This window comes from Tachyglossus aculeatus, chromosome 8 (genome assembly GCF_015852505.1).
Source record: "Tachyglossus aculeatus isolate mTacAcu1 chromosome 8, mTacAcu1.pri, whole genome shotgun sequence".
Classification (NCBI taxonomy): Eukaryota; Metazoa; Chordata; class Mammalia; order Monotremata; family Tachyglossidae; genus Tachyglossus; species Tachyglossus aculeatus.
The window spans coordinates 14,846,150-14,907,097 of record NC_052073.1 but is presented as its reverse complement, the minus strand read 5'-3'; the positions used below and the strand labels follow the sequence as shown (position 1 = coordinate 14,907,097).

The following is a 60,948-nucleotide window of genomic DNA, read 5'->3' as shown; positions in this document are numbered from 1 at the left end:
TCCGGAAGTTTCCAAGGCAAGGTAAAAATAATAGGAGAGGCAGTAGCAAACATGGTGGCAGCAGGAGGGGAGCCACTGTGTTAACTCTAGCTTCCCTGTACCTGCTGCTGAGGCCTGTTTCCACAGCTCTCTGGTCTGCAGCCTACTGTCCACACCTCATCACCATCCCCACAGCTAACCTCCAGCCCAAAGCACCTGATTGTTGTGCCTAGGGTGGGGCATATGTCACTTTCATATCCATCTACCACCAGAGAACCATCTTTTCATTTTGAGCACGGGGGTGCTCACTAGACTGCAAGCTCCTTATGAGGTGGTATCATACGTAACAATTGTTCTATATTCTTTCAAGTGCTTAGCAGAGTTCTCAGCATACAGAATTGATTGTACTCTCCCAAGCGCTTAATACAGTACTACGCAAATTCATTCATTCAATCGTATTGAGTGCTTACTGTGTGCAAAGCACTGTACTAAGTGCTTGAGAAGTACAATTTGGCAACAGATAGAGTCAATCCCTACCCAACAATGGGCTCACAGTCTAGAAGACAGGCTCACGGTCTAGAAGTAAATGCTCGGTAAATACCACTGAGTGGATTCATTGATTGGAACATTGAGGGAACAGGGAAGGAAGTGCAGGGGAAGTTTATTGCCACCTCATTCAGCAGCACAAAAGGTTTCCACTTGGGTTGCAGGAACACATCCTATACACACACACACATACACAGCGTGGCTCAGTGGAAAGAGCACAGGCTTTGGAGTCAGAGGACATGGGTTCAAATCCCAGCTCCGCCAATTATCAGCTGTGTGACTTTGGGTAAATCACAACTTCTCTGTGCCTCAGTTCCCTCATCTGTAAAATGGGGATTAAGACTGTGAGCCCCCCATGGGACAACCTGATCACCTTGTAACCTCCCCAGAACTTAGAACAGTGCTTTGAACATAGTAAGCGCTTAATAAATGCCATTATTATTATTATACACACACACATAACACCCCCAAACACTCAGTATAAACACAACTTCTACCTTCAAAGACTAGATTCTTGCAGATAATAGAAAGGGACTTCAAAATGCATCCGGCTCCCAAAGGGAGGCTTCAGTATCTGTTACCCTCTCCAGGAACTTAAACATATTTCATGGACTAGGAAAGGATGCCACCATGAATCCTTCAAAAAAATTCAATCTCAAGGGTGCTCCCTGGCAGGCGAGAGAAATGGAGGGGAGGCAGGGATGGAGAATCTTTGAAGATGCCAGAAAAAGAACCTGAGCCAGGAGGACTGGGAGGCAGGAGTGAAATCTCACTAGCTGCTGGAAGAAATTTCCCCAAATGGATATGGTGTGAAGTGATAATGATGTCAATAGTGTCCCTTGATTTAGAGAAGATGTTCCATCTAGTGGCCAAATGTTGTGGTGGTGCCTATCTGCTACCACCTGGCTCCATTACTTTAATAATAATAATAATAATAATAATAATAATAATAATGGCATTTGTTAAGCACTTACTATGTGCAAAGCACTGTTCTAAGCGCTGGGGGGGGATACAAGGTGATCAGTCTGTCCCACGTGGGGCTCACAGTCTTCATCCCCATTTTACAGATGAGGGAACTGAGGCTCAGAGAAGTGAAGCAACTTGCCCGAGGTCACACAGCAGACATGTGGCGGAGCCGGGATTCGAACCCATGACCTCTGGCTCCAAAGCCCGGACTCTTTCCGCTGAGCCAGGCTGTTTCTCTTGTTTTGCCCCAATAGTAGTAGTAGTAATAATAATAATAATAATAGTATTTGTTAATTGCCACTTACTATATGACAAGCACCAAACTAAGCTTTGGGGCACATACAAGCTCATCTGGTTCCACACGTCTAAATGGGAAGGAGAAGAGGAATAGAATCTCCATTTTGCAGATGAGGGAACTGAGATGCAGAAAAGTGAAATGACTTGGCCTAGGTCACATAGGCAGACAAGTGGTGGAGCTGGGATTAGGATTGACGACCCTCTGGCCCCCAGGACCGTGCTCTATCCACTACACCCTGCTGGTACCCCTACTTTGGGGTACTCTGGGGTGATGAAATGACCCCATTAAAACAACAGTGAAGCTAGACAAAATGCCTCATTAGTACTTAGCAGCAACTTGCTAACAAGGGTTATTATCCCAGAAGAATCATTCTGTGGACACCTGGCATCTCGAAATTAGCAAGAATTCTGGACCTCATATTCATATTAATTCCTGCAAGTTTATGGTCACTGGGATAAAACTGAAATTCTGACAACTCCCCAACTAATGACCTCTTGAGAGTAGAGGGTTTTTTAAAAGGTAGGTTGCAGAGCAATTTAATGAAAAGGGTTTTTTTTGCTACAAAACATTTTTAAATGTACATACATTTCAGCTTCAGGATGCGGATGCTATAGAGGGAATAGAATTAATACCTTCTAGGAGTTTACAATTGGTAAGAGCCTTCATGGCTCATATACAATAAGAGAAATCAAGATCAGAGTCTGAATCTGATTGGCTTCATCAGTTACCAATAAAGATTAATTATGTGCCAATGGTGACTCTTCCATCAGTGTTTTAGTTTAATCAATACCCACAGCTGTTTCCACTCGGTGAGGGATCCCTATTTCCTCTTGTTTCCTGCAGACCAAGCTTGATATGTTAACATACACAGTAACTCAAAATTGATTACTAGAGAAAACGATAAATCATGAACCCAGAATCCCATCAGAAATGGTCCCTGCTGGCTCACTGTGTCTCCTCTGCAGATTAACCCAAAGTTGGAGGTGGATGAAGGAACCCAAATTTCACCCTCAGGAAATTTTCCCTAATAGCCTCATTCATTCTCCAACGAACTTCCCCCCCAACCTCCAATCACTCTCTCCTAATCAATGCATTTTTTAAGTATAGTAGTGTGCTAAACTCTGGGGTAGATACGAGATGATCAGGTTGGACACAGTGCACTGTACTAAGTGCTTGGAAGAGTACAACAGAGTTGGTAGGCACATTTCCTGTCCACAGGAGTTTACGGTCTACAGGGGAGACAGAATAAATTACAGATATGTATGTAAGTACTGTGGGGCTTAGAGAGCAGTGACCATCAAGTGCTTAAAGGGTATAGATTCAAGTGAATAGGTGATGCAGAAGGGAGAAGTTGTAGCAGGGGAAGGCTTCTCGGAGGAAACATGATTTTAAAAAGGCTTTGAACGGGGGGAGAATTGTGGTCGGTCATATATGAAGGGTATGGGAGTTCTAAGCCAGTGGGAGGATGTGGGCAGGGGGCTAGTGGCAAGATAGATAAGTTGGAGGTACAGTGAGCATATTGGTACTGGTGGAGTGACACATGTGGGCTGGATTGTAGAAGGAAATCAATAAGGTAAGGTAGAAATGGGAGAGCTGACTGAGTGTTTTAAAGTCTTTGGTAAGGAGTTTCTGTTTGATGTGGAGGTGGATGGGCAACCACTGAAGGTTTTTGAGGAGTAGGGCAATGAGAACTATTTTTTTTTTATTTTTGGAAAAATGAGCCAGGCAACAAAATGAAGTGAGGTCTGGGGTAGGGAAAGGCAGGAGGTCAGTAAGAAGGCTGATACAGTAGTCAAGGAGGGCCATAAGTGCTTGGATTAGCATAGTAACAATTTGGAGAGGAAAGGAAGGAGTTTAGAGAAGTTGTGGAGATAGAGCTGACAAGATTTAGTGACAGTTTGAATATATGTGTTGAATGAGAGAGATGCATTGAGGATAATGCCAAGGTTATGGGCTTGTGAGGTGGGGAGGATAGTGTTATGGGGAGGACAGGGTTTGGGTGGGGAGATGAGTTCTGTTTTGGACAAGTTTGAGATGTCAGTGAGATATCCAAGTAGAGGCAGGGAACATGTCTATCAAATGTTACACTGTACTCTCCCAAGCACTTAATATGAAGTTCTGCACACAGTAACTACTCAGTAAATATGATTGATAGATATCCTGAAAGCAAGAGGAAATATGAAAAGTAGGAGAGGTACATAAAGAAGGATTTGACGGACTGACTGATAAAATAGGGAATGAGATAAAAAAAGGTATTTGTGGGGTTCCATCCTTTGAGATGTTGAAAGATAGAATAAACACCTTCTGTCTTGGAGGGACGGAGAGACCTGAACGTCAAATTTGTGATGCTTCCAGCTTTCTGATACTATGATCTTATTCATCAGCGTGAGAAGCAGCATGGCCTAGTGGAAAGAGCATGGGCTTGGGAGTCAGAAGATGTGGGCTCTAATCCCTGCTCCGCCACCTGTCTGCTGTGTGATCTTGGGCCAGTTACTTAACTTCTCTGTGCCTCAGTTACCTCATCTGTAAAATGGGGATTAAGACTGTGAGCTCTACGTGGGACAACCTGATTACCTTCTATCTACCCCAGTGCTTAGAACAATGCTTGGCATGTAGTAAGTGCTTAATACTATTATTATTATTATTGTTATTATTATCATACAGGACTGGGAGACAGGAGACCTGGACTCTAATCCTGACTCTGGCACTTGCCTGCTATGTGACCTTGGACAAGTCACATCACTTCTCTATGCCTCAGTTTTCTCATCTATAAAATGAGGATTAAATTCCTATTGTCTTCTCCCCCTAGGCTGTAAGCCCCATGTGAGGCAGGGTCCCCTGAGTCTGATCTGATTGTATCTGCCTCAGAGCAAAGCACATAATAAGCACTTAATGAATACTGTTATTATTATTAATATAATAGTAACAATATAACAAATGTTTATGTAATCCCTTTAAAGTGCCAAGTACTCTATCAGGTGCCAAAATACATTTGGCGAAGAAAATAATTGGCACAGCACCTTCCCTTAGGGAGCTCAGAGTTCACAATCAAATAGGGGAGACAAGATGAACAAACACAGAGTCAACATAAATGTATGAATGTCTAGAAATATATACAAAAATTACAAAAATAGATTTAAAGAAACAAGTGTGTCATATATTATGTTGGCCACCTGGACAGTGGATGGATTTAATCAGGGATGCCTTTCTGGAGGAGGTGACTCTCAAGTGGAGTTTTACAGGAGCAGAATGATGTGGTAAGGTGGACTCTGGGCACAGACAGCTTGACCAAATCCTCAAAGGCGGGAACACTCGATACATGCTTTTTGACAACTGAATCATTCCTATGAGTTTATCATTGGAGGAGCATAAGGAAATTCCCAGGTGACTCATATGATTCTCACAGGCAGCTAACAAGGTTAGGGTGACTGTTTAGAGGAAAGGCCATGAAGTCTAAATTGGCAATCCATTTCATGGTTATTTGTAATGATAAGCGACACATTCTCACCATAAGTTTCACAGCTTCCCTCTCAACTTCCTCCAAAACTTTCCATCCCAACTGGATCTGGAACTTATTTTTCTTCAGTTTGTCATTATTCTTCTTAATTTAGCCCAGTTCCTCTGACCCGTCTGCTACCAATAACAAACTTAGTTCTGATTTTACTAACATCTTCCTCAGTTAAGATGGAACTGAAGAATTCACTGAGCATCTCAGCTATTCCCTTTTCATCCCCGAGTGCTTCTTTTACCCCATGAGAATCGAGTGTTCCCACTCATTTCCTAGCTGGCCTCTGGATTTTGATTTATTTCAAGAATCTTTTTCCAGAAGATTATAAGCATTCCTTGAAAGATGCTTTTACATTTCCTTTAGCACTGCCCAATTTCCCTTTGGCACCTGGACCGCTACTGTTTATGACTTCCTGGTTCTCATTTAGGTGAGCACTCCCTATTTTAAAGAATGACTCCTCCCCTCTAATGACGAGCCACTTTAGACATACCGAGTTTCTGTTTGGTCATCTGGATTTTCTGTCAATACCGAATACTGTATCTGAGCCTCTAAAATGGTGTTTTTTCACAGCTTCCAGATGTCTAGTCAGTGGCTACTCCTTTCAGATTCTTCTTAAGGTTGCACCCCATCTCCATTTGCCTTTCCCTTTTGTCCCAACCATAGGAAAAATGTTCAATTTTATTAAGTTGTGTTCTCTATTGACAATTGTTTTCCCCAAAATTTATCTACAAATCCTTTACCAGCTTTCACAGTTAAGTCCAGTATTGCAGCTTTCCTTATGGATTCAGCAATTTGCTGTTCATTTACTCATCCGTATCTCCACTTCTCTCTCTAATGAATTTTTCAGCCAACAATATAGAAACCTAGAGATTGTGTAGGACAGTACTGAATCACAACTGCAAAATGTGGAAAAAAAAGCCTCTCTCTCTCTCTCTCCACCCCCAGTGAGAGGGACCTTTACTTCCTTGTTTGAGTTAAGGGTTGGTTTTCTGTATTTTTTTTTCAAGAAAGTTAAGTTTCAGTTTCTATTCCTCAACGTCTGTCCTTTCGTTGTTAGTAGACGATTAGTGCTGACTCACTGAATTAAGTGAATGCCACTCAGGAAGTGTTTCTTTGAAGACAGTTTCTTGGAGGCTTCAGTGGAGCAAGAACAATTGGCACCCAGGAAAATTAATCTAAAATTAGATCCTTTCTCCACTCTCTAAACATCCAAATGGCAAGCCCCCAGATTTCAACCTCAGCACTTGCTTTGTTCTCTGTTCATTGTAACCTCCAATGAAAACATACCTAAACTCATCTTCTGGGACTACAGCATTTCTCAAGAAATTTCTTCTCAATCTCCTTCAAGATTTAGCTGAATGGCTGGTGCTAACCCAAGTAAAGAAGGTAAGGAGTAAAGGGAAAATAATTTCCCAAGGACTAATATACTGAACTTTGCAAATGATTAGTTTTTTCTTCTCTCACTTATTCTTGACTTTTGGTGGAGGTTGTAATCTCCCAAATACTTTATACTCAATTCTGAACTGTTTCTGCCTCTGTTTTTATCCTACTTTCCTTTACATCTTTGTAAACCTTCCTCTAATGATGATGATGATAATGGTGGTATTTATAATAATAATAATAATGGCATTTATTAAGTGCTTACTATGTGCAAAGCACTGTTCTAAGTGCTGGGGAGGCTACAAGGTGATCAGGTTGTCCCACGGGGGGCTCACAGTCTTAATCCCCATTTTACAGATGAGGGAACTGAGGCACAGAGAAGTTAAGTGACTAGCCCAAAGTCACACAGTTGACAATTGGCAGAGCCAGGATTTGAACCCATGACCTCTGACTCCAAAGCCCATTTTCTTTCCACTGAGCCATGCTGCTTCTCGCTAGAAGTTAAGTGACTTGCCCAAAGTCACGCAGCTGACAGTTGGCGGAGTTGGGATTTGAACCCAAGACCTTTGACTCCAAAGCCCGTGCTCTTTCCAATGAGCCACACTGCTTCTCTAACTTCTTTCCTGGACACTTCCTCAAATTCCTCAGGTAGACTGCTGTCATTTTAAATTAAATGGACAAGCTGCTTCTTTTTAGTTCTTGTATTCCTTTTGTAAATGTGAAATGCTTTTATCAATCAATTGTATTTATTGAGCACTTACTACATGCAGACTACATTACATACTAAGTGCTTGGGAGAGTACAATGAATACAACAGAATTAGCAGACTCGTTCCCCACCTATAACAAGCTTAGTCAGGAGAACGAGCTTATAACCATTGCAGCAATAGTATATTTTCTCCAAATGCCAGACATCTATGTAGCTGATACCTCCAATGACATATTTTTGCAATTTATTGTCTTATTCATCAATTAATCAGTCAATGGTTTGTAGTGAGTGTTACTGTGTGTAGAGCACTGTACTAAGCTCTAAGGAAAGTGCAATACAATAGAGTTGGTAGATACGATCCCTGCCCTCACAGGAACTTACAGTCTAGCGGGGAGAAAAACATTAAAATTACAGATATGGGAAATATTAGAGTGTAAGGATTTGTACATAAGTGCTGTGGGCCTGGGGTGAGTATCAAAGTGCTTAAGGGGTACACAGCCGAGAGCACAGTCAATGCGGAGAGGAGGGCTGAAAGGGAAAACAAAGAGCTTAGTCTGGTTAGGCCTTTTGGAGAAGATGTGATTTTAGGAGGGTTTTGAAGGTGGGGAGCATAGTGGACTGTCAGACATGAACGGGGAAAGAGTTCCAGGCCCAAGGGAGGATAGGGGCAAGAGGTTGGTGGTGGATAAATGAGATCAAGGTACAGAGAGTAAGTTGATATTAGAGGAGCAGAGTGTGCCAATTGGCACTGTAAACAGTGCTTTCTTATTTGATCATTGTAATCAAATTTGTTTTCTCCCTCTTTTGCCCCATTACCTTGTCTACTGTTTTGTTCCAGTGTTGCCTAGTAAAAAGAACATGAGAAGGGACTCAGGAGGCCTGGTTTCTAGACTTAGCTCTGCCACTGGCCTGCTAAGTGACCTTGGACAAGTCATTTAACCTCTCTTTACCTTAGTTTCTTCATTTGTAAGATGGGGTTAAAATGATCAGAGCTCCCTCCTTGGACTGTGAGCCCTGTGTAGGACAGAGATGATTCTGCCTGATCTGATTATCTTGTATCTACCTCAGTCCTTTGCATATCGTAAATGCTTAGCAAAATTTTATGTCATAAGCTCCTCAAGACTGTAGACTTGTTGTGGGCAGGTAACGTGTGTACAAACTCTGCTGTATTTTCTCCAGCGCTTAGTACAGTGCTCTGTACACAGTCAGCACTCAATAAATTCCATTGATTGTTATCAATTGCACTGTACTAAATGCCCATGAAGAACACTTTACTAAGCGCCCAGGAAAGTACAGTATAACAGCGGGTAGATGCGATCCCTGCCCATGAGGAGGTTGCAGTTTACAGTTATGTCTCTTTCTGCCCTCTGTGTTCGCTGCCTGCCTTAAGGCTGTCAAAGTGTCTCTGCCCTGATCACAGACAATTTCACTGAGCATAATGTGCCCAATTCAGCCTCTATTAACATTTCAAGGTGGACAAGGCCCACTGGGTATATTGTGCTAAGATACAAATCTCTAACTGTAAAGGTGTTTCCCATCTGTGAGCTGTCCCGGCAAAGACCCGTCTGCTTCCCTGGACCTCCTCAATCTGAGCTGTCTTTGGCTATCGGGACGATGACAGAGCTGAGAGAAAAATCAAATTTCATGACATTTTAAAACAAACCTGATTTGAACATTGGATAGAAAAAATAAAACACCCTAACCCTTAAATGATTATTTTTTCTCTGACCTCTCACAGACTCTCACTTAGATGGTTGAGTCTAGTCTTTTGACTCAGTGATGCAAATTCAGATATCCAGACCTCTCCGATCACAATAGAGCAAGGTAGCAGAGAGGGGCTGGTTCTGCTGGCTTACAGGCAGAGAAGTGAGGAAGTCGAAGAGGAATAAGATTCTCTCCAGGTCCTGGATGGGTAGCTCTCTGGCCTGGATGACTTTGAACTTGTACCACTTGGGAGGGACCTCCTTTCTTCTGAAAAGTGGCACTCATCCATCCCAGGCCCCCAGCCGTTCCCCTAATCCTGAATCCCCAAAAGGGCCTTGCCTCCATGCCACCTTCTGCCCTTCCTTCTCCCACTGAACGAGGGCAGAAGGCAGAAGCCTCGTTGGAAAGCAGGGGGCTCTTCTAACCGTTTGCCAATCTCTCCTTTGTCTCCTGACCAGTGTCCCTGGAACAGAAAGTCCTGCAGGTTTTACAAAGCTCCACGTCCTCAAAGAAGGCCTACAAGATTGCTGAGGAATGCTCCGTCGGCCAGGACTGCCGGGTGCCGAGAGCAGACGTCAACAGGGTGCTGCATGCGTTAAAGAATAGAGGAAAAGTCACCCTCTTGGAGAGTGGGTACTGGTGCCTGAGCAAGGAAGACATTACAGACAAAGTCTTCCCTGACACATCACTTCAAAGGAACGGTAACCAGCAAGCTTTGGTCACTGACTCTGCAATGCTACAAGCTCAGGACTAACTCTTTCTCCCTTCCAAAATAAATTCTCTGGGCTTTGATTCTTAATCTTCATCTTCCCTCTTCCTACTCATCACTATGTTTTAGCAATTTTTGTTCCTCTGTGCCAAGATTCCGTTTTTTTCACAGCTTCCTCCCCACAAAGAACAAACTGTGAACTTCAGTAGCCCCTTGGGAAAAAAAAAATCTTATTTATCCTGTTAACTTCCCAGGAAAGTGTCCAATATTTTCCCCATTTTACAGGTGGGAAAACTGAGGTTTAAAGAGGTTAAATGTATTATTCTGGAGTCACACTCAATAATCTACATAAATAAATTTTTTAAATGTCTTTCTTCCTATTAAAGGGCCAAGGCAAGCTTGCTAACCTTCCTGCCCCTTTTCCTCAATAAACCCACCCCCAAAATATTCTCATAACTGACTGGACAGTTGCAAAGTAGCACCATCAATCTGCTTTCTTCCTACTCCCTTGGCCTCCCGGCCCCATGTATGGATCAGCTCTTTGTACTGTCTGTGGGCAGAGAGCTCTTTAATTGATTATGAAGATATTTGAGGTCACTCACTGACCCTAACTGGGTGACATTTTTGAACCCAAGTGTTTGTCAGCTTCCAGATGAAATCAGGTAAAGCCAAGTGTTTTCATGTGTTTTTCCTTTTTTGAGTCAGATGCCCTATTTCAAAACCAAGTGAAAAAAACAAATAGAGGCCAAAGCCATTATGATGAACTGTGACTTAATCTCAGAGTCAAGAGTGAAGCGATATGGCATTGGAGGGCTCGAGCAGAATCAAAATGACATTTTAATTGTAAACATTTGTCCAGAAATTAATGTCTCTGAACTAATGTTTCTCTCTCACAAATGTATGAAGAAGCAAATGACTCTTGCTAATTGATTTTCCAGTATCACTATATACCTACCCACTGAGAATCGGTCAAGGAAACTGGCATTTCCCGAGTCCCAGAAAATACCCCTTTGAAAGCCAGAGATTGGGCTTTTTACTTCTTGGCAAATGGTTTTCAGGCCCAGGAATGGGGTCAATCTGGATTTGGGTAGCGCTATTTAGCTGCTGTTTTCAGTTAACTGTTCTCCCACCTCTTATACTGCCCTTATGGGTCAGGTACTGGTTCTAAATTGATTATATCTCTATCCCAGCACTTAGCACAGTGCCTTCGCTCATAGGAAGCATTTAAAATAGCACATTTATTATACTGTAGCTCACTGGGCATTCTCAGTCTCAACTCCAGTTGGGCCAGGGCTGTGTAGCCTAAGGGAACTTCTTAGATGCCATCGAGTCATTTCCAATTCACAGCGACTCTAGGCTTCTTTTTCCATAGAGTTTTCTTGGTAAAAAATACAGAAGCTGTTTACCGTTGCCTTCTTCTGCACAGTGTAGACTTAAGTCTCTTCTGTTGTCTTTGATCAACACTTTGATCACCTGATCATCTGCCTTTAACTGTTTTTTGTGCAGCTGCTGCCCGGCACAGGTGAATCAGGTTTGTCTGATTCTTTGGCTTAGACCTCTCCATTATGGGTAACCCTGATGAGAGAGTATCTCTCAATGACATGCTCTAAGCTTCATTGGCATATGCAAACTCTCCTGCCACGGTAAGGCATTGATTCGTAGGCGAGCTAAAGGGACTAGACATCATTATTTTTATTATATTTGTTAAGCACTTCCTATGTTCAAAGCACTAGTCTAAGTACTGGGGTAGATACAAGGTTATCAGTTTGGACACAGTCCTGTCCCTCCTGGGCCTCACGGTCTAGCTAGGATGGAGTAGGATTTAATCCCTATTTTACAGATGAGGAAACTGAGGCACAGAGAAGTTAAGCAACTTGTCCAAGATCACACAGAAAGCAACTGGCTGAGCAGAGATTAGAACTCAGGTCCTTCTGCCTCCCAAGCTCATGCTGCATCCATTAGGAAATGCTGAATCTTAGCAAGGCAGTTGTCATAGTTCTGAATTTATCCTGCTGCCTGTTTTAGGAATTTTAGAACCCTTTCACCCCCCTCCCCCCCACTTCCCAAACCAAAAGAAAAACAGCTCAAACAGGGGTGTTGTCCATGGGGGACATGGGGAGAGGAAGAATATGTAGCTGTGGACATCTGAACCCCAGACCCCATTAACCTGGGTTCCAGAGTGACTCCTCAATCCATGAGTTCCAGGCTGACAGATGGGGCCAGCTTAACTTCTGTCTCCAGTATCTGGGTGGAGGCAGGTGAGCATTCCTTGGTGCTCTCACCCAGCACAAGCTATGTAGAAGATCTGGGACCACCACCAGGGTTAACACCACTGCCTGGGCCCCTTGGGTAATGATGCAGCAGCAGGGGCAGGAGTCACCAGTCCTAATGTGTCTTTAACATGTGAATGTATATGTGTCACTCTTCTCCCCCATCCTCTTTGTTCTCCACTCCCTCTTTTGCCACTCTCCCCATTTTTCTCCCCTTTATTCTCCACACTCTCCCTCTCTTTACTAGCCTGTCCCCTTCTTTGTCCCCTCCTTTCGCTGCCTCTCCTCCTTTCCTCTCTCCCTCTGTCTTTCCTTTACTAGTCTTCCTTTCCTTTTTTCTGTCTTTATAAATCTGTGGCTCTCCGTCTTTCAGTCTCGTCTTTGCAGTCCCATCCCAGTCCCTAAAGTCTGCTCATCTTAGCCTAGTGACTACTGTGGCCAAAAACAGGTTCAGGATCCCCCTCCTCCCCACCTCAGCCCACACCATTTCCACCTTTCCCTCCTCTAACCAACTAGTTGATTCCATCCTGCTCCATTTAATCCCTGGGAAGTCTAATGCCATCCTTAGCTCATCCTTATTTAGGGGATGCCCAATCATTTTATCCCCCAGACTAGATATCAGACCACCTAACTCTGCAAGCATCCTTCTGGCTTTTTACTCCCTGTATCCTTCCCCTTGAACCAGATGCCCGGGACCTGCCAGATTGTAATCCCAGATCAGAGTCCTGAGCCTACTTGCTCTATCGAAGTGCCGTAACTTCTGATCCAGCTGCCAGCTTCTATGGTACACATAAAACCTAGAGGCTCCCTCCAACTCCTGATGACCTACCCTAAGCCCGTAACAGAGAGATATCCGTGTCCGATGCTTTTGAAGGACTTTAGGCTGCTTTTGTCAGGGGAGCGTTTTCTTTTCAAAGACAAGCCTCGGAACCAGATCCCTCCAGGCTTAGTTTTACCAGTCTATTGTCAGCTGAGAGCTTTAGAGCATTCAGTTGGACAGGCCAGAGGGCTACTCTCTAACCAACATGGGGATCAACTTAGAGCAATTGTACCACCTCTGGGTATTGTGGGCTCTTGATAGTTTATAGAGAAGGAGAATTTCCTAGTGGATAGAGCATGGGCATGGGAGTCAGAAGGACCTGGGTTTCAATGCTGACCACCACTTGCCTTCTCTGTGACCTTGAACAAGTCACTTCACTACTCTGTACCTCAGTTACCTCATTTGTAAAAGGGGGATTGGGACTGTGAGCCCCAGGTGGGACAGGGACTGTGTCCAACCCGACTTGCTTATATCTGCCCCAGTACTTAGCACAGTGCCTGGCACATAGTAAGCACTTAAATACAATTATTATTATGTTGTTGTTGTTGTTGGGATCAAGACCCTTCTGGAGTCAACCCCAATTCCTGAACTGTCAACTTTAAGAAAAAGGAGAATCATTAAGGTTTCTGAGGAGGTTGTAGTAACCTGCTTTTAACATGGTCCTTGGGAAACAAGACTGTTTAAATGCTATGGAATAGAATGTGCCTGGCCTGCTTAATGCCAAAGCTAATGGATGATTGGAGTTCCCATTAAATATCATCAGGAAAAAAAATTCTGCATTTTTTAAGTGACACTGCAACCAAGCTTGACTGCTTCAAATTCCTGCTTCCTCCATAACATCAATCTGCTGCTAATGTCACTTCCCAACTGCAGTATTTCAGTGGAAACAAAGTGGCTTGATTGAAGCGGTGCCAACTGATCTCCTGTTCAAAGAGTTTTTCTCCTCTATGTCAGCTTCAGCTACATCCTAGCACTATGGAAACCCTCTGCTCTCTCCATAAGCCCCTTTCATCCTTTCTGGTTTGAAAAAATTGATGCAAAATCTAATTTTTTTGTTTCCCTTCCTTTAGTTGCATTGGTTTGTTTAAAAATCTTTCTTTTTCTTTTCTCTCTCTCTCTCTCTCTCTCTCTCTCTCTCTCTCTCTTTTCCTCCCCCCCACCCCTTAGAGTATGCATAGACTGCATAGGCAGGGAAATAAAGGGAGTCCCTAGAAAAGCCAAATTAGCAGCTAAATCTGAAGGCAGAGGTGGCAACTTTCATTGTAAACCAGGTGGAAGTAGGTCAGATTGGGTTATCCAGGCACATCCATAATCCAGTCAAGTGCCTCTGTACTAATCACACCTCTGTCTCACACCTCCATTGCATACCCTCACAGGATACCAGTTCCATGACCAGAGTGAAGGGAAAGCCGAAAATGGTCATCCCTTCCTCTTACGCCCTGCCCCAATCACCTGATAGCAAAGCATGTGGTCACAGGGGTGAGAACGTCTAAATGACCACTCCTGACTCCACATCTCCCTGACTCGCTCCTTTTGCTCTCCCCCCCCACCCCACAGCACTTACGTATATATCTGTAATTTTATTTATTTATTTTGATGTCTGCTTGTATTGATATCTGTCTCCCCCCACCTCTAGACTGTGAGTTTGTTGTGGGCAGGGATTATCTTTATTGCTGCATTGTACTTTCCCAAGTGCTTAGTACAGTCCTCTGCAAAGTAAGGACTCAAATACAACTGAATGAAAGAATGAATGAATGTCTATATGTGTGTGTGTGTGGGAGTGTGCATGGGTTTGGGTGCCCCCACATGACTGAACACGATGGGAGAAAGGAGCTGGGGGAGAGGATGAAAACACTGTATATATCATCCAGATAAAGAACACGGAGTCCTCTTAGGGCATGACTGTGTATTAGACATACTCCTACGAGGGTACAGCAATCATCTGTATAACACTCTTACTGCTTTTATGCAACAGTGCAATTGAATTTTAATACCAGTATTTCTCATAGCATTTTCTCCCTTTGTGGTAACATTCTAATTGTGCAGTCAGTGCCAAGTTTACCTTGACTTTAATGGCTCACTCTCTGTCTCTTCTCCTTCCCTATCATGTTTGAAGTATGCCTTCTTGGAGAGATTAAAGTCCATCACAACTTGTTCTCTGTCTAATGCTAATGATAGATCTCTAGTGTGTTGGCACAAAGTGCCTTTTTGCTGAATAGAATGTGAAAAGATAAAACTTTGAAAAATTAAATATTTACATATGAAAACGTTAAAAAAATCCAGTTCATTATATTCTATTATTTGTATGTACTCCCAGTCGTCCTAAAATGTGGGGGTTGCGTTCTTAAAAAAAAAAAAGGAAAACTTGCGTTGTAAAAATACAGGACCAATACCCTGTGCCCACATACACACATTTGCACAGAACATTTCTTCTGACACCCCACTGCTCTGTATCCAGGCAGGCTCACTAGTCAGATGACTATCTTTAATTCTCTAATAGTGTTCTAGCCAAAATATGAAGTGAAAATACATGGTAATGGGAGAACTGAGTATATTTACATTGCGATCTGATTGTGTAACTATATTTTGTTTTTTATCACTTAAAAACATATTGATATTATTTTAAACAAGTATTCAGATCTTGAGAATGCACTATTGCATTTTCCATCATTTCTTATGGGAAATTAAACATCATTTAGCATTCTTTTAATTGTTTTCATGAAAGTAGAATATTAAGAGTGTCAAGGTATTCCTGTTAGGGTATTACTATATATGTTAGCTAAACTCATACATTTACTCTTCATAAAATGATCATTCTACATGCTCACCCAGCCTTCATGTGAATACTCAGTGTTGAATAAAAAGAGAACAAACTATTATGGCCAATTGAATTTAAAAATGGAACACATCCATGAGGTATGTTCTGAAGGGGTAAATATAACTTTAAATATAGTTCAATACAAATGCCTTGCATAGGCTCCCACTTGGATTGTATTCATTCATTCAATCAATCGTATTTATTGAGTGCTTACCATGTGCAGAGCACTGTACTATTATTAATGAAAGTACAATTCATTAACAGAGACAATCCCTACCCGACAACAGACTCACAGTCTAGACTGTACTTTCCAAGTGCTTAGTACAGTGCTTCACACACAGTAAGCGCTCAATAAATATGATTGAATGAATGAATGAATGGTCTAGTCTAGGCTACCGATGCTATAAAGTCTATAGAGCAGCAGCATCAATGATGCACATTCAGATATCCAAACCTCTCCAATCACAATAAGGCAAAACAGCAGAGAGTGGCTGTTCCTGCTCGTCTACAGGCAGAGAAGCGAGGAAGTCGATGATGAGTAAGACATTTGCCAAGTCTTGTATGGGCCCCTCTGGCCCGGCTGACTTTGAACTTTTACCACTCAGGAGGGACCTCTTTTCTTTTGAAAAGTGGTAGTCATCCCTCCCAGGCCCCCAGCCATTCCCTAATCCTGCCTCCTGCCTGCATTCCAGAAAGAGCCTTGCCTTCCTGCCATTCTCTGCCCTTTCTCCCACTGAATGAGGGCAGCAGCCTCCTTGGAAAGCAGGGGGCTCTTCTAACCGTTTTCCAATCTCTCCTCTGTCCCCTGACCAGTGGCCCTGGAAGAGAAAGTCCTGCAGGTTTTACAAAGCTCCACGTCCTCAAAGAAGGCCTATAAGATCGCTGAGGAATGCTCTGTCGGCCAGGACTATCGGGTGTCGAGAGCAGATGTCAACAGGGTGCTGCATGCGTTAAAGAATAGAGGAAAGGTCACCCTCTTGGAAAGCGGGTGCTGGAGTCTGAGCAGGGAAGGTTCTTTAGATGAAGATCACTCCAATGCATCACTGCAAAGAAACGGTAACTAGCAAGATTTGGTCACTGGCTCGGCAATGTTACAAGCTTTGATAAAAACTTAAGTTTTTATCCCCTCTCAGCGGCTTCTTATGCCAACACAGTCTTCCACTAGGAAGCTTTAGCTTCAGTGCATGCAACAGGACCTCAGTCAATCAATCAATCAATCAGACTTGGGTGATATTTAAGAGTTCCTCAAGCTTTCACAAGGGAGTAACTTAAAAACAGGGAAAAGATTTGAAATGGGGTTAAAATATCTATCTTTCCTCCCAGACTCTGAGCTTCTTTGGGATCCAATCTGATCACCTGGTATCTACCCCACCACGGTGTTCAGCACGGTGCTTTGCAAATAGTACTTAATAAATATCTCCATTATTTTGGCTCAGGCAGGCACAGCATTTTAAAGCAGCAAAAGTAATCTGGATTTCCTGAAACTAAGAATCTTAAGCAGTTGAACTAAAAAAATCACGAAGTGTATACACAGTGTGTGGTCAAACTCGAGTGCATGTGTACACTATTTTGACCACTCTAGTGGGAAATATTTTGGTATTTGTCTTTTCCATTAGAGTGTAAACTCCTTGGGAGCAGGAAACACATCACATCCTTTTTCTGTACTCCAAAGTGGCTACTACAGTGCCCCGCACCAAGTGGAGCTCAATAAATAATATTAGTAGTTTTACTAGAAGATGAGCATCTCTTTCCCCCAAATCCATGCATAAGGCCCCCACTCTCCAGATGCTCCAACTTTACTTGAGGCACTGCTTTCTTCTCAAATTGTTTTGCTCTTTTCCAGCTGATGCTACAGTCCAGGTACTGCAGAAGGAAATACCTCTTGTTTCTGCGATTGACATCAGTCGGCTTCCTGAAATTTGTAAGAGCTTTGGGTTGTATTTTAAGTACATGAATGCATCCTGGCTAGTTTCCCAAAGCTACAATGCTAAAAATAATCTCCAGTGACACATTTTGGCAGCCAAGATCACCCGTCATTAGTATGCATTCCATGTTATCTGTCTTGAGCCTATAGTTGGGAAAATGACCAATTACTAGGATCTTTTAAATGTTTCAGTGTGAGTCTCAAGGTCATTTTATTTGAAGCTTTTTAATGAACCAACAGGAGAATTTCTTTAGAAGCAAAAAGAAAATTAAGAGGAGTTGAGTTAAATCCAGGTGGACTGCCCTCATATGAATGGATTAATCAGTCAGTGATATTTGAGGGCCTACTGTGTGCAAAGCATATACTAAGTGCTTGAGAGAGTACAGTAGAACTAGTAGACATCATCTCTGTCCCCAAGGAGCTTACGGTCAAGTGGAATTCACGTAGCTATATCAGAACATGTTTTTGCTTGATCTAAGTTATTAGAGAACTCTAAAATGTAAGCTCCTTGTGGGCAGGGTTGGGTCCACCAACTCCATTGTACTGTACTTTCCCAAGTGCTTAGTACAGTGCTGTGCACACAGAAAGCACTCAATCAATACCATTCATATGAGGGCAGTCCACCTGGATTTAACTCAACTCTTCTAATTTTCTTTTTGCTTTTCATCCCTCAAAACCATTGGGGCCTTTTGCCTAAAATGATCTTTTTTCCTGTAGACATATGGTTTAAAGCCTGCCATCCAACCTATCTTGTATCTACTCCAGTGCTTAGTAAAGTGCCTGTCACATAGTAAGCACTTAAATACCATTTAGAAGGAAGGTTCTAGGGAGCAGGGTGAGCTTTGAACTAGGCTATGCCAGGTTTACGCTTTGATTCAAACTGTCATCTCATATGTCACACTGCTGGTTATGAGCTCTGTCTCATGGTAAATCATTAGTGGGAGAAAGGGTTAAATTCCTTATGTTCATTTTATTCCAAGAGTTAGGAGGAGACTTGGCCAGTGGCTATAATAAAAATAATTTTGGTATTTGTTAAGTGCTTACAATGTGCCAAGCACTGTTCTTCAGATCAGAAATAACTGATAAGCAGCATGGCCTAATGAATAAAGCATGGGCCTGGTAATCAGAAGGATCTGGGTTCTAATTCTGCCTCTGCCACGTGTCTGCTATATGACCTTGGGCAAGTCACTTAACATCTCTATGCCTCAGTTACCTCATCGGTAAAATGGGGATTATGATTGTGAGCCCATGTAGGACAGGGACTGTGCCCAACATGATTTGCTTGTATCCACCCCAATGCGTAGACCAATGCCTGGCACACAGTAAGCACTTAAATACTGTAATTATTACTATTATTAAATTATCCCTGTCCTCTTGGAGAAGCACTCTAGGTTCAGAGTTTCCAATGTCTCCCACATAAAGACTATTCCAGAACTCTGCCCAATATCACATAGAATGTCATGTGCATGCAGAGTGTAACATGATGACCGTTTAGACCGTAAGGTCATTGTGGGCAGGGAACATATCTGCTAATTCTGTTTTATTGGGCTCTCCCAAGTGCTTAGTTCAGTGCTCTGCACATAGCGCTGAATAAATACAATTGATTGATTGATATCAGGGTGTGTAACAGGTAGCTAAAATGGATCCATCCAAGAGCCTCAGCTTCCTGTGTTCAACTCCAGATCGGTCAGCAAAGATGGACATAGTATCTGGTCCCATGGGATGTTATTTTGCCACAGGTCAACCTGGAAAATGCGATCTGATTCCTGCTGTTATTATTCAGAACAGTCCAACAAATGTTATCTACCAAGGTGGAGAGAAGAACACGGTTTCTATTGGTGATTCCAAAGTTACTCAAATTGGAAGTGTCAACTCAATGAATCAGCTTCCTGATGGTGGCAAGGGTAGGTACTTCAAACCCCAAAACCCTGCACGTGGATTTAGTTGTCTTCCCACTGAGTTATTCTTTGTTCATTTTTCCTTTTATTTTTTCCTTGAGAAAAAAGTCTATCCTCTCTGAAACCCAAGTAAGGAAAGGTGACTTTGCCACAATCCTTTTTTGTTCTCCCCCCTGTGTAACACAATCCAGCATGGATGTGAAAACTTCTTTCCTATTTTTCCTCCTGATTCCTGCTCCTTCACCATCTTCAGAGGCCTCGGTAAGCAAGCGGAGTGGAAGACAGTTGTTCCTAGGACCACTACCAACTTAATCTGGACTTGCCGTAATGTCTTATCAGCTGGGGGGATTTTAGTGGTTGGGAGAAACTAACTTGATAGGTTATCTTTTTCCTTTTCTTCCCCATTAGGTTCTGATTCTGGATTTACTTTGCCTACAGTACAGTCTGACTCCCAGACATCATGCCCACCTGGAGGGCTGGGGATTTCCAGTGCATTGTTGGCCCAGAACATCACAATCTTAGAAGCAGAGCTCCAAAATGTGCAGATTGGAAATGAGAACCAAATGGATATTAGGAGCCACGGTGCATTTGCCAGCTTCACTGAAGACATGGGAAGACAAAGAGTGCCAGAAATGAGTGAGTCTGGTAAAGTACAGTGTGATTCTCTTTGCTTATTCCTTCCTCCTCCAGGGTCAGGGAATTATTCAATGGTGTTTATTGAACATGTACTGTGTTCAGAGCACTATACTAACTGCTTGGGAAATTACAACATACAATAGTTGATAGAAGTGTTCCCAGCCCACAACAAGCTTGCAACTAGAGCAAGGGCAGGTCCCGGGCCTCAACAGAACCTGTCACTCCATTTCCTAGATTCCCTCCTGTTTATACCTAATTTCCTCCCCTCCCACTTCCCCGCAGTTTATGCTCCTTTCCTCTCACTCTCAATCCCCCAGGCCCCATTCTTCCTTCTGGCCAAGAAGACCCCTTCCATTTTCTTTTTTTGGTTTTTTTTTTTTTTAATCAATCAGTAGTAGCTATTGCATACTTACTCTGTGCAGAGCACTGTACTAAAGGCTTGGGAGGGTGCAATAAAATTAGTAGACACCCATTCTTCCTTCTGGCCAAGAAGACCCCTTCCATTTTCTTTTTTTGGTTTTTTTTTTTTTTTAATCAATCAGTAGTAGCTATTGCATACTTACTCTGTGCAGAGCACTGTACTAAAGGCTTGGGAGAGTGCAATAGAATTAGTAGACACCCATTCTTCCTTCTGGCCAAGAAGACCCCTTCCATTCTCTTTTTTTGGTGTTTTTTTTTTAAATCAATCAGTAGTAGCTATTGCATACTTACTCTGTGCAGAGCACTGTACTAAACGCTTGGGAGAGTGCAATAGAATTAGTAGACACTATCTCAGCCCTCAGAGAGTTTACAATCTAGCAGGGGAAGACACATGTTAAATTACAGGTAGGAAGAAGCAGTAGAGTATGAAGATATTTATATAAATGCACCAGGTGGTTGTGAATACAAAGTGTTTAAGTGAGGTGGAAGTGTTGAAGTGGCACTGTAAGGGAATTAAGGTAGGAAGATGAGGAATTATTCAGGAAAGGCCTTCTTTTTTCGCTCTTTCCATTTCCACTCACTCCCTAATTCTGCTACACCTGCCTTAGTGGCAGCACCAACTGTGGGGGTGAGACTACCCATCCCAGAGCCCATCGGATGCCATTTCCAGGAGAGTTGGCCTGGTTCATCCTTTCTAGTCAAAATCTTCGGTATTTCTCCCAACGCTTGTAGAAAGGGATTTGTCAGCTCCCAGCCTCTCCACCCGCCCCCCCACTTCAAAGCCCTCCTAAATCCCACCTCCTCAACAAGCAACATGGGGAACCAGCGTGGCCTAGTGGATAGAGTTCGGACCTGGGAGCCAGAAGGGCCTGGGTTCTAATCCCAGCTCTGTCACTTGTCTGCTTTGTGACCTTGGGCAAATCACTTCATTTCTCTGTGCCTCAGTTACCTCATCTGTAAAATGGGGATTAAGACTGTGAGCCCCATATGGGACAGAGACTGTGCCTAACCTGATTAGCTTGTATCTACCCAGCTCTTGGAACAGTGCCTGGCACATAGTAAGCACTTAACAAATACTATTAAAAAGCAAAACTAACACAAAATCAAGCCTTCCCCAGGTAACTGTCAGTACCCCAAATAACATTAAACCTTTGCCCAGCTCTTGCACTTATGCTTTTATTTATTTATGCCCAAACTCAGCACTCTGTATCTACCATATTCAGTTGAACATCCAATTGATTTATTCTAATTACATTACCTTTGATATTTCTGTCTCTCTCTATCATTCTGTAAGTTTACATTACAGTGTAAGCATATACGTCTTGTGTTTCTGTTGTACTTCCCAAGCTGTTGGCACAACATATTGCATTTCTTGTGTGTTCAGTAAATGCTATCAATACTATTACTACATTACTACTACTACTGTTATTATTATTACTATCATGGTATTTGTTAAGTGCTTCCTATGTGTCAAGCACTGGGGTATCTACCAGAATCAGTTAATCAGGTCAGACACTGTCCCTGTACCACATGGGGCTCACATTTAAAGTAGAAGGGAGAACAATTATTGAATCCCCATTTTACAGCTGAGGAAATTCGGTCCCAGAGAAGTTAAGTGAGTTGCCCAAGGTCCCACAGCAGGAAAATGGCAGAGCTAGAATTAGAACCCAATTCCTCTGACTCCCAGGGCCAAGTTTTTTTTTTCTCCCTACTAGACCAGTCTGCTTCCCATTACTATTCCCTATTATTGCTTTTACTACTATCATTACTTTCCAGGGAGCAATTTTTCCTCAGAAAAATTTCTTAAATCCTTTGTTCTACAAAGGTTTCTCTCTTTCCCTTTTCCTTTGAAATCTCCTGCTGTTTCATTGCTGTAGGCGAAGGCGCCGCAGTCTCTGCCAAGGGCTCAAATGCCTCCATAGATGTCATCTATACAACCCTGTGGGGTCTTCCTGGAGTAGAAACCCCAGTTCAAAACATCCACATTCAGAAGTCACAGCTGAAGAATGTCGCCGTTGGCTCTGGGAACAAAATGGACCTGAAAATTGGTGAAAAGGGCTTGGCCAGTGAAGGCTGGAACTGCCCCTTCGACAAGCTCAGGTGAAATGAGGATATAGAGTTGAATTCCATAGGTAGAGGGGATTCTAGGAGGGTGTTTGTTACCCAAACAAACTTCTTGTTCTAGAGGGCATGTATCTATGAGCCATCAAGTATGAGGGGATGGATAATGCCCAGGGCTCAGAAAACCAGAGCAGGCCCCATCACTTCTTTTTGGGTTGGTGACTCTTTAGCGAGTTTTAGAAGCTCACTGAAAGCACTCACTCAATCACCTTGCCCCCTCCTACCTCACCTCACTACTTTCCTAAACCCAGCCCTCACACCTCACCCTTCCAATGCCAACCTTCTCACTGTAGCCAGATATCATCTATCTCACTGCCAACATCTCGTCCACATCCTGCCTCTGGCCTGGATTGCTCTCCCCTCCTTCAAGGAAGCCCATACCGAAAGCATATCTCCGAGATGCCCTCCCTGACTAACCCCTCCTTTCCTCTTCTCCCACATCACCTTGACTTGCTCCCTTTATTCAGCCCCCACTCCCATCCCTGCAGCACTTATGTACATATCTGTAATTTTATTTATTTATATTAATGTCTGTTTCCCCTTCTAGACTGCAAACTCACTGTGGGCAGGGAATGTGTCTGTTATATTGTTATAGTGTACTTTCCCAAAGGCTTAGTGCTGTGCTTGCACATAGTAAGTGCTCAATAAATACAGCTGACTGACAGTGTAAAACAATTTTCACTCAATATAGCACAGCTCTTAGGTAACCGAAACACTTTTTAAGCATTTGTGAGAGTACAATCAAAGCTAGACATGCTCCCTGCCCTCAAGGAGCTCACAGTCTAAAAAAGACTCTCTTATGAAAGACCAAAATTAACCAGCCTCCCCCATTGATGTTTATTTCATTCGATGCATTTGTTGAGAGCTTGATTTTGTGAACAGCACTGCCTACTGAAGACAGGGGAAAGGTACAAGAATAATAATCATCGACATACAGTCCTGGCTCACAATCCATAAGGGAGAAGAATCAGACACTCTGGGCAAAACAGGGCAAAATGCAGGAAAAATAAAATCACAAGAAACAGTAGCAAACAATGCAATAACAGGGATTATGGGAAAAGCTTCAGTATGGCTCTACTGGATAGGAGAGCTGGAGCCCTTGAGCCCTTCATCACTGGTCAGGGCCACCCTATTCTAAACAGTCACATCCCTCCCAGGGTTTGATCACTGAGTAAAGTAGGCTTTCCTCGGCCAGCCATGGTCGGGATGGGGAAGGAGCACGTTGGGCGGAAAAATGCCAGTGGCTGAGGTGGGTTTTTTTTAATGGTATTTATTCAGCATTCATTCATTCAATCAAACTTATTGAGCACTTACTGTGTGCCGAGCACTGTACTAAGCACTTGGAAAGTACAATTCAGCCATAGGCTTACAGTCTAGCATTAACTATGTGCCAGACACTTTACTCAGCACTAGGGTAGTTTCAAACGGATCAGGTTGGACACAGTCCATGTCCCACATGGGATGCAGAGTCTTAATCCCCATTTTTACAGAGGAAGTAACTGAGACACAGAAGTTAAGTGACAAGCCCCAAGGTCACAAAATAGACAAGTGGTGGAGCCAGGATTAGAACCCAGCTTCTGACTCCAAAGTCCATGTTCTATCCACAAGGCCTTGCTGCTTCCTGTTGCTTAAGCTTCTGCAGGAGTGAGTTAGACACCTTTAGACCAGCCGGGGTAGACTCCCATTGGAGGGTGCTGAAGAAATTAGAGAAGCAGGTTTAATGGAAACAGCACAGAGGGCCCAGCCATAGGAGTCAGAGTATCTGAGTCATCCCAGGTCTGCTACTTGCCTGCTCTGTGACCTTGGGCAAGTCACTTTGTGTCTCTGTGCCTCAGTTTCCTCATTGGTAAAATGGGGATTAAATACCTGTTCTCCGTCCCACCTAGATTGTGTGCCTCATGTGGAACTGGGACTGTGTCCAGCCTGTTTATCTTGTACCCATCCCAGTGCTTGGCACAGAATTAATTACTTAAAGTGTCCCAATTACCATTAGTAATATTATTATCATTACTGAATTACTAAGAAGTTAAGGGTCTGCTAATTGAACTCCCAAAGGGGATGAATTTATTACCAGGGCCCTGGAAGAATCTGACTCAACATCACCGACCTTCCACGAGAAAGCCGACTTGTATTCAAGTAATGCTACTTTTCACGGAAGCTTCTTGGCAGTGAGCCAGTCAGTTACAGGGCAGGGACAGTGGGGAAATAGATATAAAACCCTGGAGGAGAGTTGTGCTCTGCCTAGGCAGGAGGGGGAGGCAGCCCCAGGACTTGTCTGCCTCAGAAGGAATGCCATCTTGGGTCACCAGGGCCTCCAGAGAAAACCTCTGCAGCCCGGCACAAGATCAGAAGGAAGACAGGCTCACGGCTAGTGAGAGCTTCAAAGTCTGCCATAGTTAATTTGCAAAGCGGGCAACTCTCTCTGATAATCAGCACTCAGCTGTAGTGAGAATAGCCCTTCTAGGCTCTTCTCTTGGGAGCTGGGAGCCTGTGCCAAGGAGGAGTCAGTATTTTATTTTAAAATATCAGTGAAGTGCAACATCTTCTGAAATTGCCCAAGTGCTTTGATGGGATTGTTTTCACTTGCCTGCGTTAAAACATATGGCTGGGAGGAAATGACATGAAATGCTGGCAGCCAAAGGGACTTCAGTTTACCTAATGAACGCAACTTATGTACATACCCTACCTGTAATTTATTTTAATGTCTGTCTCCCCCATTGTTTGTAAGATTGGATTTGATTTCCTTCTGGATTGTAAGCTCCTCGGGGGCAGGAATCTTGTCTGTCAACCCCATCGTATTGTACTCTTCCAAGCACTTAGTAAAGTGCACTGCACAAACAGTACATCCCCATAAATGCCATTGATGATCAGGTCACATGAACAGAACACATCCTGCCTCACCTTCCACTTCATTCCTCATTTCCCTAGCTTTGATTCCGAGGCAGCACCAGAGTCCTCTCCATGAGGCCAGCACTCCAAATTTCCAGCCAGAATTGCCCGCCGATCATTCTTGGATACAGTCTGCATCTGTCGGAAGTGAAAACTGCCTTTGGGGTGACGAAAAAGAAGCCGGTGGCACTGATGCTGAAGTCTGGTCTGTAAGAGCCTTGTGGGCAGGGATTGTATCTATTCTATTGTAGTGAACTCTCCCAAGGGCTTAGTATGGTGCTCTGCACACAGTAAGTACTCAATAAATACCATTGATTGATTGAAGCAGGAGGTGGCAATAGTATGAAGCCTGGAGAAAACTGCCTTTTTTGACCCGAAGTGCCTTTTTTGACCCTCTGTGAAAGGCAACTATATTCAAACCAAATCTGTGTCAAATGCATCTTTCAATGGGGAATTTTTTGAATGATGGGTGGGCAGCCTTAGAGAAAGGGTTGAAGGATATGAGAGTGTTTCTCACTTTGTTCCCCAAATTATCAGCAGCAAAAAATTGAGAAAATCATTCCATACTTTATCCCCCAGCCTTCCTTCCACTTGACCATCATCTTTAGCCGCAGCATTTTCTAATCCCCCATTTCCGATGATGCCCTATACTTGATTGTTGGGAACATACAGTATCACTAAAAGACAGGTCACCCCCCCACTCCCTGAAGGGTTTACATCTCATGACAACAACAGAGTGAATTGAATTCAGCATTCTTTTCTAGTTTTCTGGATTACACTAGGACACGATTTGGGGGTTAAAATTTGGTAAAATGAAAAATAAATAAATGATGGTATTTGTTAAGTGTTTACTATGTGCTAAGCACTGTTCTAAGAGCTGGGGGGATACAAGGTGGTCAGGTTGTCCCACGTGCGGCTCACAGTCTTAATCCACATTTTACACATGAGGTAACAGGCACAGGGAAGTTAAGTGACTTGCCCAAAGTCACATAGCTGACAAGTGGCGGAGTCAGGATTAGAACCCATGACCTCCGACTCCCAAGCCTGTGCTCCTTCTACTGAGTCACGCTGCTTCTCTACCACTGCTCCTATTTCGATGATTACTTCAACTACTGCTACAACTATTATTATATTATTTCAATTTCATTGCAGAACACTGCATTGAACACTGGGGAAAATACAATAGAACTGATAGACAGTGCCCTCTCAGCCTCAAGGAGCTTACACCCTAGCAGGGGAGTCAGACACTAAAATAATTTATGAATAGGAGGAAGAAAGAAAGTGGGTGTGGACATCTATGCACAAGGACTGAGGAAAAGTATAACTGTATACACAAATACCAGAGGTGGTTGATATGACAGAAAGCTGAGAGTTAATTGGGAAAGGCTTAATTAATTGTAGTATTTATTAAGCATTTACTATGTGCCAAGCATTAAGTGCTGGGGTAAATACAAGATAATCAAGTCCTACAGGGGGCTCACAGTCTAAATAGGAGGGAGAACAGGTATTGAATCACCATTTTGCAGATGAGAGAACTGAGGCACAGAGGTGTTATGTGACTTGCCCAAGGTCACACAGCAGATGTGGTGGAGCTAGGATTAGAACCCAGGTCCTCTGACTCCCAAGCCCATGCATGTTGTTGTTTTTTTTAAATGGTATTAGTTAAGCATTTATTATGTGCCAGGCACTGTACTAAGTATTGGGTAGCTACAAGCTAAACAGGTTGGACGCAGTCCATGTCCCACATGGGGCTCCAGTATTAATCCCCATTTTTCAGATGAGGTAACTGAAGCACAGAGAAGTAAAGTGATTTGCCTAAGGTCACACAGGTGACAAGTGGCCAAGCCAGGATTAGAACCAAAGTCCTTCTGACTCCCAGGCCTGTGGTCTTTCCCCTAGGCCATGCTGCTTCCCAAGAGGAAGTAGGATTTAAGAGGACTTTGAACAAGGGGAAGGAACAGCTTGAGTGACGGAATGAAGGCAGGAAAGTCTAGAGTGGCGTACATTTAGAACGCTGGCTTGGGAGGAACAAGGAGTGAGTTGAGGAGAAGCCAGTGAAGAGGGCTAATATGTAAAGTGAAGTTGATCGTGAGAAGTCTTTGCTCAATGTGGAGGGAAGAGGGAAGCCATTGGAGGGTTTTGAGGAGAGAGGGCATGTGAGACACCAGCAAGGAAGCTAGCTGCAACACAGCAAGAACTTGGAGTGAGGTGATAGCAGTTTGAGAGGAGAGGAAGATGTGGGTGGTGTTTCCAGCACTTAGAACAGTGCTTTGCACATAGTAAGTGCTTAATAAATGCCATTAAAATAAAACCACACCACAGGGCACTACTGTTCACTGCAATTGTCCACTGGGCTACTGGACAACTACATCTACCCAGCAGCACCACTGAGAATGAGTTTTGAGCAATTCCCACTCCTGTGGAGACTCAGGCCTGGCTGGTTTCAGGCCTGATCGGCACAGGCAGGGAGCCCTGAGGGGGTTAGGCCAGCAGGGCCCAGACCAGGCCTTGAATTTCCGACTTAGACAAGCTCTGTATTGCTCCTCCACTTTTTGAAATGGCAGCCTAGTGGGGTGAAAGAGTGTATGTGAAGTCTCCCATTGTGTCTAATTCATTCCCAGGGGAGTTTATGGCTCCATAATTGTTCAAATCAATCAACCAGTATGTAGCCTTTTTGAATGGGGGGGCTCAGAAAAGATTCTGCCTTTTGTGGGTCGTCCTCATTTATCGTCGTCTGAAAATGGCCTGAAAGCGACTTGCTTGTCTCCAAGTTTCCATGGGGATGGAGGTGGTGGTGGTGGTGGAGGTGGTGAGCAAAGCTAATGAGGGAAACATGTGGGTCTAGAAATTGGCATGCATTCTCCAAAGTCAACATTTGCAGTGAAATTGAATATTCATTTTAAGTGAGATTTTCTCTCTCTATAATTAATTTGTCAAAAACACACTGGTGAAACATTTCTGACATTTAATGAAAGCTTAGAGGTGAAGGTTAACATTCTGAAAAAATTAGCCAGCTTCAATCCAGCAGCTCCAAGTACCAACCAAGTATCCTTTCCTCCATGTCTGTAATATTGTGCTCAACAGCTGCCCGTCAGCCTCGTCCATTGTGCCTCTGACAGATTTCAACTGTGATCTCATGCAGCTTTGCAATGTGTCCATCTCCATTTTCATCAGGGAGTGGGGGCATAGAGAACCAGGAAATGGGAGATAAGTCCATGTCAACTGGGAGCCCACTTTCTGGAGTGAGCAAAAGATGATTGTAAGCTCACTGTGGGTAGGAAATGTATCTGTTATATTGTTGGGTTGTATTCTCCTAAGCACTTCGTGTGGTGCTCTGCACACAGTAAGCGCTTAATAAATACGATCAATTGATTACCTGAATGACCAGACGCAGATTCTGACAGTCTGGAGGGTTGAAGTGCATAAAAGGGCTTTGGGCTGCCCCGTGGTTTCTAACCAGATTCCTGAAATTCAGAAAGGGCTTTCGAAGACAAATCTGTGTCTCATTCGGGAAGAGTGGCAGTTGAATAGGCAGGGAGGTCAGAGACTATCTGGGGTGTGGACTTTGGATAAGGGTGGGCTATCTATGTCTAGCAGGTTGGGCAAAATTTTCAATATGCCAGGATCCTGGTGGGCAGAGCTTCCAGGGATCAGAGACACTGATTTCCCTGGGAAAGTAGGCCTGAGTCAGAGCTGGATTTGAGCAGTTCCAGCCCTCCCTAGTGACTAGAAGGGAACAGGCCATTAACGTCTTCTGGAATTATTGAACTTGGGGGTTTTAGACACTGAGAAATAGGAAGCTTTTCATGGTCATTGGTCCTGCATATAAAGACCAGGAATAGCTGCTGTATTGAAGCCTCCCGGTCTGCACTAGAGCTGTGCTGAGGGCAGGGCCACAGGACATGCTGAATGGGCCTGATGCAGTATTTGTTTCTCAGTTACCTCTTTTAAAGCAGGGTTCACCTTGCTCTGGGAAATGTCAGCAAGCTGCAGAAACGTTCTGGATTTTGGGTATTGCTTTCAGTGGCTCAATGAAGTAACAGTAATAGTATTTTTTAAGCGTGTGTGCTATGTACTGTCCTAAGCACTGGGAAATAGTTCACAGGTGGAATTAAATGGTGAATCCCCTGAGGGACAGGAACTGTGTTTAAGTATAAATTGGGGGAGAGGGAACTGGTGACAGACACATAAGGAAAGATAAATCAATCAGAACACTGAAACAACATAAGAACAAATGCTGCAGGAGAGGAGGTGTGGGGATGGAGTTTGACTTAGGGGGTGTTAGACCCATCTTTTGAATAGTAAAATAATGAAAATTGATTTTTAAAAAACCAAACAGTAGAACTCCTGCCCCACTCCCACCCAAAACCTTGCATGCCAAACCCCTCTCTGGACCTTAAGCTCCTTGTGGGCAGGGAACATGTCTACCAACTCTATTATATTGTACTCTCCCAAATGTTTAATACAGTGTTCCATACACAGTAAATACTTGATAAGTACGATTGATTCAATAGTACCTACTTCAGCATGATTCCTTGCATGAAAAAGAAGTTGTTTTTTTTAAAGGAATGCAGGATAGAAGTTCATTAGGGCAGCTGCACACAAACACTGAATCAAATAAGGATCAAAGCAGAGAACATTTGCATTGTTCAGAAGCTTAGATTCAAGCCAGGTGTTTTCAGAAACATCGTCATGGATGTAAATATCCCAGAAAGGCATGGTGATGGAGGGATAGGGAGGGTGGAGGAGAGAGGAGGAAAACCAACTTTACCACTTCCCTTCTCTGACTTTGGGCATACCTCCCCTCCCTGGAGCTGGTATTTAGAGTCCAGTGGGATGGCGTGCTTAGCGGGGAGGTGGGAAGGGGTAGGAGACAAGTGAGAAGAGAGGAGCTAAAGCAGTTATCAAAACCATTAAGCATAGGGGCATTCCTTCCTGCTTCTTTCGACTTGCTTGGGATCCTAATTTTGAACTTAGGCCATTGCCGGGAGCACAGGAGTGTATTCACCTCATTTAAAATGGCTGTCACCCTCTCTTGCCTGGATGGAGAGTGCTATCTCAGGAAACTGAGGGAAGTCCAGTTCAGTTAGGAACCAATGAAACTAACAAGATCTGTTTTCCATAGATCATTCTGTAAGGCGGTGCCTTCCTGCCATTTTGATCCACGTTTCATAGTCAAAAAGCACAGAATCCTGAAGTCCTGAGTCCTACAATTAGCATTTCAAAATCTTGTCAGGCAGCAGTACAAAGTGGAAAAATCATGGGACCACAAGGCAGGTGACCTGAGTTTTTGAATGCCAAGTGATCTTTGGCAAGTCATTTTACTTTTCTGTGCCTCAATTTCCTCACCTGTAAAATATCTGTTCTCTCTCCCTCTTAGGCCATGAGTCCCAAGTAGGATGAGGACTGTGTCCGATCTGATAATCTTGCATCTATCCCTGAATTTAGTCTAATGCTTGGAATATAGCAAGTGTTTAGTAATTGCCATTATTATTATGGTTCTTAACCATGGTAGGGGCGGGATTGGGGTAGGAGAGGGGATTTGCCTATGGGACAGAACATTTGATTATTCAAATTATTACCAGTAACTTAAGTAGAAGAGGAACCTGAAACCAAGTTGCTTCTCAGTCCTTTTCAAAACACAGCTTCAAGCTCCAGATTCTGTCTCAGCTATTTCTGTTTCTTTGCTAAGACAAACATCAACTGCAAGCCCACAAGGAGATAGTAGAATTAAGATGAACAAGTCATAACATCCCTTTGCAAAAGATGTGATGCTTTGTGCATGTTTGTTTGGGCTAAGAAAATTAATGATTTTCGGTTATGAAAATGTATCAACGCCAGAGGGAACAGTGGCCCATGTGGTCCAACATTCTGTCTCCGATTGTAGCATGAAAGGATGCTCGGAGGACCAGTGCAATGTTTGCAATTACTGTATTTATCATGTGCTTTATGTGGGACAGGACACTGTGCTAAGTGCTGAGGTAGATGCAAGATAATCAGATTGAACACAATCTCTGGTCCACACAGGGATGACGATTAAAGAGGGAAAGAGGACAGGTATATTATGGCTATTTTACAGATGAGGAAACAGGTACAGAGAATATGAATGATTTCTCCAAGGTCAAAGACAGTCCAAAGGCAGAACAGGGACTAGAACCAGGTCTCCCAACTTTCAGGGCCTGGCCTCTTTCCACAGGACCGTGCTACCTCCCTTGACTCCAAGCATTCCTAAACTCTGGTCCATGAATTAAATCAAAATCTTTTGAAGATTTTGAAGTTTTCTGTCTGCAAAATCTAATGTCAAGTTAATGCCAAACTTCTAAAATGAGCTGAATAGTCTAGGAGTTGAGAATAGTATAAGGCTCCTGTCAGTTCTCCTATTGAGGGGGGAAATAGTTCCATAATTCATAGTGAGCTGAGACATTGTGTGGGACTTCATCCATTAGACCAAAATACAAATAGGTGGAAGATTTTAAGATTCAGAAACGTCTACCTAACCCCTCTCCCACCCATTAACCCTGTCTCTCCCATTTCATCTTTCTGGACTTTAACCAATCTTCCCTTTCTCTCCTCCATCCCTGTGTTCTTCGCTCAACAACTCTACCTCTTCCATCTCTTTAATTAATCAATTGTATTTATTGAGCTCTTAATTTGTGCAGAGCATTATACTAAGTGCTTGGGAGAGTACAACATAAAGAGCTGATTGACACGTTTCCTGCCCATAAGGAGTTTTCAGTTTGGAGGGATATTTTTTTTTTTCCTCCAACTTCATAAGTTCCATGGCTTTGCTATTCTTTCCATATATTCTAGTTTCTCTCCCCAGTTTGGCCTCCAAACAAGAATCCTGGTTTTTTTTTGACTGATCCATCCTCTGTTTCCATTCCAATAATCATTTCCTTGTGGTACTACTAGCTTTTTGATCCTTTCTCTTCTCATTTAGCCCTTGTTTCTATTTCTCATATGTGGAAGCAGAACATGACCTTTTCTCCTCCAGCCATTACCAGGTCCACACTGCACCTTGTCTAGCCCATCTCTATTGTCATATGTTTCTGGGATTATAATGGCAGGAGCTCCAGTGCTGCCCTTGACCAAATCTAAGAGAGGAGGCAGGAAGTGGGCAAAAGGGAACCCCTGTTGGATTGGGGCAGCCAGTTCAAAGCCCTACTAAAGTCATTTCCCCCAGGAAGCCTTCCTTGACTAAGCTCTCTCCTCCCCATCCTCTACTCCCATCTGCATCACCCAAGCCCTTAGATATTCAATCGGTGATATTTATTGAGCACTCACCATGTGCAGAGCACCCCATCCCCATTCCCAGATTGCTTCTGTATATACCTTTATACTCTGTTGCCTCCCCTATTTATAGTTTAATTTATTGCATGTCCCCCGCACTAGACTGGAAGCTCCTTTCAGGCAGGGATTGTGTCTACCAACTGTAGTGACTCGGCCAAGCACTTAGTACGGTGCTCCGCCCACCGTACTAAGCAAATGTTCAGTCAATACCATTAGTTGCTCAGTTGATTCTGGCTGAGGTCGATTGCCAGGTAGAATGGTAGCCTTTCAAAGAATTGAGGACAATCAGTTCCCTTCTAATTCCCCAGAAGAGAAACCCTGCCTCAATAAATAACCCAAAGCCCCGACTTAGTTGTTGGGTGCCTTTTAAGGCACTCATGCTTTCTTTCAGTTCTAAATCCCTCATGAATCCTACCCATTACTCTAGCATCTCCTCCAAAAAGTGTCATGTCAGGCAATGAGGTTATTGCCCGAAGCCAACCTGAGGAGAAAGATTTCCGGTCGGAAAAGGCAGGTTGTGATGTGCCCTTCAGGCCTCATTAGAGCTGGCCAAGACTGTGCTGGCCCAAGAACAGAAAGATCAGGCTCGGGGCATTAGGTAGCCTCCTGGAGGAGAAAGTACCACTCAAGTGTGGAAACGCACTCTGTCCCATTCCATCCTGGGAGGCGGGCAAGAAGCTGACATGATTTCTCACTCAGAGGGAATGTCTTGGCCTTTGAAAAGCTCCCCATGAAGAGGTAATTAGGCAACATCTGGCCCCAGCTGAAAGCCGCAGAAGTTGCTCCAATCAAAGGTGCCTCATTGATCGTTTTTCATCTCAACTCCAAGGGAAACAACAAGCTCAGCACTTTATGAAACCAAGGAAACCGAAGCCAGTGAGGAATCCAGATGAGTGATGGAGGAAAAGTGGCTAACAGGGAGGGTGAGGCAGATCCCAGCAAGACTTGGGTGAATCAAAAGCCTCAAGGGTAAGTCCTGGCCGGGTGGGGCAGGGTAGGGTGGCTGAGGTTGATGGAACTCCTGAAACCCAGGAGTTCCAGAATTGAATGTTCCTAATACAGTGAAGCACATGATTGACAGCCCCCTGGTCCCCCGTCCCTGGTGTTGGGAGGGGAAGGACGGAAAGGGGACATTGGGAGAACACCACTGCTCTCTCCGGAGGTAAGGAAACCCTCAGACAGCACTGTGGAATGCTCAGAAGGGATTTTCAGCATTCTGGAAGCCCAGGCCATGAACAGCTGCTTTGGTCCCAGGGAGGTATTAAACTTCGGAAAGCTTGAGTCTGTTGGTGTCTTCGGAGAGGCACATATTAGATTACCAACTATGAGAGGGAGCATATTTCCTGTCCCCCTTACTTGCTCCCATCCCAACAAAAATTGACCCTGAGGGAGCTGGAAGGAAAAATACCAGTCAATTTTGGAAAAATGATATACGCTCCATTGAGAGGGTGCAGGAGTCTGATTGAGAGTCCCATGCTACACGTGCTGTCCCAGGCTTTTTCAAGCTTGGAGGTGGCTGCCTGAGGTTTTTAGGGACACATGTGGGTTTCATTTATGACTTTTCAGGGCAAAATGACTAATAGTGGCTTCTACCTAAGTCTCATTACTTGTCAAATGTTCTCCTAGTGAGATTGTAGCCAATAGCTTCAAATGAACAGAAATGTTCACTGTTTCCTAAGGAGGTGTGAGAAGACACATAAATGTCCTCTCTTCACACTTTTCCTTTTCATTCCACAGCTGTGGAACGACAGGCTCTTTTCATCCTAATACAGTTCTTAAAAGGAGGCTTCAGGGATCCCACTCCCATGAGGCTACATGCTGCTGGCCTGAGTTCAAGAACAAAAAACCTGCAAAGAGAGGAAAACATTTTACATTCCTTTTATTGAAGGATTCAGAATTTGAGGTTGTCTAACCACCTAACCCTCACTGTCCCCTCTACAGCCCATACAAAAAGGGCCACTTGAGTGCAAAATGAAATACGGAATATGGGAGGAAAACAATGAGTTCAACTTCCTAACCTAGTTTCAAAAGGGAGCTTTAGTTTGACATTGGAGTTGATGTTAGAGGGTTTTTCCAGTCCCACACAGCGCCCAGAGATAGTCTTAACCATTGTTGCCTCTGGGGAATGCTCCAACCCTCCACCTTCGACTCACGGCTAATAGTGGGTAATTTATGAATTAACATGCTGTCAGCTGTGTCTCTTACCCGCTTATGGAGAGAGGGAGACAGGAGGGAACAGGTGAAGGAAGGGGATCTGCATGAAAAGAAGAGGCACCACGATTGGAAACTCCCCCGGGCAAAGTGGAGTTAAGAGGTATTGTGTAGCCCTATTAAAAAGGATGAATCATTGCCCGTCTGGGACTCTGAAGCTGTTCCGCCTGCACAGGAAATCACCAGACAAATGTCATCCCGACAAGATGGGCATCTGCTCCGGCTAAGAATGGCGTGGGCCTGTCACACGTCAAGTTCATTTGGCGGCGGTGGCAGAAACGGGACGAAAATAGAAAGGTGGGACACAGCTGATCTGTCACCCAGCAAAAGAGAATGGCCCTTCTGGTTGGGGGAGAGCAGAGGCCTATGAATCACGAACAAAGCTGCCTCTCACGGTGATGTCACAATTTCACAGGCTGCCTCCTCACTCAGCTCACTCTGCCCACACCTTATCCGGACAGGGGTTCTTCTGCGGGCCTGGAGGCTGGAAGCCGAATGTGTCCTCCATTTGCACCTGAAATGTGTTCCCACACACGCTTGTGTGCTCTCATACACACACAAACTTGCTGGAGAGCAACCAGACAACAAAAAGCAAGTGTGTCAGGGTGGCTTGATGAGGAATTCCAAGATGACAAAAGAACAAGGAAAAGCAACATGGCCTAGTGGAAAAAGCCCTGGCCTGAGAGTCAGAGGGCCTGGGTTCTAAATCTCTGCTTTGCCATTTACCTGCTGTGTGACCTTTAGCCAGTCACTTAACTTCTCTGTGCCTCAGTTCCTCATCTGAAAAGTAAGGACTCAAGCTGTGTTTGTCCCTCCTATTTCTATGCTAAGTCCCATGCAAGACAGGGGCCATTCTGATTATCTTGTATCTACTCCAGTGCTTAGTAAAATGCTTGGCACATAGTGAGTACTTCACAAAGACCATTAACTATTTAAATACTTGGTCTGTACTGAAGAGATCCAAGTGTCAGAGAAAGAGGCCTGACCTTTGATCCCATGGGAATCACTGACCTGAACTCAGTTGTCCCTAGGGAAGGTGGGGTTGGTTAGTTGTTGGGGAGGGGAGGGGAAAGAAACAATAACTCCCCAGTGGTTTTGTCTCATAAATTGCTTCTTCTGTATTCCCTCAAACACTCAGTACAGGGCTCTGCACACAGTAATCACTCAACAACTTGATTCTTAAATCCATTGATTGATTTGACCCGTGGTTCTTCAAGGTAATATCCTAGAGAAGAAAGCTGCCTTATCTCCTGGGTTCAGCTCACTCCTAGAGACACTTGGGCTTGGTCTCCCAGACTGTGATAAATTCTTCCAGGGATGATAAAGAGTAGGAATGTCTGACTCAGTCTACTCTAAGGGCTCAAATCCCAAGAATCAATAAAGCAGAGAAGGAAATGGAGGCACCAAGCAGCTGGGTAGTGTACTTCTAGAAGAAGATTCATGTTATTTTATTGAAGAGATAAGCCCTAGAGACCACACTTTCCTGCTGGAATCTGGGGGTCTAGCTTCCCTGGAGTTATTTACCATTTTCCATTTGGCCAAAGTTGCTTGCCCATGTTTTCATTTTTCTAGAGCCTGATATTGAGATGTCTTCTTCCTTGGTTTTCCCTTTTCTGCTCCAGGACCGCAAATAATGTTAACCTCATGATGTTACCTTGGAAAGAGATGATACTGAGAAGACCCAGGGAGGAGAAGCAAGAAGGATTAGCCTCAAGAAAGTTTAGCATGTCTTCTCTTTTAAAAGAAACTGCTGGATGGTGGCAGACCAGAGTATGGATGATCACTTACTTATGAGGCACTAGTGGTGTCACTGATTCCAGAAAAGTCATTCCCACTTCTGTCTGAGCCATTGTACATCTGAATTGTCACATTCAGTGACTAAATTGTCACTGAATTGTCTGAATTCTCAGAAGGAGGGGTTCTAATCCCAGCTCTGTCATGTGCCTGCTGCATGACTTTGGAGAAGTTACTTAGCTTCTCTGTGCCTCCATTACCTCAACTATAAAATGGGGATTAAGACTGTGAATCCCACGAGACATTTGTCCAAACTGACTTGCTTGTGTGTACCCCCCTGTTTAAAGCAGTGCCTGGAACATAAGTACTTAACAAATACCACAATTATTATTATGAAGATTATATTGCACTCTTCCAAGCACTCAGTACAGTGCTCTGCACCCAGTAAGCACTCAATACCACTGATTGAACAATTTCCAGCAATATTTCTGCTCCTCACCCAAAAGTTAATACCTTATCTAATGCCTTATCTCCTGGGTTCAGCACACTCCTAGAGACACTTGGGCTTGGTCTCCCAGACTGTGATAAATTCTTCCAGGGATGATAAAGAGTAGGAATGTCTGACTCAGTCAACTCTAAGGGCTCAAATCCCAAGAATCAATAAAGCAGAGAAGGAAATGGAGGCACCAAGCACCTGGGTAGTGTACTTCTAGAAGAAGATACATGTTATTTTATTTTATTCATGTTATTTATTTATTCATTCATGTTATTTTTAGCACTAGTGTTGCTTTTCAAGCCCCCTAGATGAACCTCTGGATATTTGCTTTACTAAGAGATACTGAGTAATGTACTTGCTCACTTGTTATTTCAGGAAAGTGTTTAGTCTAATGAAACTGTATGGTCGTTGTGGGCAGGGAATGTGTCTACCAACTCTGTTGTATTGTACTCTTCCAAGTACTTAGTCCAGTGCTGTGCACATGGTAAGCACTCAATAAATGATTAATATAAATTTGTTGTTCACTGTTCAAGTTCTTTTTAGTCTCCTCTGGTATTGGGTGAGTGCCAAGTTCCAGTGGGGTGAGACTCTTCACAAAAAGCTGGAATTTCACCCCTTTTTCTGAGAACTAATGATAATTCAGGCTTGCAATGGCTAATATTTCCACTTAGTATAGTCTATTCATGATGAAACGGGTGTGAAATTAAGAAGGGTATTACTACACCTTCAGAAATTAATCCAGGCCTCTAGGCCAGACCTCGGAGAAAACCAGGCTTGCAAGCAAAGAAGAATTTTGACAAAAATGTAAAACATGGTGTAGCTTTGGAGTTTGATGGATGCTACATGATGACTAAAACCTCGGTGATGTTGGGATTGACTGGTGGCATATTTCCAGGTTGGAAATATAGAGATGAGGAAATTGAGGCATGGAGAAGTTGAATGATTTGCTGACGGGCACACAGTAGGTGAGTGGCAGAGCTGGGATTAGAACCCTGTTCCTCTGACTCCCACGCTCGTGCTCTTTCCACTAGGCCATCCCGCTTCCCTAGGCTGGCTCAAGTTGACATTCATCTGTGAATCAATCAGTTGGACTCAATAGTCCAAACTGCAAGTTTGCTTTAATCCCAGTCTCTGATTGACAGCATAGCCTAGTGGAAAGAATATAGGTTTGTGAGTCTGGAGACATGGGTTATAATCCTAGCTCCTCTATTTGCCCCCTGTGTGACCTTAGTTGAGTCTTGTAGGTTTTTTTGTGTTTCAGTTTCCTCATCCATAAAATGGGAATTAAATGCCTGTTCTCCCGCCCCCTTCACCATGAGCCCCAGGTGGGACATAGTGATCTGTTTCTATTGTATCTGCCCCAGTGGTTAATATACTGCTTGGCAATTGATGAATTGTATTGGAGCTCCTACTGAGGGTGGAGCACTGTACTAAGCGCTTGGGAGAGTAATAATAATAATAATAATAATGATGGCATTTATTAAGTGCTTACTATGTGCAAAGCACTGTTCTAAGCGCTGGGGAGGTTACAAGGTGATCAGGTTGTCCCACGGGGGGCTCACAGTCTTCATCCCCATTTTCCAGATGAGGTAACTGAGGCACAGAGAAGTGAAGTGATTTGCCCAAAGTCACACGGCTCATAATTGGCGGAGCCTGGATTTGAACCCATGACCTCTGACTCCAAAGCTCTTTTCCACTGAGCCACGCTGCTTGTAACAGAGTTAGCAGATGCATTCCTCGCCCAGAATGAGCTTACAGTGTTGAGGGGGAGACAGACATCATTATAAATTATGAATCTGTACATAAGTGCTGGTGGAGGGGTGAATAAAGGGTGCAAATAGTAATGGGTCATAGTAAGCGCTTAAAGTATACCTCAGTTATTACTATACCTGGGAAGCAAGAAATAAATTTTCACCAGGCTGTCTCAGAGAGGGTTTACTCATTGTTAATGCGCCCTCTGCTGGGCAAGAACAGTAGTGCCAATTTGGCACACACACACACACACACACACACACACCCCTCCAGCCCCCCCCCCCCTCCCCCCCAGCGACTGCAGTAGAAACTCCATTGTACTATGAGGAAAGGAAGATCTTTAATGAAATTGGAAAATATACAACTTTGATTACAATGCCATATCACTCTCGTGCTCTTGGGAAGGGTCAGTTATGCTAGTGACAATTTTCCAGGCTAATAGATGCATTAATTTGCATTTCCCAAGCACTTTGTACAGTGCTCTGCGCACAGTAAGCGCTCAATAAATATGATTGAATTAATTCACCTGCAAGGCTGTTCTCATTCCCATTCACTCAATGAGTGAGCAGAACTAACTCAAAGGAAAGAAACACAGTCATCCTCCTTCCACCAACACGGAAGACAAAACTGGCAACTTCAATGTGGGCCTAGAATGTGAAAATTCCAATCAAAACTTTCTCCCCTCGTGCCCCATCCCCCACAAAAAAAACCTCACACCATAGTACAACAATTATTTTGCTCATTAGCCTTGCTAAAACAGTTTAATCTTTTAACACACACGGCTATTTGAAACCCACCCTCTATGCCAAATCAATGCTATTAGCTCTTCATGCTGATATAGATTATTAAACCAAGATGATAAAGCAGGGTAAACTCCTGAATCCAAATTAGGTCTTGAGTGGTTAAATCTGGTGGTTATTTTACATGGGGTCCTAACTCATTGACTAAAAGATGAGGGGAAAGTCAACCTTGAGCCAATGTAGGGAAGCAACATGGCCTAGTGGAAAGAACACAAGCCTGGGAGTCAGAGGACCGGGATTCTAATCCCAGCTCTGCCTCCTGCCTATTGTGTGACCTTCAGCAAGTTATTTGAACTTCTCCCTGCCTCAGTTTCCTCATCTGCAAAATGGGAATTCAATCCCCATTCACCCAACTACTTGGACTCTGAACCCCATGTGGGACAGGGACTGTGTCAGATCGGGTTATTTTGTACCTACATAGAGGTTGGAGTCTGGAGTGTTTTGCACACAGTAGCGCTCAATAAATACGATTGAATGAAGTTGGAAGGGCCTGGGTTCTAATCCTGGCTCTGCCACTTATCTGCTGGGTGATCTTGGGCAAGTCACTTAACTTCTTTGTTCCTCAGTTACCTCATCTGTAAAATGGGGATTAGAACTGTGAGACCATTGTGTCCAACCTGATTAGCGTGCATCTACCCCAACACTTAGTACAGTTTCTGCACATCATCAATTGTATTTATTGAGCGCTTACTGTGTGCAAAGCACTGTACTAAGCGCTTGGGAAGTACAAGTTGGCAACATATAGAGACAGTCCCTACCCAACAGTGGGCTCACAGTCTAGAAGGGGGAGAATAGTAAGTACTTAAAGAATACCATTAAAAAACCCACCCCAGGGCTTAGTATGGTGCTTGACCCATAGTAAGCATTTAACAGAAGCAGCAGAAGCAGCATTTGCCTAGTGGGTAGAGCACGGGCCTGGGAATCAGGCGTGACTTGCCCAACTTCTCTGTGACTCAGTTAGCTCATCTGTAAAATGGAGATTGAGATTATGAGCCCCAAGGGGAACAAGGGACTGTGTCCAACCCGATTTGCTTGTATCCATCCCAATTCTTAGTACAGTGTCTGGCACATAATAAGTGCTTAACAAACACCATAATCATTATTAACAAACACCACTCATTTTTATATTCATACAGTGGGAGGTTGTTAAGGACCCTGCTACTTTGTCAGAGATTGTCAGTTTTGGAATATGACTACAAGTGACTCCCGCTCTCCTATCAATCAAGCAAATCAGTGGTATTTATTGAGCACTTAACTATGTACAGAGCACTGTACTAAGTGCTTGGGAGAGTAGAATAAACAGAGCTAGCAGAACACGTTTCTTGCCCAAAATGAGCTCTCCTAATGAATTTATCCTGTTCCCATGGGCAACAGACCTGAATACACCTGAGGCACATCTGCATTTCAGAAGGCAGCCTGGTTTAATGGAAAGAGCATGGGCCCGAGAGTCAGGAGACCCAGGGTCTAGTCACTTGCCTTCTGTGGGACTTTGGACAAGTCATTTAATTTCTCTAGGCCTCAGTTTACTCAACTGCAAAATGGGGGGGAAAAAAAAGATACCCTCTCTCCTTTCTTCTTTAGTTTGTGAGTCCCAACTGGGACAGGTATTTGTTCCAATCTGTTTATCTTGCATCTATTCCAGGCTGTAGCTTAATGCTTTGCACATAATAAACCCCTATTAAATAAAATTTGTTAAGCACGTACTACATGTCAATCACTGTACCATCATTGTCACTGTTACTTTTTGTGCCAAACCAACACTTTTGAGGGGATCGTCAGGCAGATTGGACAATGTTTGGAATCAGCCCCAGGGGCCATGTTGAGTCCATGCTGGAGTGAAAATTAGTCCAAAAACATTTGCTTAAGAAACATATGATTTGGGGATTTAATTTTTCCTAATGAGTGTTGGTCTCCCCCAGACTGAGCCTCTGATTCATCTCCAGGCACCCCAAGAGGTCAGAGAAGATGCAGATTATCATTTCCATCAGACAGGCAAGATAACTGATGCAAGTGTCACATGAGGTCACAACATGTTAGAGGTGTTACAAATGCAACCTTGGCCTGTTATTGTCAGAATCACTTTGGCTGCCTCTATTGAGCTCTGCCCACCAATCCTCAAAGGATTGGGGGATCTTTCTGATGAACAGAAGTCTGAGGGATGACTTTAATAAAATTTGAGGAGCTAGTTTAAGACAAGAGCTGGTCCCTGTTTCCAACCCCACAGAGGAAGGCTGCACAGCTTAAGGACTTAACTTGTAGCTAGAGAGAGTTAGGTTATACTTCCAGCGCTATTTTCTAGATTTAAGATGAAGAATAATGAGGTAAACTGAAGAGAAGTATGGAATATCCATTCCTAAAGACCTTTAAAACTAACTAGTTGGTAAACCATCGCTTTGGTTGACCTGCCTGGAGTCAAGGGTTTGGCCTAAATGACCTCTGGGGGTTCAGTCTAACTCTGGCACGATTTTTTTTTTAAAAAAAAAGACAAGTTGCTACAGCCATACAAGGGGATTGTCCAGACACCTCTCTCCACCCAGTGACACAGAAACCTTCAACTTCCTTCCAAATACAGAACGGCCAGGCTCGCATCTCCTCTTGCCTTCAGGACATCTCCATCTGGATGTCTGCCTGCCACCTAAAACTCAACATGTCCAAGACTGAACTCCTTGTCTTCCCTCCCAAACCCTACCCTCTCCCTGACTTTCCCATCACTGTTGACGGCACTACCATCCTTCCCGTCTCACAAGCCTGCAACCTTGGTGTCATCCTCGACTCCGCTCTCTCATTCACCCCTCACATCCAAGACGTCACCAAAACCTGCCGGTCTCACCTCCACAACATTGCCAAGATCCGCCCTTTCGTCTCCATCCAAACCGCTACCCTGCTCATTCAAGCCCTCATCCTGTCCCGTCTGGACTACTGTATCAGCCTCCTCTCTGATCTCCCATCCTCCTGTCTCTCCCCACTTCAATCCATACTTCACGCCACTGCCCGGATTGTCTTTGTCCAGAAATGCTCTGGACATGTTACTCCCCTCCTCAAAAATCTCCAGTGGCTACCAATCAACCTACGCCTCAGGCAGAAACTCCTCACCCTCAGCTTCAAGGCTCTCCATCACCTCACCCCCTCCTACCTCACCTCCCTTCTCTCCTTCTACAGCCCTCCGCTCCTCTGCCACTAACCTCCTCATCGTCCCTCGTTCTCTCCTGTCCTGCCATCGACCCCCGGCCCACGTCATCCCCCTGGCCTAGAATGCCCTCCCTCCGCACATCCGCCAAGCTCGCTCTCTTCCTCCCTTCAAGGCCCTACTGAGAGCTCACCTCCTCCAGGAGGCCTTACCAGACTGAGCCCCCTCCTTCCTCTACCCCTCCTCCCCCTCTCTATCCCCCCGCCTTACCTCCTTCCCTTCCCCACAGCACCTGTATATATGTATATATGTTTGTACATATTTATTACTCTATTTTACTCGTACATATTCTATTTACTTTATTTTGTTAATATGTTTTGTTTTGTTCTCTGTCTCCCCCTTCTAGACTGTGAGTCCACTGTTGGGTAGGGACCGTCTCTACATGTTGGCAACTTGTACCTCCCAAGGGCTTAGTACAGTGCTCTGCACACAGTAAGCGCTCAATAAATACTATTGAATGAATGAATATGTTGCCAACTTGTACTTCCCAAGCACTTAGTACAGTGCTCTGCACACAGTAAGCGCTCAATAAATACGATTGAATGAATGAATGCTCCCACACCAGCTGGAAAAGAATGGAGAAATCAACAGAGAACCAAAGGGGCTGCACGATAAACTCTTTCACACCCACCATCCCTCTTCTGACAAGCTCAATGCCACTTTAAAGCACAGAGACACAAAATTTCCCTTATATGGCACAGCTGCTATTTTGGGTTCAACAGTGAAACCAGCTAAGCCGGAGCAAGATTAGAAATTGCAGAGCCCATAATTATAGGTGTGTCAGTTCCAGGCAGGCAGCTGTTTTGACACTCTCAGCTGGGAAACATGGCCTCGATCATCAACGCCTTGAGCTGCAGTCGGAGTACAGCCTCCTAGCTGCCCACACTCCTGCCCATCTGTCAGGATGCCCACTCACAACTTGTTTGGACCTCAGCCCTCCACCACAGGTGCCAGGCAGCAGTGGGTTTCAATGGGCAACCAACACAGCCACAAAAGGCAAAAATTATTCTCCCAGGATGAATCTCTACTCCACATAGTAATAATAATAATAGTGGTATTTGTTAAGTGCTTACTATGTGCCAGGCACTGTACTGAGTGCTGGGGTGGATACAAGCAGATTGGCTCAGACAGAATGGTATTGGACAGAGCCAGTGATTGACCCTCGAGGTAAGCATCCTGTCTACTAGCTAGAATATCTACTAACTTCTCTCACTTCATATCTAATTCTCATCTACCACTCACTCCAACTCATTCTCTCTACTCCAGAGAAGCAGTGGTGCCTAGTGGAAAGAGCACAGGCTTGGGAGTCAGGAAATCTGTGTACTAATCTCCGCACTGCCACTTTCCTACTTTATCTAATCTTGCACAAGTCACTCTCTTTTGCTTCAGTTTCCTCATACGTAAAATGGGGATTCAATTTCTGTTCTCTCTCCTCCTTAGGTTTTGAACCCGATTGTGTCTGATATGACTGAATTCTATGCTCTCCAGACTTTAGTACGATATTTGGCACAAAGTTAGCATTTACTAAATAATATCATCATTATTACTATCATATTATTATTAACTAAACAATCCTGCCTTCCACACACAATTCTCCCTCTTTGCAGTTACTTCGCATGCTAATTCCCTGACTTCCTGAGTGCTCCTTCTGCTCTTCTCTTCACTTTCAAATACTTCCTAAAATTCCACCTCCTCCTTGAAAGCTTTTCCAAGTAATCTCACCAAGTTCGAATATTAATCAAACCACACTGAGACCTTATCTATCTTGGATGCAAGGATCAGTGGTGAGTCAACAAAATTTTCATACCCTCACTTTCTTATCCAGTCAATCATTTTATAATCCAGAGGTTTGTGTTCCCAAATAATAATAATAATGGCATTTATTAAGTGCTTACTATGTGCAAAGCACGGTTCTAAGCACTGGAGGGATACAAGGTGATCAGGCTGTCTCACGGGGGGCTCACAGATGAGGAAACTGAGGCACAGAGAAGTGACTTGCCCAAAGTCACACAGCTGACAGTTGGCAGAGCTGGGATTTGAACCCATGACCACTGACTCCAAAGCCCGGGCTCTTTTTCCACTGAGTCACGCTGCTTCTAATATAGAAGCTTCTGATATAGCCTCGCAACTTGGAAAATTCCCATTGTAGTACTCATACAACTGGATACTACAACTGGACAGAGGTGAGAGTAATCAGAGAGGGTGTTCTTGCCAACTAGTGGCCCTGGGGTTAGCTTTGTGTTGCTGGACTAGCCACAGACCATGCCCCATGCCCAGCATTGGGTGAGTTGAGTCCACTCCCAAATCTGGTGGCTTAATTAATCAACAGTATTAAGAACTTGCTGTGTGCAGAGCACAGTCCAAGCACTCAAAAGATAGAGTTGGTAAACACATTCCTTGCCCACAAGAAGCTTACAGTGTAGAGGGGGAGACAGACATTAAATTATAGATATGTGGATAAGTGTTGTGGGACTGGGGATGGAGTAAATATCAAAGGCACAGATCTAAGTGCGCAGATCATCATCATCATCATCAATTGTATTTATTGAGCGCTTACTATGTGCAGAGCACTGTACTAAGCGCTTGGGAAGTACAAATTGGCAACATATAGAGACAGTCCCTACCCAACAGTGGGCTCACAGTCTAAAAGGGGGACAATCATCCTCATAGAGATGGTAGTTGAAACCATTGGAGTGAATGAATTCTCCCAGAGGGTTGGTGTGGATAGAGAACTGATGGGGACCCAGAACTGAGCCTTATGGGCCTCCCACAGCTAGATGATAGGAGGCGGAGGAGGAGCCCACAAAAGAGGCAGAACGAGCAGCCAGAAAGATTGGAGAAGCAGCATGGCATAGTGGCTAGAGCAAGGGCCTGAGAGTCAGAAGGTTATGGGTTCTAATCCCAGCTTGGCCACTTCACTGGGCCTCAGTTACCTCATCTGTAAAATGGGAATTGAGACTGTGAGCCCCACATGGGACAGGGACTGTGTCCAACCTGATTTGCTTGTATCAACCCCATTGCTTAGTACAGTGCCTGGCACATAGTTAAGTGCTTAACAAATGCCATCATCAACATTATTATTATTATTATTATAGGAGGAGAACCAGGAGAGGAGAATGTTAGTGAAGCCAAGGTTAGATAATGTTTCCAGGAGAAAGGGGTGGTCCACAGTTTTGAAGGTAGATGAGAGGTTGAGGAATCTTAGGATGGAGTAGAGGCCATTGAATTTGGCAAGAAGGAGGCCATTGGTAACCTTGGAGAGGGCAAGTTCCGTGGAGCAATGCCCACTGGAGTATGCTTTCTCTGCCTTTCGGATGCACCCAGGATTTTTTGTTCTTTGAATTCAGACAGGTCTAGAGTGTTTTAAAGTTTGCACAGCTCAGATGTCTTGTTTAGAATCCACCTCTGACTGGCAGCCAAACTTTCCCAGAGGGTGTCCGTTCATTGCTTAGGGTGGCTAGGTCACCCACATCATTCCGGAGGGGAGAAAAGGTGAAGAACAGTGCCAAACAACAAAATTCACCTTTGACCCTCACCCTGGAGATGTCACTCAGGGAATCATCACCCCCCCAAAACTACCAGAAGTCTTGCCTCTATAGACCTACCTCCTCCCTACCCCATTCTCTCCCCCTCTGCTCCCAGGAAGCTCCGCCCAGGGTCTGGAATCATGGAGCTTTGCCTGTTTGGAGACATTATTCTGAAACTGTTTTGGGCTCCTTCCAATGATCATCAAATTTGCCTTCTGTGATCCCAGCAGTTGAGGATAGGGGAGCAGGGAAACAGGCTTGGAAAAGCATGGGAATGACTATCAGATGGAGGAAAGATGGGTCAGTCACAGTGTTGCTATATGCTTTAGAGCCCAGGGTTACAGACCACCCCCTCAGAGGAATGGCCAGGGGTCAGCAGGCCTTGGCTACCTTGGCCTGGATCTCCAAGTACTCCCTGATTCTTCCATCCTAACAGCTCTCTCAAAACCTAGTACTGGTTTCCAGTGGCAACTCTAGTTTACCCTTGATGGTTGGAGAAAAATCCCTGGGTACCAGCTCCCACTGAACTGTACGATTAGCCAGCACCAATGAAGGGATATTTTCATAAAATGACTTTTGCTTCTCTCATTTCTGAGGAAGGCAGCCAGGAATTTGATGAATAGCTTAACTTTTCCCATTCTTTACTGAAGTAAAATTCAGCTTGCTAATGTAACACCTGCCAAATAAACAGGGTGGAGAGCGGCTGACTTCTTCATTTGGTTAGGCAGAAACATGGGAGTACTTTGTGAAATGAGAGGAGGGCACCATCTCAAAAGGTCACTGGTCCAGCTTCTTGCCATCAGTCAGCAAGTTTCTCAACCAGTCAGGACAAATGATTTTCTATTTCATTTAGAAAAAAAACAAAAACCCACCCAGACTCAACATGATTTCTGGCTTCTCCTACCTTCCCTGTGACTCCTCCGCTGCTTAATCTCCAGTCTTCCTTACTGCTGCCTCCCACCTACTCTCAGGAAGCAGAAAGTGACATCCTTTATTTCACCTGAATCTAAGCAGCACAATTAGTGACCCCGGTTTCTCCCTTTGAAAAATAGGGATAACAGCCCTTTCATCTTCCTTACAAAGACAACAAAAGGCATTCAATCAGCTCTCTCCCAACTAGTTATCCTCACTCATCTCCCAGGACAATCCAACCTGCACGCTTCACTCCTCTAAAGCCACCCTACCTACTGTGCCTCAACATCATCTCTCTTGCCATAGATCTCTTATCCACATCCCCACTCTGGCCTTAAACTCCATCCCCCTTCAAATCTGGAAGACTATTTCTCTCCCCATTTTCAAAGCCCTACTAAAATCACATATCTTCCAGGAAGTCTTCCAGGACAAATATTCGCTCTCTACTCCATAACCCTTCTCTCCCATTGTTTCACTTATGCACTTGAGTCCCCATAGTCCCAAGCATGAAGTATTCACCCCATCTCCTCCCCGCTCAGCACTTAAATATATTTAAACTCAGGTGCATCCACTTACTGGTAATTTATTTTAATGTCTATCTCTCTCCCCTGGTAGAAGGTAAGATCTTTGAGGGAAAGGATAGAGTCTACTCACAACTTTACTCTCCCAAGTACTTAGAACAGTACTCTGCCCAAAGCAAATGCCCAGTAATTCTATTTGATTGATAATAGATGTGAAAGACCTCTGAGTAGTTAGGTACAAATCCTAGGTATTAGTATTGTTATTACAAAGTAGCAAACCGGCTCTTATCCTTGACATAGACCTCAAAGAGACCCTTGGGTTCCACCTAGCCCCTTCCCCACCACTGGGACAAACAACAGCAAATTTCTACAGCAGTTTCTTCATTATCATAATGCCAATGTTCAGCAAAATATATGGGAGTCATTGACAGCAGCATCCAGATGCTGGAAACACACAATGCCACATGGAAATCATGGTGCAGTATAAAAACAGAGCTTTTCTATGACACAGCTGGCATTGCATAATGCCTTTGTCGCTTAGTCTGGAGCATCTGGTCCTTTGCTGTCATCCTTGGAGTCTCAGACAGCCATAATCTCAAGAGTTTTAATAACAGCTCAGACCTGCCAGACAGGGGAAAGAAAAATTTTGAAAAAGCCACTTGCCCCCTCAGTGAGCTGCTCTTTCAACATTAGAAAAACAAGTTGAGATCCAAGCTTTCTGTAGCTAACATAATTTCTAGGTCAAAATGAAGACTCTAAATTCACCAGAACAGAGGAAGAAGGAGTTTGCTTTTTGGAAGGAATCTAGATTTTTCTCCAAGCTCCTCTGCTACTTATTAGATCTCTTTGCACATATTTATTTGATGATAGATCTCCTTGTTTCCCTCTGACTGCAAGCTGTTTGAAGGCAAGGACCACATCTGGCCTTGAAACCAAGCACCTAATAAGAAGATATATAAGGCCTAAATCCCCAGTAATTATTTTCTGACTCAAACTGTTCATCGATGGCTTATTCATTCATTCAATCATATTTAATCATATTCAATCATAGTAAGCGCTCAATAAATACGATTAATGATTTATTGAGCACTTACTGTGTGCAGAGCACTGTACTAAGCGCTTGGGAAGTACAAGTTGGCAACATATAGAGACAGTCCCTACCCAACAGCGGGATCACAGTCTAGAAGGGGCTTACTCACCCAACCTCTGAAAGATGGGGATGTGGTCTTCCAGGAGCTGGCAAGGGCCAGGCTAAGTCATGACAATACTAGACTGTAAGCTTGTTGTGAGTAGAGAACGTGTCTACCAACTCTGTTATACAACGAGAAGCAGTGTTGCTCAATGGTAAGAGTCTGGGCTTGGGAGTCAGGGGTCATGGGTTCTAATCCCGGCTCCACCACTTGTCTGCTCTGCGACCTTGGGCAAGTCACTTCATTGTGCCTAAGTTCCCTCATCTGTAAAATGGGGATTAAGACTGAGTCCCACGTGAGACAACCTGATTACCTTGTATCTACCCCACTGCTTAGAACAGTGCTTGGCACTGTAAGCGCTTAAATGCCATCATTATTATTATACTGTACACTTCCAAATGCTTAGAATAGTGCTCTGGATACAGTAAGTGATCAATAAATGAATGGTTAATGCTGATTTTAGGGCTGAGCATTTTTACAAATACAGCCAGGTTTCTGCTGAAGATCTGTGGGAGTTGGGCAGGGTTGAGATGCTTGGAGACTCTCTGCCTAAGCATTTGGATGCTCACACCCCCACCCAATAATACTTATGTCTCTATCTTTAAAGTCTCTTATCTTCTCCTACCTGTAATTTTAGTGACTATCTCCTCTCCTAGATTATAAACTTCTGGAGGCCAGGGATCATGTCTGTGAATTCTATTGTGGTACTAGTATTCAGTGAATAACTTTAGAAGAATCAACGTGGGGCATTAACCTCAAATTGCACTGCATCATTCCCAATTCTTTGGTGGTTCCTGCCAGGATTAAGGCTCACAGTCAGAAAGTTATTTTCCCCTCTCCCAAGGCCAGTGATGCAGCATTAATGTAATTGTTAGCTAAGTAGAAAAGCTGTTATAATTTCCATTCCCCTAACCTAGTTTAGCCCTTGCCCTTGTCAGAATTGGCCTTGTGCTAGGTCTCTGAGCTTTAAGACAGAGGAGACCTTTGCTGGATCAAACACGTCTTTCTACCCAAATCCCACACACTTTCCTTCTCATCCTTCCAAACTGCAAGCTCGCTGTGGGCAGGGAATGTGTCAGCTATATTAGACTCTTCCAAGCACTTAGTACAGTGCTCTGCCCTCAGTAAGCACTCAATAAGCACGGTTGACTGACAGTGCTTACTGTGGGCAAAGCACTGTACTAAGAGCTGGGAGAGAATACATAGTAGAGTTAGACATGGTCCCTGCCCCTCTGGAGGTTCTCAAGCTAAGAGTTTAAGTGGGGAGTTTAAGTGGAGAAGGGATTGGAAACAGATACTTAGTACAGTACTCTGAAATAATAATAATAATAATAATAATAGCATTTATTAAGCGCTTACTACATGCAGAGCACTGTTCTAAGCGCTGGGGAATTTACAAGGTGATCAGGTTGTCCCACGTGGGGCTCACAGTCTTCATCCCCATTTTACAGATGAGGGAACTGAGGCCCAGAGAAGTTAAGTGACTTGCCCAAAGTCACACAGCTGACAAGTGGTGGAGCCGGGATTTGAACCCATGACCTCTGACTCCAAAGCCCGTGCTTTTTCCACTGAGCCACGCTGCTTCTCTGATAAACTGCTTCTCTGAACAGAGTAGGAACTCAAATACTATTGATTGGTTGATTGAAGATGGCCCATCTCTAATCCATGCCTTGATCTGGAGGGTCTCAAAATGGAGGATGGTCTCTAGGTTTTAAAAAAAGCATTATTTGGGTTGTTTCAACCCATTTTTAAATTCTCCCTTGTTTTAATGTTGTGTCCTCGTTCATAGCCTCACTCTCTAAATGTCATTTGAACATTATGGTTACAATTGGGGATGCTTCTAAATCACCACCAGGGAGAACCCTCCCGAAGCCCAGCTTTCGTTGCGCAAAGGATGTATTTTAAAAGAATATGTTTTTAAATGAAATTTTCCAAACCTATTTAAATGAGCTACAGATTCTGATGAGTTGGAAGGAAAACCTTATTCGTTTCCAATGAGAATTCTCCAAAATTGGAGGGGATCCAGTTGTCCACAAGATGGCGATCTGCTCTACAATCCTTTTGGCAAGAGAAGGAACGAAGTTTGTAGATGGAGATGCTTCAGGAAGGGGGCTTGAGAGGGACCATTCTCCTACCTCTGTACACAACTCTCCCGGCCATACTAGAATCTAAATTGCGTTTCAGATAGAGGCCCACACCAGATCACTCCCAAAAGTGTGGCTCAATAGCCCCATTAGACCCAATTAGCCTTCCTTCCAGGTAGAGGTAGGGTTGAGTGTGAGTAGATAATACAGCTTCTCTGCAGGCCACAGGGACCGTTGGCAAGAACAGATGCCCTTCCCAAATAGGCGAGTTTTCTCGCTTGGCCTCCTCAGAGCTTGTGGGAAAGCCGACATCGCACCCAGCCGGAGGAAGTCCTCCGCCTCAAAAAAAAAATAATAATAATGATGGTATTTGTCAAGCGCTTGCTATGTGCAAAGCACTGTTCTAAGTGCTGGGGAGGTTACAAGGTGATCAGGTTGTCCCACAGGGGGCTCACAGTTTTAATCCCCGTTTTACAGATGAGGTAACTGAGGCACAGAGAAGTTAAATGACTTGCCCAAAGTCACACAGCTGACAGATGGTGGAGCCGGGATTTGATCCCATGACCTCTGACTCCAAAGCCCGTGCCTCCTTTCACTGAGCATATATATATATATATATATATATATATATATATATATATATATATTGTACTTCCCAAGCGCTTAGTACAGTGCTCTGCACACAGTAAGCGCTCAATAAATACGATTGATGATGATGATACAAGTTGGCAACATATAGAGACAGTCCCTACCCAACAGTGGGCTCACAGTCTAAAAGGGGGAGACAGAGAACAAAACCAAACATACTAACAAAATAAAATAAATAGAATACACTACCAGGATGATTGCAGATCAAGGTGAGAAATTCTGGGAGAGATGTGTCCATGTTGTTCCTATGGGTCAGAGATGACTTGACAGCATAAGACAAGACTTTACGTTGATTTTTATTTTTCAAATAAAGCCAGGCGGGGGGGACTGCTCTCCCCTGACCTCCAGACTCTCTCACTTCCAGCTGCCTCTTCCTCCGCCTTCTTATCACCTCCCCCTGCTTCCAACTCATACACTGCACCTGTGGTCACTAGAACCCTTCCTCTATCAGGCTCCACCTGATAGAGCCTCTGGTTAGCTGGGCAAATTAAGCAAAAACCTACATCTTATCCACCATATATACAGTTTATTGTATCCCAAACACATCAGTTCTTGTCCAGTGTCCAGAGGCCTGGAAGTCAAACAGCCTGCAGATAGGCACTGGCTGTCAATCTGGTTGTCTCACACAAATCATGGGGCCCAACAGACTGCAATCTCCCAGCCAGAAATCCTGTGCTAAAGCAAGCTCAAATACATCTTTTAGCCAGACTGAACTGTGGTGGCCAAATGAACGTGGTAGCCACCCCCCTAATGGTTTAAGCTCACCCCATTTGCACCATTATGAGATATGAAGATTCTGAATTTGAAATGAAATAATTGTGTTTTGCCCAATGCAGGCTTTACCAAAAATATCTGCAGGCTGATTAAGGTTGCCTGACCAGAAGGAGGAAAAGGCAATGTTTGGAACAGCTTCTCTACAAGGGCAAGGTTTTGGCAACCCACCACCACCACCAAAGGAAAACACAAAGGTAGATTTTTCTTGGGTGATTTGCATGTTTCTTCATTTTTTGCCCAATATAAGAAATCTGTCATCAACAGATGAATTACTCAGAGTTTCCCATGTACCCTGTGGGCATATGGCCACAGTATCTCTTTTTTTAGTATTTGGCCATAAATAGTGTGAGCCGAGTCAATTTCATCCTGTTCTAAGATGCACAGAAATTAGTATGTTCCTTGGAAGCAGAGCTTAGGGAAGAAAATACATTTGGAAGGAAATAGCCATCTGTGTGGAGTCCGAAGGAAAAACAAACCCACAGAAGACAATCCAGGCTTCTTGACATAGAGACCTACAGTCTGCACTGCAGTCTCCTTCAGGTCCTACTCAGAAGAAAACAATCACTTCCCCTAATTGACAATGGTTTTTCCATGCTAAACCCTGAAGGCAAACCCTTCTCTACTCCTCCAGGAGACACGGGCCTCCTGGATAAAACGAACAAGACTCTAAACTCCCAGTCTGGGGAGGCAGTTTCTGGCTCAGAATCAAAAGGAGGAAAGGGAGCAAAGTATTTATTAGAGGTGAGTTTGGGGTAAAAATGAAAAGCCTAAAATGGAAGTACAAGCTGAAATTTCCAGGGTGATCCATTTCACAATGTCCCCTGAACTTGGCTCATCTCTTGGCTGAAGTCTAGGGAGGGACCCACACCACTCACAGTCCCACATGTTGCTGCTGAGCATTAATTGAACACAAACAGTACTGGAAGCTGTTCAGAAAACATGCAAACACACAAGACCCTGCCTCCCAGGAGCTCCAGGGGAGGGACACCAAGCTACAGCAAGTACATATCTACAGTAAGCGCTCAATAAATACTATTGAATGAATACCTACACAAAAATACCGCAAAAGGCCTATAACGTCAGTTAGCTTGGCATTTTTTATCTGTCAAATGGTATCAACACAAGCCTTCACTTACTTTTACATTTCTCTTCATTTTCCCCTTCTCATTTCTGGCTCCTTGAACCTCTGGAGAAGTGACCTCACAGAGCAAGATGGGAACCAGTCATTCAGAAAGGCCCCAGAGGAAACCACTTCCTTTTGGGTCCAGCATTTAGAGGGCCATAGGCCAAGTGGAGGGGATTTTAGGTTGAGTTCAGAAAGCTGAGGGAAACATCTGCTGTTAAAGCTTCACTTCAGAAGGCACCTCCACACCTTACTGGAACAAACAAGGAAGCTGCTCAGTGCACCTGAGTTCAATAAGACCAGCTGGGACGTGGTCCTTCTTAACGACCTCAAACTGGGTACCACTCCCTTCCCTTTCAAAGAAAGTCTTCTAAGGATTTTCTATTAAGGATTTCCTAGTCTTATGCCTCACTCTCTATCTGTGAGATGGAGATGACCTCTCTTGACTGTAAGCTTCTTGTGGGAAGGGAATGTGTTTACCAACTCTGTTATACTGTACTCTCCCAAGCCCATAGTACAGTCTCTGCACACAGTATGTGTTCAATAAATACAATTGACTGATTGCTTGCTTGATTGCTTATGAAATCTAAAGTTTCATCCAAGCAGTGTTGCCAAGTGGAAAGATCACAGGCCAGGCAGTTAGAAGACCAGGTCTAATCTTGACTCTGCCATTTGTCTGTTGTGCAACCTTGGACAAGTTTGTTTGAATTCACTATGTTCTGCTTTCCTCACCTGTAAAATGAAGATTAAATACCTGTTCTCTCTCCCCTTTGGACTGGGAGCCCCACGTGGGACCCAGACTATGTCTCATGTGGGACAGGACCCCTTCCAACCCAATTTGTTTGTATCCCCACAGTGCTTAGTTCCATGCCTGGCACATATCAGGTGCTTAACAAATACTATTATTATTATTATTATTATCATCTTATTGTGTTGTGCTACCTCAGTGCTTGGCACATAAGAAGTGCTTAACAAATACCACAATTATTATTAATATCATACTTCTAGACTGTTGAAGATTCACTTCAAAAGGCACCTCCAGACCTTCCTGGAACAAGCAAGAAAGCTGCTCAGTGCACCCAGCTTCATCACCTTGCTGGCTGTGTGACGTTGGGTAAGTCACTTGCTTTTTCTGAGCCTCGGTTTCCTCATCTATAAAATGGAGATTTAATGCTTGTTCTCCCTCCTACTTAAATTGTGAACCCCATGTGGGACAGAAAGACCACGGGCTTTGGAGTCAGAGGTCATGGGTTCAAATTCTGACTCTGCCAATTGTCAGCTGTGTTACTTTGGGCAAGTCACTTCACTTCTCTGGGACTCAGTTACCTCATCTGTAAAATGGGGATGAAGACTGCGAGCCCCGCGTGGGAGAACCTGATCACCTTGTAACCTCCCCAGTGCTTAGAACAGTGCTTTGCACATAGTAAGCGCTTAATAAATGCCATCATTATTATTATTACCCCAGTGCTTAGTATGATGCATAACACATAGTGAGTTCTCAAATATTATTACTAGTAGTAGTAATAATACTACCACTGAAAGCAGTGTGGCTTAGTGGAAAGAGCATGGGCTTGGGAGCCAGAGATCGTGGGTTCTAATCTCAGCTCTGCCACTTGTCAGCTGTCTGACTTTGGGCAAGTCACTTAACTTCTCTGAGCCTCAGTTACCTCATCTGTAAAATGGGGATTAAGACTGTGAGCCCCATGTGGGCAACCTGATTACCCAATGCTTAGAACAGTGCTTGGCACATAGTAAGTGCTTGACAAATGTCATCATTATTATTAGTAAAAGGGTGGGATTGAGGTATTTGATAATCCCTCAGGGTGATGGAATTCCTTATATTCTTTGGTTCTTGTTTGTGGCCAATCTTCATCCCATCCTCTTATTCAAAAATTGGGTTGAATTTTAAGCATTTATTTTGAATCAACTCCTCCAACAGCTTGTTGAGGTAGGCTCTTTCCACCTCAGGGGCGTTTCCCCTAAATGATAGTTACCTAAGGCCAACCACTGTTTCTAGCCAACAGGCTCAAAGACCTTGTGGGGACCCTAGCTCAGAAAGTTATGCATCAGGCCTCAGTCACTAATGATTTTATTTTGTTGGTATGTTTGGTTCTGTTCTCTGTCTCCCCCTTTTAGACTGTGAGCCCACTATCGGGTAGGGACTGTCTCTATGTGATGCCAATTTGTACTTCCCAAGCGCTTAGTACAGTGCTCTGCACATAGTAAGCGCTCAATAAATACGATTGATTGATTGATTGATTGATTTCTTGCCTTTGCCACAGGATGTTATTCTTGCTTGTTACATCCCATTAAAAATAACCTTTGTTCATGGCAGGGCAAAAAAATCAACCACCTCCACCCGCTTCTGGCAGCTTATTGATGGGAGGATCCAGGATGCCTACAGCATATGCCAAGGCTGCTTAAGGCCCTGCCCAAAGGCAACATCAACTCCTTGTTGGCCCTCGGTCAACTACCTCTCTAGGGCTAAGACTGACCTTGTGGGCATTACTCAGGGCAAAGCATAGTATGTGGATGCAGAGAGCATATGGGGCTCACAGATCAAAATGGCACAGCCCTGCTCCACCAGGGGTGCAAATTCAAACCAGCAGTTATCCCCTGACTGCTTCAAACCACCGGCTGGACCTCCTCTTCACAGTTTAACTAGACCCAAGGTTTAAGTATTTACTAATGCCTGGCTCTGGCTCTGACTCTGGTGTGGCCTGAAAACACTTGCATGAAGTGAGTGAGTTAAACATTGATTTGTATCAAACGAATTGTGCGGGGTCAGCACTCTCCTCTCTGGACGGAAGCAGAGCCAATTCCAGGGACGTGCCAAGTGGCGACGTGAGAGGACTGGGTGCTTCCTGCCCCTGGCTCTTCAGGTTCCCCGGCCTCCCTACCCCAATAAGCTTTTATGGTGGAGGACCATAACAACCACTTCTGCATTGTGGTTGATAGAATTCGAATCAGGCAATGATCATATTGGTTGGCTTCCTCCTAACTTTAAGCTGTAAATCCATTTTTAACATTTCACCCTTTTCCTCAGGCTTCTGACCCTTGCAGTGAATGATCAACTCTGGGGGTCAGGCAAAACCTAGGCCCCTCCATTTGCCCAGAGGGTACCCCTCAGCAGCAGGCCCTGTGGAGGCCCTAGTCCTAGGACAGGGCTCTGCACCATCCCCTGCCTTCAGGCTTCAGGCCCTCTAGGCTGCTTCTTCTCCATTAGCCTGAGCTCTTCCTTCTCTCTGTCACCTGATGCTTTTTCTCAGCCAAAGGATATTTACTCTTCTGGAGTCCTTGTCTTGGTCAATGTTATCTCCATAATAGACTCTGCTTCTGATAGCTTATTTCTTCTCACATCTCTTAGGATGGAAACACAGAATGTGCTGGGGGAGGGCAGGATGGAAAGCTAACCTGGAGGAATAAACATAAGGGGATAAAGCTCCGGTGGGCCATTTGTTGGAGGAGTACAGGATGTACTTGGAAAATGCTGAGTTGGCCTTTCAGTGCCCTATTTAAAGGAAGCCAAACAACAAAAAAAAAATACAGCTCACATTCATTTTGCAAGACTGCCTCATTCTCCCTTTGAGAAGGTGAAGATAAGCCCCATGGGGGGATCAGGGTAGGCAGAGCATATAACCTGTTCTATTTACTCCCAAATCAAATCAGGCTTCAGACAACAGAGCCAGATGACTATGAAGGTCAGTGTTAGGAGAAAACTCACCATTTGTCATCAAGATGTAATATCTCCTCCTGGACAGTGGGGATGGGGAAAACTGTCCAGAGAGAGGTTGGAGCCCAGCAGCAAGACTGGGACAGACCTTGCCATGAGGTGGGTTTTTTTCCCCCCTTTTAACCTATTTATCTTTATTCATTCTTCCACCAGCCAGATTCAGAACCTGGCCAAACTGTCCACACAATCTGAATGTGAATTTAAAAATTTCATCTTATAATACTAGTAGTACTATGGATACACTACCAGAACAACTGCAAATGGAGGTGGGGCATTCTGGGAGAGATGTGTCCATGGAGTCACTATGGATCAGAAACGACTCAACAGCATAAGACAAGACAAGTAGCGGCATTAGTAGTAGCAGCAGTAGTAGTAATAGAAGTAGTAATAGAAGGACCTGGGTTCTAATCCCTGCTCTGCTATGTGTCTGCTCTGTGACGTTGGGCAAGTCACTTAACTTCTCTGGTCTTCCGTTACCTCATCTGTCAAATGAGGATTAGACTGTGAGCCCCATGTAGGACAAGAACTGTGTCCAAACTCATTAACTTGAACCTACCCCAGTGCTCAGAACAGTGCTTAGCACATATTAAGCACTTAATCAATCAGTCATATTTATTGAGCGCTTACTGTGTGCAGAGCACTGTACTAAGTGCTTGGGAAGTACAAGTTGGCAACATATAGAGACAGTCCCTACCCAACAGTGGGCTCACAGTCTAGAAGGGGGAGACAGAGAACAAAACCAAAACAAAACCAAACATACTAACAAAATAAAATAAATAGAATAGATATGTACAAGTAAAATAAATAAATAAATAACTTAATCAATCAATCAATCAATCAATCGTATTTATTGAGCGCTTACTATGTGCACAGCACTGTACTAAGCACTTAGCACTGTACTAGTGATACTTAACAAGTATCACTGTTCTTCTTCTTATTATTATTATTCCAGTGCTGCAAACTGTTCCCACACTGGGCCAGAAATCCTTCCAGGAAACAACCGTCAGCCCTGGGATATTAATGCTAATCTCCAGTAGACAGATAAGGTCGTACCTAGAGCGTGCAAATTGGGGTCATTGTCCCGGACTCTGCTTAGTAGGTCCCACCTCCCTCCGCTTGCTAGTCTCGGGGAAGTAGCTGTGGGGGACCAGCTGGGCCTGTGGAAGCCAGATCTCCCAGCCTTGCTCCAGCGGGGTGGAGGGGAGGAGGTATTTTACCTGGAGGCGGTTCTACTTCTCAGCCTAGGCTCCTAATCCCTCTCCCAGCCTCACCTCACCAGCACAAGTCCAGTTGCGACAGCCCTGCACTGACCGGTTGATTTATCCTGGGCTTCACCTGCCCCTGAACCATCCTGAGGGCTGAGATGGGCTGAGGTTGCCTTTAGAATATAACTTGTCCTTTGCACCCCAGTGTCCTGCCAGTAACAGCGAAGCAGCATGGCCTAGTGGAAGGAGAACGGGCCTGGGCATCAGAGGATCAGGATTCTAATCCCAGCTCCACCATTTGTCTGCTGTGTGACCTTGGGCAAGTCCAAGCAGAGAGGAGGTTGTAAACAAGGAGTCAATGGTGAGGGAAACAAGTTCAAGCCATAGTACATAGGTTGGTATTGGAGCTCTTTAGAATAAGACGGCTTTTGAATCTGCCTCTCCAAACTCCTAAAGAGCAAAAGAGAGAATAAGTGATGTTACTGTAACTAATAGTGATTGAGAAAGAAGGTAAGTCTAAGGAAGCCAAATATAAAGCAGCATGGCTCAGTGGAAAAAGCACGGGCTTGGGATTCAGAGGTCATGGGTTCTAATCCCAGGTCCACCACTTGTCAGCTGTGTGACTTTGGGCAAGTCACTTAACTTCTCTGGGCCTCAGTTACTTCATCTGGAAAATGGGGATTAAGACTGTGAGCCCCGTGTGGGACAACCTGATTACCATGCATCCTCCCTCCAGTGCTTAGGACAGTGCTTGGCACATAGTAAGCGCTTAACAAATGACATCATCATCATCATCATAAAGGGTATCAATTCTTCCCTTCTAGAAGAGCAGAGGATTCAGACCAAGTAGCATGGCCTAGTGGAGAGAGCACAGGCCTGGGAGTAAGAAGGAACTGGGTTCTAATCCCAGCTCTGCCAATTGTTTGCTGTGTGACCTTGGGCAAGTCATTTAACTTCTCTGTACCTCAGTTTCCTCAACTATAAAATGGGGATACCTGTTCATTCAATCATTCAATCATTTATTGAGCGCTTACTGTGTGCAGAGCACTGTACTAAGCACTTGGCAACATATAGAGACGGTCCCTACCCAATAACAGGCTCTCAGTCTAGAAGCGGGAGACAGACAACAAAACAAAATATGTGGACAGGTGTCAAGTCATCAGAATAAATAGAAGTTTTGTTCTCCCTCCTACTTAGCCTGTGAACCGCAGGTGGGACAGGGACCATGTCTGACCTAATCAGTCAGTACCTATTCCAGTGTTTACAACAGCGTTTGCACATAGTAAGGAGGGAGGAGATGAGGCCATAGGATGGAAGCTTAACTCTGTCAGATTTAAGAAAACCCTTGGACCAAAGACCTTAGGCCAGGAAGAGAGGATGCTTCACTGGTGATAAGTAATGGCAGGGCCAAAGCAAATGAAAAGAACAGCAAGGACACCCAGAGGTGGGGGACATGAATAGAAAGGTTTGACTAGTCGGGTTGAATCAGGAGGCGGGTTGAATCCAATAGGCCTCCAGCACCTAAGATCCTGATGAAGCATTCAAAACAGGAAGAGACAGGCCACCGTTCAAAGAGTGGTAAAAAGTCTGGCCAAAACAGCCAAGGACCTTAGCACGTTCTTTTCCCTCCATGATGCTTGCTAAAAATACAGTTCTCTGTCTCTCACCTGCACTCCAGCACCAAGTCCAACACATGAACCAACAAGACAAGCTGCCTCCCTGCAGACGTTCCCGAGGGGGCTGGTTTCAAAGCACAGGCGCATCCCTCTGTTCTGGGCTGTTTTCTTGCTTCACTAGATCTGCAAAATCCAATCGTCCCCTCAAAAGACGGGCTTACCGCAAAGTCAAATGGCAAATAAGTGCCTTGGGCCCCACCACAAGGCCGGCCAAGAGAAAGTGCTGTGAAAGGACAAAGTTCCACGAGTCACCTTTGAAGAGACTACGTAGCTACCCTGGCTTCATTGGAAACAGGCTTAGATTTATGTCACCCAAAACTTTTTACTTTAATCTTTCTTTTGGGTCAAAGACATATATCCATTCCTGGATTCTTACTCCCTCCTGACCTGCTCCTCCCCACTTCCCCACCATCCTCCCTTGTGTCTAGCCACTTTCTCCTTGAGGATGAAGGTAGAAAAGGGGAAGGGGGAAGCTGAAAGTCTCTCCACTT

The 60,948-nt window shown here is 44.2% G+C and overlaps 1 protein-coding gene across 4 annotated transcripts; it reads left to right on the top strand.

Moving 5' to 3' along the window:
* Nucleotides 1–6,367: 6,367 nt before the first annotated feature.
* Nucleotides 6,368–33,802, top strand: ZBP1 (Z-DNA binding protein 1). 4 transcript variants are annotated; one of them, XM_038750390.1, is made up of 8 exons: nt 6,368–6,683; nt 9,548–9,790; nt 16,520–16,762; nt 17,550–17,627; nt 19,370–19,534; nt 19,937–20,164; nt 25,634–25,803; nt 33,714–33,802. In XM_038750390.1, the coding sequence occupies exons 1-8, from the start codon at nt 6,656–6,658 to the stop codon at nt 33,738–33,740; spliced, it is 1,182 nt and encodes a 393-aa protein (XP_038606318.1). In that variant the 5' UTR covers nt 6,368–6,655; the 3' UTR covers nt 33,741–33,802. The 4 variants fall into 4 exon arrangements, with proteins under 4 accessions (XP_038606318.1, XP_038606315.1, XP_038606314.1 ...); XM_038750387.1 differs by lacking the exon at nt 33,714–33,802 and adding an exon at nt 22,462–22,684 and having other exon boundaries at nt 25,634–25,770; XM_038750386.1 differs by lacking the exon at nt 33,714–33,802 and adding an exon at nt 22,462–22,684 and having other exon boundaries at nt 19,937–20,173; nt 25,634–25,770.
* The last annotated feature ends 27,146 nt before the right edge of the window (nt 33,803–60,948 follow it).

Coding starts and splice junctions, on each gene's coding strand:
- ZBP1 (XM_038750386.1), top strand. CDS start 6,656: ATGGCTGGTGCTAACCCAAGTAAAGAAG. Junction 6,684..9,547: donor TGCTAACCCAAGTAAAGAAG/GTAAGGAGTAAA, acceptor TCTCCTGACCAG/TGTCCCTGGAACAGAAAGTC. Junction 19,535..19,936: donor GCTTCCTGATGGTGGCAAGG/GTAGGTACTTCA, acceptor CTTCCCCATTAG/GTTCTGATTCTGGATTTACT.